At 33.9% G+C, this 72,089-nt stretch overlaps 2 protein-coding genes across 2 annotated transcripts in view; both read left to right on the plus strand.

The window, feature by feature from the left end:
- Nucleotides 1-22,594: 22,594 nt before the first annotated feature.
- LOC138327421 (uncharacterized) lies at nt 22,595-53,223 on the plus strand. The gene is made up of 6 exons (XM_069273496.1): nt 22,595-22,645; nt 44,355-44,441; nt 44,889-45,065; nt 46,685-46,795; nt 50,309-50,419; nt 51,035-53,223. The coding sequence occupies exons 2-6, from the start codon at nt 44,366-44,368 to the stop codon at nt 52,651-52,653; spliced, it is 2,094 nt and encodes a 697-aa protein (XP_069129597.1). The 5' UTR covers nt 22,595-22,645; nt 44,355-44,365; the 3' UTR covers nt 52,654-53,223.
- A 14,668-nt stretch (nt 53,224-67,891) lies between these two features.
- Nucleotides 67,892-72,089, plus strand: part of LOC138327422 (degenerin-like protein del-10) — a 15,770-nt gene continuing 11,572 nt past the window's right edge. The window contains exons 1-5 of the mRNA XM_069273497.1: nt 67,892-68,420; nt 68,688-68,855; nt 69,843-70,004; nt 70,576-70,691; nt 71,875-72,056. Of these exons, the coding sequence (XP_069129598.1) occupies nt 68,281-68,420; nt 68,688-68,855; nt 69,843-70,004; nt 70,576-70,691; nt 71,875-72,056 (768 nt within the window). The 5' untranslated portion in view covers nt 67,892-68,280. The remainder of the gene's footprint in view (nt 68,421-68,687; nt 68,856-69,842; nt 70,005-70,575; nt 70,692-71,874; nt 72,057-72,089) is intronic.

Below are 72,089 nucleotides of genomic sequence, written 5' to 3' on the forward strand. Positions count from 1 at the left end.
CAACGTAATAGTAATCAACGTAATAGTATAACATCAACGTAATAGTTAAGTATATCAACGTAATAGTTAGTATATCAACGTAATAGTAAGTATATCAACGTAATAGTTAGTATATCAACGTAATAGTTAGTATATCAACGTAATAGTAAGTATATCAACGTAATAGTTAGTATATCAACGTAATAGTTAGTACATCAACGTAATAGTTAGTACATCAACTTATCGTAATAGTTAGTATATCAACGTAATAGTTAGTATACCAACGTAATAGTTAGTATATCAACGTAATAGTTAGTAAATCAACGTAATAGTTAGTAAATCAACGTAATAGTAGTAGTACATCAACGTAATAGTAAGTATATCAACGTAATAGTAAGTATATCAACGTAATAGTTAGTATATCAACGTAATAGTTAAGTATATCAACGTAATAGTTAGTATATCAACGTAATAGTTAGTATATCAACGTAAATAGTTAGTAAATCAACGTAATAGTATAGTATATCAACGTAATAGTTAGTATATCAACGTAATAGTAAGTATATCAACGTAATAGTTAGTATATCAACGTAATAGTTAGTATATCAACGTAATAGTTAGTATATCAACGTAATAGTTAGTATATCAACGTAATAGTTAGTACATCAACGTAATAGTTAGTACATCAACGTATCGTAATAGTTAGTATATCAACGTAATAGTTAGTATACCAACGTAATAGTTAGTATATCAACGTAATAGTTAGTAAATCAACGTAATAGTTAGTAAATCAACGTAATCGTTAATAGTTAGTATATCAACGTAATAGTTAGTATACCAACGTAATAGTTAGTATATCAACGTAATAGTTAGTAAATCAACGTAATAGTTAGTAAATCAACGTAATAGTTAGTACATCAACGTAATAGTAAGTATATCAACGTAATAGTTAGTATATCAACGTAATAGTAAGTATATCAAACGTAATAGTTAGTATATCAACGTAATAGTTAGTACATCAACGTAATAGTTAAGTAAATCAACGTAATAGTTAGTATAATCAACGTAATAGTAAGTATATATCAACGTAATAGTAAGTATTATCAAACGTAATAGTTATAGTATATCAACGTAATAGTTAGTAAATCAACGTAATAGTAAGTATCAACGTAATAATTTAGTATATCAACGTAAATAGTTAGTATAATCAACGTAATAGTTAGTATATATCCATACGTAAAACGTTGATTAGTTTGTATATCAACGTAATAGTAAGTATATCGTTAATATTTTAGTACATCAACGTAATAGTTTAGTATATCAACGTAATAGTAAGTATATATCAACGTAATATTAGTATATCAACGTAATAGTTAGTATATCAACGTAATAGTTAGTATAACGTAATAGTTAGTACATCAACGTAATAAATATCAACTGTTAGTAAGTTATATCAACGAAATAGTATTAGTTATATCAACGTAATAGTTAGTATATCAACGTAATAGTTAGTATATCAACGTAATAGTTAGTAAATCAACGTAATAGATAAGTATATCAACGTAATAGTAAGTATATCAACTGTAATAGTAAGTATATCAACGTAATAGTTAGTATATCAACGTAATAGTAAGATACCGTATCAACGAAATAGTTAGTATATCAACGTAATAGTTAGTATATCAACGTAATAGTTAGTTATATCAACGTAATAGTTAGTACATCAACGTAATAGTAAGTATATCAACGTAATAGTAACGTATATCAACGTAATAGTTAGGTGTAAGTATTCAACGTAATAAGTAGTATATCAACGTAAAAGTAAGTATATCAACGTAATAGTTAGTATATCAACGTAATAGTTAGTATATCAACGTAATAGTAAGTATATCAACGTAATAGTTAGTAATATCAACGTAATAGTAAGAATATCAACGTAATAGTTAGTATATCAACGGTAATATAGTTAGTATATCAACGTAATAGTAAGTATATCAACGTAATAAGTATATCAACGTAATAGTTAGTATATCAACGTAATAGTAAGTATATCAACGTAATAGTTAGTATAATCAACGTAAATAGTTAGTATACCAACGTAATAGTTAGTATATCAACGTAATAGTTAGTATATCAACGTAATAGTTAGTCATCAACGTAATAGTAAGTATATCAACGTAATAGATAAAGTATTTCAATAAATAGTTAGTATATAATGTAAAAGTTTAGTGTATATCAACGTAATAGTAAGTATATCAACGTAATAGTAACGTATATCAACGTAATAGTAAGTGGTATCAACGTAATAGTTTTAGTATATCAACGTAATAGTTAGTATACCAACGTAATAGTTAGTACATCAACGTAATAGTTAGTATATATCAACGTAATAGTAAGTATATCAACGTAATAGTAAGTATATCAACGTAATAGTTGGTATAATCAACTGGTAATATTAGTATATCAACGTAATAGTTAAGTATATCAACGTAATAGTAAGTATATCAACGTAATAGTAAGTATATCAACGTAATAAGTAAGTAGTATCAACGTAATAGTAGTATATCAACGTAATAGTAAGTATATCAACGTAATAGTTAGTACATCAACGTAATAGTAAGTATATCAACGTAATAGTTAGTATATCAACGTAATAGTAATTTATAACAACGTAATAGTAAGTATATCAACGTAATAGTAAGTATATCCAACGTAATAAGTAGTATATCAACGTAATAATTAGTATATCAACGTAATAGTTTAGTACATCAACGTAATAGTAAGTATATCAACGTAATATAGTATATCAAGTATATCAAACGTAATAGTAAAGTGATCAACGTAATAGTTTAGTATATCAACGTAATAGTAAGTACATCAACGTAATAGTTAGTATATCACCGTAATAAGTAAGTATATCCACGTAATAGTTAAGTACATCAACGTAATAGTTAGTATATACAACGTATCAAAATAGTAAGTATATCAACGTAATAGAAGTATATCAACGTAATAGTAAGTATATCAACGTAAATAATTAGTATATCAACGTAATAGTAAAGTATATCAACGTAAATAGTAATTATATCAACGTAATAGTATATAGTAAGGAAATCGTGATATCATAAACGTAATAGTAGTATATCAACGTAATAGTTAGTACATCAACGTAATAGTTTACTATATCAACCGTAATAGTAAATATATCAACGTAATAGTAAGTATATCAACGTAATAGTTAAGTATATCAACGTAATAGTTAGTACAACAACGTAATAGTTAGTATATCAACGTAATAGTTAGTATATCAACGTAATAGTTAGTATATCAACGTAAAAGTAAGTATATCAAACGTAATAGTTAGTATATCAACGTAATAGTTAGTACAACAACGTAATATTTAAGTATATCAACTAATAGTAAGTATATCAACGTTAATAGTTAGTATATCAACGTAATAGTTTAGTAAATCAACGTAATATTTAGTAAATCAACGTAATACGTAAAGTATATCAACGTAATAGTTAGTATATCAACGTAATAAAAATTATATCAACGTAAAGTAGTATATCACTGTAATAGTTATATATCAAACGTAATAATAAGTATATCAACGTAAAAGTAAGTATATTATCAACGTAAACTGGTAAGTATATCAACGTAATTGATAGTTAGTATATCAACGTAACATTAAGTATATCAACGTAATAGTTAGTAACTCAACGTAACAGTAAGTTATATCAACGTAATAGTTAGAGGAAAATCAACGTAATAGTAGAGTACAGGTCAACGTTAATAGTAAGTATAATCAACGTAATAGTTAGAATATCAACGTAATAGTAAGTATATCAACTCGAAATAGTAAGTATATCACGTAAATAGTAAGTATATCAACGTAATAGTAAGTATATCAACGTAATAGATGGTAAATCAATGTAATAGTTGATTTAAGTTATATCAACGTAATAGTTAATATATCAACGTAAAAAGTAAGTATATCAACGTATAGTAATATACTCAACGTAATAGAGTAAGTGTATCAACGTAATATTTAGTATAATCAACGTTATAGTTAGTATCATCCAACGTAATAGTTTAGTATATCAATCAACGTAATAGCTAGTATATACATCAACGTAATAGTTTTTCACGTAATAGTAGTATATCTGGTAAGTATATCAACGCAATAGTAAGTTATCAACGTAATTGTTAGTTTAAAAAACGTATTAGTGTATTCCAACGTTATAGCTTAGTATTTTCAACGTAATAGTTAGTATTTCACGTAATAGTTTGTAAACAACGTAATAGTAAGTTATCAACGTATATAGTTTGTTTCATCAACCGTAATGGTATGTATATCAACGTTAATGTAAGGTTTTCAACGTAATAGTTAGTATAATCGAACGTAATTGTTAGTATACCAACGTTATAGTTGGTATTCATACTTATATATGTTAGTATATCAACGTAATAGTTGTATATCAACGTCATATAGTAAGTTTATCAACCGTAATAGTAAGTATATCAACGTAATAGTAAGTATATCAACGTAATAGTAAGTATATCAACGTAATAGTTAGTATATCAACGTAATAGTTAGTATATCAACGTAATAGTTAGTATATCAACGTAATAGTAAGTATATCAACGTAATAGTAAGTATATCAACGTAATAGTTAGTATATCAACGTAATAGTAAGTATATCAACGTAATAGTTAGTATATCAACGTAATAGTTAGTATATCAACGTAATAGTAAGTATATCAACGTAATAGTTAGTATATCAACGTAATAGTTAGTATATCAACGTAATAGTAAGTATATCAACGTAATAGTTAGTATATCAACGTAAAGTTAGTATAGTAATATCAACGTATAGTAAGTAAGTAGTATATAACGTATATCAACGTAATAGTTAGTATATCAACGTAATAGTATCAAGTATCAACGTAATATAGTATATCAACGTAATAGTTAGTATATCAACGTAATAGTTAGTATATCAACGTAATATCAACGTAATAGTTAGTATATCAACGTAATAGTAGTATATCAACGTAATAGTAGTATATCAACGTAATAGTTAGTATATCAACGTAATAGTAGTATATCAACGTAATAGTATATCAACGTAAGTAGTATATCAACGTAATAGTTAGTATATCAACGTAATAGTAAGTATATCAACGTAATAGTAAGTATATCAACGTAATAGTAGTATATCAACGTAGTAAGTATATCAACGTATAGTTAGTATTACGTAATAGTAGTTCAACGTAATAGTTAGTATATCAACGTAATAGTTAGTATATCAACGTAATAGTAGTATATCAACGTAATAGTAAGTATATCAACGTAATAGTTAGTAGTATAGTAATAGTAAGTATATCAACGTAACGTTAGTAGTTATATATCAACGTAATAGTAGTATATCAACGTAATAGTTAGTATATCAACGTAATAGTAAGTATAATCAACGTAATAGTAGTATATCAACGTAATAGTTAGTATATCAACGTAATAGTTAAGTATATCAACGTAATACGTAATAGTTAGTATATCAACGTAATAGTTAGTATATCAACGTAATAGTTAGTATATCAACGTAATAGTAAGTATATCAACGTAATATAGTAGTAGTATATCAACGTAATATAGTAGTATATCAACGTAATAGTAAGTATATCAACGTAATAGTTAGTATATCAACGTAATAGTAAGTATATCAACGTAATAGTTAGTATATCAACGTAATAGTAAGTATATCAACGTAATAGTTAGTATATCAACGTAATAGTTAGTATATCAACGTAGAGTTAGTATATCAACGTAATAGTAGTATATCAACGTAAATAGTTCAAGTAATCAACGTAATAGTAAGTATATCAACGTAATAGTTAGTATATCAACGTAGTATAGTTAGTATATCAACGTAATAGTTAGTATATCAACGTAATAGTTAGTATATCAACGTAATAGTTAGTATATCAACGTAATAGTTAGTATATCAACGTAATAGTTAGTATATCAACGTAATAGTAAGTATATCAACGTAATAGTTAGTATATCAACGTAATAGTAAGTATATCAACGTAATAGTTAGTATATCAACGTAATAGTAAGTATATCAACGTAATAGTTAGTATATCAACGTAATAGTTAGTATATCAACGTAATAGTAAGTATATCAACGTAATAGTAAGTATATCAACGTAATAGTAAGTATATCAACGTAATAGTAAGTATATCAACGTAGTAGTTAGTATATCAACGTAATAGTAAGTATATCAACGTAATAGTTAGTATATCAACGTAATAGTTAGTATATCAACGTAATAGTTAGTATATCAACGTAATAGTAAGTATATCAACGTAATAGTAGTAGTATAGTATATCAACACGTAATTTAGTAATCAAGTAGTTAGTATCAACGTAATCAACGTAATAGTTAGTATATCAACGTAATAGTAAGTATATCAACGTAATAGTAGTAAGTATATCAACGTAATAGTTAGTATATCAACGTAATAGTTAGTATATCAACGTAATAGTAATAGTTAGTATATCAACGTAATATAGTAGTATATCAACGTAATAGTTAGTATATATCAACGTATATAGTAAGTATATCAACAACGTAATAGTAAGTATATCAACGTAATAGTTAGTAGTATATCAACGTAAATAGTTAGTATATCAACGTAATAGTTAGTATATCAACGTAATAGTAACGTAATAGTAAAGTATATCAACGTAATAGTTAATTAGTATATCAACGTAATAGTAAGTATATCAACGTAATAGTTAGTATATCAACGTAATAGTTAGTATATCAACGTAATAGTAAGTATATCAACGTAATAGTAAGTATATCAACGTAATAGTTAGTATATCAACGTAATAGTTAGTATATCAACGTAATAGTATAGTATATCAACGTAATAGTTAGTATATCAACGTAATAGTTAGTATATCAACGTAATAGTAAGTATATCAACGTAATAGTTAGTATATCAACGTAATAGTTAGTATATCAACGTAATAGTTAGTATATCAACGTAATAGTTAGTATATCAACGTAATAGTTAGTATATCAACGTAATAGTTAGTATATCAACGTAATAGTTAGTATATCAACGTAATAGTTAGTATATCAACGTAATAGTTAGTATATCAACGTAATAGTTAGTATATCAACGTAATAGTTAGTATATCAACGTAATAGTTAGTATATCAACGTAATAGTTAGTATATCAACGTAATAGTTAGTATATCAACGTAATAGTTAGTATATCAACGTAATAGTAAGTATATCAACGTAATAGTTAGTATATCAACGTAATAGTAAGTATATCAACGTAATAGTTAGTATATCAACGTAATAGTTAGTATATCAACGTAATAGTTAGTATATCAACGTAATAGTAAGTATATCAACGTAATAGTTAGTATATCAACGTAATAGTAAGTATATCAACGTAATAGTTAGTATATCAACGTAATAGTTAGTATATCAACGTAATAGTTAGTATATCAACGTATATAGTATAGTAATATATCAACGTAACAGTTAGTATAGTTAGTATATCAACGTAATAGTAAGTATATCAACGTAATAGTTAGTATATCAACGTAATAGTTAGTATATCAACGTAATAGTTAGTATATCAACGTAATAGTAAGTATATCAACGTAATAGTAAGTATATCAACGTAATAGTTAGTATATCAACGTAATAGTAAGTATATCAACGTAATAGTAAGTATATCAACGTAATAAGTATATCAACGTAATAGTAAGTATATCAACGTAATAGTTAGTATATCAACGTAATAGTAAGTATATCAACGTAATAGTAAGTATATCAACGTAATAGTTAGTATATCAACGTAATAGTTAGTATATCAACGTAATAGTTAGTATATCAACGTAATAGTAAGTATATCAACGTAATAGTAAGTATATCAACGTAATAGTAAGTATATCAACGTAATAGTAAGTATATCAACGTAATAGTTAGTATATCAACGTAATAGTTAGTATATCAACGTAATAGTTAGTATATCAACGTAATAGTAAGTATATCAACGTAATAGTTAGTATATCAACGTAATAGTTAGTATATCAACGTAATAGTTAGTATATCAACGTAATAGTAAGTATATCAACGTAATAGTTAGTATATATCAACGTAATAGTTAGTATATCAACGTAATAGTTAGTATATCAACGTAATATAGTATATAGTATATAGTATCAACGTAATAGTAAGTATATCAACGTAATAGTTTAGTACGTATAGTTAGTATCAACGTAATAGTAAGTATATCAACGTAATAGTAAGTATATCAACGTAATAGTAAGTATATCAACGTAATAGTTAGTATATCAACGTAATAGTAAGTATATCAACGTAATAGTTAGTATATCAACGTAATAGTTAGTATATCAACGTAATAGTTAGTATATCAACGTAATAGTTAGTATATCAACGTAATAGTAAGTATATCAACGTAATAGTAAGTATATCAACGTAATAGTAAGTATATCAACGTAATAGTTAGTATATCAACGTAATAATTATAGTATATCAACGTAATAGTTAAGTATATCAACGTAATAGTTAGTATATCAACGTAATAGTATTACGTAATAGTTAGTATATCAACGTATAGTATATCAACGTATCAAGTAGTATATCAACGTAATAGTTAGTATATCAACGTAGTAAGTAATATCAACGTAATAGTTAGTATATCAACGTAATAGTTAGTATATCAACGTAATAGTAAGTATATCAACGTAATAGTTAGTATATCAACGTAATAGTTAGTATATCAACGTAATAGTAAGTATATCAACGTAATAGTAAGTATATCAACGTAATAGTTAGTATATCAACGTAATAGTAAGTATATCAACGTAATAGTAAGTATATCAACGTAATAGTAAGTATATCAACGTAATAGTAAGTATATCAACGTAATAGTAAGTATATCAACGTAATAGTAAGTATATCAACGTAATAGTTAGTATATCAACGTAATAGTAAGTATATCAACGTAATAGTTAGTATATCAACGTAATAGTAAGTATATCAACGTAATAGTTAGTATATCAACGTAATAGTTAGTATATCAACGTAATAGTAAGTATATCAACGTAATAGTTAGTATATCAACGTAATAGTAAGTATATCAACGTAATAGTAAGTATATCAACGTAATAGTTAGTATATCAACGTAATAGTTAGTATATCAACGTAATAGTTAGTATATCAACGTAATAGTAAGTATATCAACGTAATAGTTAGTATATCAACGTAATAGTAAGTATATCAACGTAATAGTTAGTATATCAACGTAATAGTTAGTATATCAACGTAATAGTTAGTATATCAACGTAATAGTTAGTATATCAACGTAATAGTTAGTATATCAACGTAATAGTAAGTATATCAACGTAATAGTTAGTATATCAACGTAATAGTAAGTATATCAACGTAATAGTAAGTATATCAACGTAATAGTAAGTATATCAACGTAATAGTAAGTATATCAACGTAATAGTAAGTATATCAACGTAATAGTAAGTATATCAACGTAATAGTAAGTATATCAACGTAATAGTAAGTATATCAACGTAATAGTAAGTATATCAACGTAATAGTTAGTATATCAACGTAATAGTAAGTATATCAACGTAATAGTAAGTATATCAACGTAATAGTTAGTATATCAACGTAATAGTTAGTATATCAACGTAATAGTAAGTATATCAACGTAATAGTTAGTATATCAACGTAATAGTTAGTATATCAACGTAATAGTTAGTATATCAACGTAATAGTTAGTATATCAACGTAATAGTTAGTATATCAACGTAATAGTAAGTATATCAACGTAATAGTAAGTATATCAACGTAATAGTTAGTATATCAACGTAATAGTTAGTATATCAACGTAATAGTTAGTATATCAACGTAATAGTAAGTATATCAACGTAATAGTAAGTATATCAACGTAATAGTTAGTATATCAACGTAATAGTAAGTATATCAACGTAATAGTTAGTATATCAACGTAATAGTAAGTATATCAACGTAATAGTAAGTATATCAACGTAATAGTTAGTATATCAACGTAATAGTTAGTATATCAACGTAATAGTAAGTATATCAACGTAATAGTAAGTATATCAACGTAATAGTTAGTATATCAACGTAATAGTAAGTATATCAACGTAATAGTTAGTATATCAACGTAATAGTTAGTATATCAACGTAATAGTAAGTATATCAACGTAATAGTTAGTATATCAACGTAATAGTAAGTATATCAACGTAATAGTTAGTATATCAACGTAATAGTTAGTATATCAACGTAATAGTTAGTATATCAACGTAATAGTAAGTATATCAACGTAATAGTAAGTATATCAACGTAATAGTTAGTATATCAACGTAATAGTAAGTATATCAACGTAATAGTAAGTATATCAACGTAATAGTTAGTATATCAACGTAATAGTTAGTATATCAACGTAATAGTTAGTATATCAACGTAATAGTAAGTATATCAACGTAATAGTTAGTATATCAACGTAATAGTAAGTATATCAACGTAATAGTAAGTATATCAACGTAATAGTTAGTATATCAACGTAATAGTAAGTATATCAACGTAATAGTTAGTATATCAACGTAATAGTTAGTATATCAACGTAATAGTTAGTATATCAACGTAATAGTAAGTATATCAACGTAATAGTTAGTATATCAACGTAATAGTAAGTATATCAACGTAATAGTTAGTATATCCTACCGGGGCAATGGAGTTAATTACCAACACCCATTTGTTTGATTAGGTAAATATGTCGTCATTCCCAGCCTATTTGGTGCTCACTTGGACCAAGAGACATTTCAAGGTTTTATATCCCCTCATCTAAATTATGTAAATAGTAATTTAATATAATGGAAGGACTAGTTCGAGTAAATGCATCTAAGTATCAATATATCTTAACTACAAGTGAGGCATTGTGTCTATATATGTTATCCAATTTAAAAAAAGAATAGAAAATGAGAAGAACTATCTATATTATGTAAACTTATACCAGTATATATACAATACGTCGCACCGGAAGAAGAATTTATAAGTAGAGAAATTATCCACAAAGAATAACCATATCTACAACGAGCCACGATAATCAAGAGACAAATATACAAGCCAAGACAGGCTTCCTTCAGCCAAATATATTATGCTTAGATCACACAATCTCATATTACAATAAAAATATCATGAAACCAGCATAAATCGTTCTATCGAATTCAACGCTAGCCTCGCTATAGAACAAGTATTTAACAGTAATGCGCTAGAGTTTATTATCATATCCTGGTGGTTATTTTATTTGGTGTTTGAATACCAGTACTGAGCACATGCATATCCATTTCGATAATTTAGCGTAAACAGTGTTAAAGTTATGCCGTTTTATGGTCTGTAGCGTCTGTGTCAACCTTTTGAATCATTATCTTCCCTTCCTCAACAGGTATCTCTTTGGATTAATGCTGTTACACATGGCTCATTCTGTGTTGAGCGCAGCGTTCACGTCAACTTTTCAGTCGCTCATAATACCTGCAAGAATATGAATTCAACCCTGGTAACAATCAACTGTCCGGAAGAGGAAACTGCTGTACTGAGTATGTATGGAATGCACGATATTCGATTTCCACATAATGGGTCCACATCCTTTGCACTGCTCATGAAAGGTATCGATGTATACGTGTATCACATTATACACATTTATGGTTAAATGATATTATAAACCCTTGATTTCATCCAAAGGCTTATCCACTTTATTTCTCGATAGATTTAGTTTGTCAAGAACATTTTGTAGACATGCCGGTGAATATTATTATCAGTATAATCTGTTATTTTATACTGTAAATATATAGATTAAAGTATCTTTCAGGTGGTTTCGATATTAGATTCCATTGATTTCCTAGGGGATTATTTTCCAAAATCATATCAATACCAAAATCAATTCCTATTGTGACGTCACGATGACGTCGGTTTTTTTTTCATTTTTGGATTTGCTTTTTATAGTGGTATGAAAAAAACTGCCAATCAGAAATCCATATTAAATTTAATTATATAATAATATATTTTGGAATTTGTTAACTAAGTATTGGAACATGCAAGGGAAATACATGGACTACATACATTAGTATAAATTGGAATAATAGCTTTATTCATTTCAAATTAAATTTGAGTACTACCATTTTGTCATATAATATGCAAAGAAACTTTTGTAAATCTCCCTTTTCTATTTTGACAATATTTGCTTTCCTTCCAGATGCTTTAGCAGTAACAGGACATTTGATATTGCAACAGAGGGAGAATGGCGATGGAAGGGTAGTGAGGATGTCCTTAACTATTACAAGTGGAACATAGGTATATTTGTTAGGGTACCAAGAAGTCAAAAAAATACAAAATTATTGTTAAAATTATTTACAGATTAAAACAAATTGTTTACACACTTTTTTCCTATTGTAATATATTAATTACTATGGACTACAGTACTCTCGTCTTTGTAAGTCAGAAATGTGATTTTGGACAGGTGAACCTAATTGTGGTCGTCGAGAGAATTGTGGAATGCTTTACGCAGCCAATGGTTGATGAAATGACTGTCCCTGTTCCAATGTGTACCATTACATGTGCGAAGTAGAAGGTAATGGCTTACTTAGACTTTCGATGATTAAAAGCCGATAGGTTCACACCTGAAACGCGGTAGAATTGCATGCAACAATCTCGGCGCACACTATAATAGCTTAGAATGATTACCGAACGTATCTGCAATGCAATCAATTCACACTCATATATGGGTAATGGTTCTACATGCAGGTAAAATTAAGTCTTCTTTCATTTTTATTTTATTAGATTTGACTGCCTACTAAGAAATTCCTGTTCTAGCTTGTTAATTATTCAACAAGGTTTGCAAGAAATCAAGTATTTATGTAATGTTTAGTCATTTATTGATGTCAAAGCCAATTTTGGAGATCTAAATACGCGGTTGGCACGAACACGTAACAAGGTAAATTGCCTTTAGAGCGGTAGACATTAGCGACAAGTGGTAGTTAAGGAATAACAGCTAAGGTATACTAGTTACAGGAATTGACCTTTGTCTTTACATCATCTATTCTTGTCGTAATAATTGATGAATAGAAAGTTTAAAGATGCTCCACCGCCGACAGAGCATAAATGATGTTCATTATTTGAACAGTAATTGGTGTTTAATCGTGTATGTATATGACTAATTAACACAAAAAATGATATAAAATAATTCATTTTGCCTTTGGTGCATGCACAATCAGTACTTCATTCCATATAGGATATAGTGGCACGGAATTTTTTCGGGATGCAATTAATTATTTTTCATATTTTGAACTTGAAGTAAAATTAGAAGCTCAAACTTTTGAATGGTGGTAATGGTGTAAAGTAAGTAACTTTTGTAACTGAAGAAAAATACTAAATCGTCTGTTCCTGTTTTTAATAGTGAAAAAATACAATTTGTCAGCGGTGGAGCATCTTTAATCGAACGATATTAATTACATTATGTTACTGTTTGCCCTAAACTTTATGATGTATTCATTTTTTCCACAGGACAGGGCATGCGATGTAACACAAGAACAGATTCAGACATGTCTACATCGACAACTTATATAGTAGCATCGATAACAACAAATCGTATAAAGGATGCCACATCATCGCCATCGACTGCTAGTGCATCACCGCCACAAAATCAAAGTATGGTTTCAGGCAAAGTCAATGTTAGCAGTTGTATATAATATAAACTGTGCGTGAAATAACACGTCACAATCTCTGTACTCTGACATAGCCTGGCATAGTCCTAATTTACGATAACAACCTGGTGAGGAATCACATCAGGGGGACTATCCAGAAGATGTAAAATATGTTTGATGTGTTGGTATTGATGTAGAAGTTTCTTCCATGAATGTTGAAAATGTAGTAAAATGTTGTAAAAGTTTCTTCGATGAAGATGCGGAATAAAGCACTGAAACCACAACTCAGCATTTGACTTATACTCAACTTTACTCTACACCAACAATACACCTCATCGACATAAAGAGACACAAAGAAAAGAATACTTCACTGGTGCTGTGACCAGGATGTCTAAGGCTATATGTGTACCTATAGTAGACTAAGTGTATTCATTGAATTATACATAAAGTTAATTTTCTAAATATTTAACATTTCCATATAATGGCACAGATATAGATGTAGATGTAAACTGTTTTCGCAAAAACATTTAAATATAACTGAGGATGTCCTTCATGAAATAATGGCGACAACATGACAGAAACTGACTGTTGATAAGAAGACGACATCTTCATTTAACCAAACAAAGTTAAGTGATGGCGATTACCGTTTGTCCTGTAAAATCCTAGGTATCAGTTGTGGAGTTGTCGTGTTATTCTAGACATGTTATCATGGCTAGCATCCATCCACAGCAGATGATAGGTATAAATATGATGTTGATGTGCACTTTCAGAAAATATGATATATTTACAGTATGTGTAAATATCCATCATTAAGATTACACAAAAACACACCGTCAGCAATAATGTGAAATGATATATATTGTTCGAGGCATGGTTTCAGATATTATAATGTCATGAAAATGACAATATGTCGTTTTAAAGCTCCGCTTGAATAATCAACCAAGAGATCACTCATATCCCTGCATGCTTCATATAATCATGCAAAACTCTAATATACATTGTATGTCGGTGACAGAATGATTATAAATGCAGTTAACTGCAAGAGATGTTTACTCACAGCATTTAGTTAAACCTATATTGAAGTAAAAGCACGTGATCCGAAGGCAAAGAGTAGTTCGTCGCGTAGTTTACCTATGTGTGATAGGCTGAATATTTTCCATGTTTGTGCGGTGAGAAATCCCTGCGTTGTTTGGACCGATCATTTAATTTTGGTGTATGCAATCATCTGTATGTGTAGTCATAGTACAGTGAACTCCACGTGAGTTGAGTGACATAAAATGGAGAGCTAAGACTCTTCCTAACCTTTCATGGGGACCAATGCACAGTATATGTATCATGTACATCATTTTATATATATTTACAGTGTATATTTAGCCAACAAAGGCCTGAGATATAGTTAGGTCATCCATTTTCTGAGTGACTCTGAGACGTCTGAGAACTGACTCATGGCTCATGAATTATCAAGGAAGTTGACTGACCCTATCGACTTCACTCTATCGTGATATCTTGCTCTTCAAACGTTTCAAATAATGTACCAGGAAGCTGATCTGCAAATCCTCATAAAGTGCAATATAACTCATGAAAAACTTTTTTTTTCATCTCAAAATATAATTCAGTTACGTGTCGATGTGGGGTTTAGTTTGATTTTAACGTTCTATTAACAGTAAATATCATTTAAAGCCGCATAATCCGTATCTTTCAGGGTCCGTAAATCAACAAAAGAAAATTCGGGTACATATATTATAAAAAGTTATCAACTTTCCCCTAATTACACACCCAAAAAGTCCCGAGTTCAAAAGAAATTAATGATTAAAAATTCGATATCCAGAGTATTTGAATATGCATTTTCAATCGTAGACGATCACGTGACTTTCCAGACCAAACGAAATGGCGTGCCCAGTCAAAAGCGTGTCGTTCATGTTAGCAGGAACTTCTACGGAAGAACTTGTTACTTATCATGAACAAATGAATGTTTTTGTTATGTGATGAAGTTAAAGAGTCCTCCAGAACAATATATATACATTATCGTCGTGTAAACAATACTTCCATTCGGTCATTTTGAGTGTTTACAATACGGCGATCGGTTGACTATGCTTTGCCTAATTTCCGGGGGCCACCGGAGGGATTTTTGTGGGGACGGTATTTAACCTTCGTATAAAATATGTGTTGCGATACCACACATCGTACTAGACAAGATAATAAATTGTACAAAAATGTATCAGATATATAAATAATGGTATTGATAAATAATGAAATAGACAAGACACATCGTACTATATAGAGACGAAAATGGTTATCTACATGTACATGTAAATCTCTGGTGATATTTTTTAAAATAAATAATTCGGACGATATTTGACTTGCCAGTTGGATGACCATATAACTTGTTTTATAAAGGTCCAAATGAAATATAATAATAAATCAAGTAAAGTAAGCACGGAGAGCAAACTTGACATAATATGTATTTTTGTTCAATGTCATATATATATGTATACATGTATACATACATATCTATTAGTTAAAAAATCACCATGTACCGCCATAAACGAGTATAAAATTTAATACGCGTTATTGTATGTATATTTCTGATATTTACGTTGGAAAAGCTCCGTGTTCGTTAAAAACATGATGATAAATTTCTGGTGAAACTATAAACATTTGGTTATATGATTTCAAGGATTACAGAAAATTAAAAAAAAAAAAATAAAAGAAAAAATGCGGTCGAGGTTGCAATACGGCGGTTTAATGTGTGTTAAAAGTTCTGAATGTCTAACATGCAATTATGTATATATTTTCTGTGAAGATAATGAAGACAGCTCCCTTGGTTAAATGTACATGATAGCTTGCCAATGAACCATATAATAGCTACCATATAATATGATGTCCAGCCGTGAATTTGCCTCTGAATCAAATGAATCAGAAACATGTATAATGAAAGACCTAGGTGTTTCTTATACAATCATATTCATGCACAAATAGCACATTCATATACATGGTATAGTGTGCATGTACACATATTATGCATTGAATTTTAAGTCAATAAAAAAAATGACTGGAGTTCAAAATAGCATCCAGTAGTAAATAAGCTGACCATTGCATGTGATTCTCATATCATCAGAGTAATTGCAGTAAAATTCATTTTTTAGTATTTATTTAGTCTAACCTTGTGGAAAATCCAACTTTATTAGTTGTATTTTGTTAGTTTATCTTTATATATTTAAGCAATCCTAATTCCTTTAGTGTGATCTTGCTCCAAACACTAAGTGAATTTGCTAAGAGCTTGTACATGTAGACCTTCATTGACCTGGACTAATTAAAATTATTGTCAGTCTATTCCTTTCTAATTCAATCAAAACTTTGCAACTTAAAATAGTCTATAATGAATAATGCAATTTAACAACATACATCACAGGCTATTGTCTCTACAGATATATGGATATTCTTATATATATGTGCAATTTGTGTATAACACAACAACAAGATTTTTTTTTTATTACACATAGGGATATCTGTATATCTATAGAGCCAAAACCTTGAGATTTGACACTGACTTTTGACCCAAATAACCCTTGATCTAGCTCCAATCTTGTTTGCTATTTATTTTCTGTATTTGAACATTTCTAAAATGAACAATACATAATTTAACAACTCAGACAAATGACATATTATTTTAATTGGTTTATTGTTCATAAATTGGAATTACTTCCTTGTCCCATATAAATTATTCAAAAGTTATACATACTAGGTATGTAGACATGCAATAATTGTTATTATTCCTTTTTTCATTTGTGTGAAGAAGAAATAAATAATTTGAAAATATCTTGGTGATAATAGTAAAGAATTATGCTAGGTTTGTTCTGTCCTTCCTTCTTGAAAATAATTTCTTTCTGGTTCATAATGGGTACATTACAAACAGACTTTATTTTTTACTGTCAGTTTTGATCTCAGAGATACATGTAGTTGTTTTTCCCTATTATTTTTGGGCGAGCTGCCATCACATCTTGCACTTCTGTCATCTGGTTGAAGGTCCCATACATTCTATAAAGAAAATATGGAGTAAATGTCAGTTATGTACATAGATTAATACTGTATACATGCATGCATATAATCTTTCAGTGTTATCCTGCATGTAAAACAAACTAGTTCCAATTGTTTTCTGTCAAACACAAATTTATAACAATTACACATCTTTTGAACACAAGTTTATCAAAATCAAACCTCACTAGATACTAATTATAAGTTAGTCATTTCTTGAATTACAGGGGTCTAGGCATTTTCATGTGAAGAATAATGGTACTAATTAGTACCAGAATTTATGTAGCCTAAATATATTGCCATTGGACATAATATATAATACATATTGTAAAAAGTCAATTACTATTCTTTACTTACACCACTTATGATGTATTGGTGTGAATTTTATATAATTATGACCATTAGATAGGATAACGAGTACGTGACTAAGTGACTGTAAGTCTAAAAAAATACAATCTTACACACACGAGCACTGATGAAGTAAGTTTGAAAGTGGCTTCTTTAAAGATGCTCCACCGCCGACGGAGCATAAATGATATTCATTATTTTAACAATAATTGGTGTATTATCGTGTTTATATATGTCTAATTAACACAAAAAATAATATAAAATAATTTATTTTGCCGTTGGTGCATGCGCAATCAGTACATCATTCCATATAGGATATAGTGCTGTGGAATTTTTTCGGGATGCAATTAATTATTTTTCATATTTTTAACTTGAAGTAAAATTAGAAGCTCAAACTTTTCAATGTTGGTAATGGTGTAAAGTAAGTAACTTTTGTAACTGAAGAAAAATACCAAATCGTCTGCTCCTGTTTTTGATAGTGAAAAAATACCATTTGTCAGCGGTGGAGCATCTTTAATACAGTAATATCCATAGCATACAGTAAAATGATATATATCACTGATATACATAAATACACAAACAGATATCGGAAAAGATATCACACTCCTGACGCTGTAAGCCTGTAACAGTAGCTACATGTATATATATCGTACATATGTACATGTATAACACTAAAGAATGCGATCATCTTTTAAGGAAACGCGTATAATACGACTCTATTAATGCTTCTGTTGTAATCCAAGATTAAATCTGTTATATGTTCCCCGATTTATCAACACTTTTCCTGATTTCTAATCTCTGTTTTACTATGGTACCAATTCCAAAAAGCGACCAAACACTTATAGAATATAGGCCTAACTGTTACCCCCTTCGGGGCCCCACTCACCTTATAGAGACGAAGGGAAATCGGTTTATGTGGTTTTGGTAGATCATTCGCAAATCATAGTTGTTGTCATAGCTCGAATTCGTTTCCATATAATATTCTCAGCAATTCACAACATTTCTTAGTTTAAATAATCTCCTTATTCACTTCGAATCAGCAGTTGATTCTAAGCCGGCGAGCTTTCACTGCAAAGCTCGCTCCATTGCGGTAAACAACTTTTATTTCCGGACATGCGCAAAGTAGCATTTTTAAGATTTGGAGGCGTTAACTTTTGACTTTCTGTCGGACCGCGCATAAGTCTAAAATAAAATTTTGTATATTTATATCTTTGGACCTCTTAACTTTCTAGACTTGTAATTTGGGGAAAGTTCGTAACTTTTTAGGGCTATTACACAATATCTTGTCATTGTTTGTTTTACGGACCCTGAAAGATACGGATTATGCGGCTTTAAGGACGCACCAGTTTAAATGGATGAGGATAGGTATAAAGGAACCTTGAGGAAAAAACCGCCAACCAGCGATCAGATCTGGCAAATGCTCTTCATCTATTGGGTAGAGGTTTCTGGTAATATATCGGATCATCTAAACACTCAGCCGCTTGTTTTATTCTGAAGTTAAAGTTTGTACCATTGGAATCCTATGTAGTAACGGTGTTGATATAACAATTAGCATTTTAAAGTTAGCTGTATACTATATAATGCATTATGTGTATGAGTAAGTCTATGTGGATTATGATTACTTCTTTTTGTAATCTTTAAACCAAAAGTCTTGTTATGTACCATGCATTGAATTTGCTGTTGTCCAGTTGGCATTCACACAATCTTACTTGCCAACTGAATGCAGTTCAATGGTTAAGTAAATGAACCACAAAGCATTTAAATTTTCCATGTATATTTATATGTAAACTGAAAGTGCATTATAGAGAGTAGCAATTACCTGCTAGATATATGTATCATATATTCATCCGCATACCATGATGCTTGTAAATAGACAATTAAATGGATTCAATCGATCCTTGGGGATTTCAAAAGAGTTCAACGTCACTGAGGATGGTACATTATCTATGAGCCCTAGTATCTTGTTATATGGAATATGTTGCGGTGCCATTCTCATTTTTATCAACGAACTACTTCAATTCAATGACTATAAAATGTATAGTCCTTAAGTTACAGAGTTTATATATATATATATATCAATCCCTGTATTTACCAGTACCCAGTTATAGAAAGGATGAATAGGTTAGTTACAACCATTTTCAAATTAAGATAAAATGATATCTTGTCAAACTTACTTGACAAAATTAAACAAGATTCCAGAAAACCCAATTCGTTACCAATATGCACGTGCTGATTTACGAGAAGGTCTAACCACAGATATTGTGGGAATAGAAAGCTTCACTCATCTGACAACCTAAGATAATCACCATTAAATAACTGGGTCCAGGGTAGATAAAGATGTAGTAGACAGAGAATAATTAATATGATTAGACTAGTACGTCAGGCTCGAATCTAAGAGGAGTGATACAAACATTATATTAATCATGATTTGTGTGACATTCGGTTTGTTGTACCTACTGTATTTAGATTAACTACGTCTGTTCAGTAGTTTAGATGTACATGGATGTGGCGCAGTGGTAGACGGCGCTGGTATGTTTGGCTAGGCAATTGGGTGACGTAGATCGTGAGTTCGAGGCCCGGATAGGGCACGAGTCAATAAATCGTCATGCTTTGTTATTAAAATTGTGTTTCTTTGATATTTGAGGTTTTTAAATAAATATACTGATGAGTGAGTAATACACTGGAATTTGAATAAATCAAACTTATGATGTATGCTAAATTTATTATTTCCTAAAATACCTGTTCATTGGAATTTATTATCGTGGAGAAAAACGGAAGTAACGTGATATACTACAATAGATGAACATGTCGTGCACGGCTATCGATAAAGAAGGCATCTACCGAAGATTGTGTTGCTTTCATCTTGCTTAAGTGTTAAAGTTATTTACGTCGCTTTTGGTAGATATGATTTTATTGTAACAATAGTCATTGCTACTCAACAAAATTACTTTTTTATAATTCATAATATGTTTGTGATTAAATCGCTTACGAAACTTTACATAACCCTCATAATATGATTTCTTCATAATGTTCAATGGTTTTGTATTCGTAGGACAGATAGGTCTCCTTTCTAGATATGCTTACTTATGATGTATTAACAAGCCTTTATTGGTGCCGTTAAATCAATTGATATTCATTGACAATCTGAGCGGGACTTTACCACCTCTCATATCTGTATGTATCCAAACCTGTCATCACTGTTTAGCAAACGAGTAAGACTACTTAATTATGGGAATATGTTCCGGGTACCCACAGAGGGATATTATACAACAGCTTTACATGAACAAGATATTTATCAGTAATCTCAAGGGTCAAAAACAATAACATCCGATAAATAGAGGATCTTACATGAGTGGCTATGTAATGTGAGATTTATCAAACGAGTTCAATAAGTTGATATGCGACAAGACTTAAGGAGAGTTGTGAATGTAATAATTTAACGAGTTTGATACATTTTATATCACATAGTCACGAGTGTAAGATTCTACATGTATGTATTCCATAACTTTTATTCAGAGAAATAAAGTTAAACTTGAAATTTCGTCTCTATATAAAAAGATAGAATTCCGTCTCGGATGTCACTTTTTTCCGTCTACTGAGACAATCCTGCGACATGGCTGGACGTGCTAATTATGTGATACATGGTTAAAATCCAGTTGATATAACACTAGCATTTCAATAGCTGCATAATTACGCCAGTCACCTGAAAACTGTCGTCTCCCTAGCTATCTAATCTTTTCATATACATTTGTAATTATTTTCGTCGATCTTGTAATGTTGAGATAAATGCCGTAATTATCAATTATACTAATTGGTTCCTCCTCACCAAAAAATTGTACAATGGCATGTTTTCGGAATTTGCTATATTATTTCAATCATTTCAGAATTTTTGTTATAAAATGTTAGCTACTTGCCCGAGCACTTAAGGCATTTAACCTTGTTACTAAGTATGAAGAAAATCGGTTAACATTTGTTACACTTATTGCACGGAAATGGCAGAAAATGACGTTTTTAGTATTTCAAAGGGCCATAACTCCGCTAAATAAGGTCCATCGACAGTCGCGATCGAACTTGGCCGAGCCCTTAAGACATTTAACATTGTCACCAAGTTTCAATAAAATCTGTTTTCTTTTTTACAGTTACTGCACAAAACGAAGTGTTACAGATAGACGGACAGACAGACAGACAGACAGACGGACAAACCCAAATTAATATCCCCTGTTTCAGGAAAAGCGGGAGATAAATAAAAGATCACTTTCCGTTCTCAGTTTGATCGGTTCGTTTGTCTGCGTGTTATAATATATTTAGTGTGCTGGTTTATGGGTACGTTTACGCTTGACTGACTGGATGTGCACGTTACATACATTTATGATAAATGAGATTTTAACATTGCTTTTGTTGTACAAACTAATGTATTTCAAACCCCAAGTGATGGTTTAGCTGTAGTGTTGGCGGTGGGAAGACTAGTTCTACAATCGGAGCAGGTAAGTGCAAATAATTCATAATTAATTGTTATCCTCAAATAAAACTGTAAAGATGTTATGCTCGATTTTCGGTATTAGGCCCTGTATAAACTAATGATATTTTGTATCACATATAAGGTGTATTTGAACATACATGTAACTACACACTGGTGAATATAATACTCTGAATTTCCTCGCTTTTGGGTAGTTTTAAGCAACAACTCTGAGTTTTTCAGCGTGTCACGATTATATTCAGTGTGGCCAGGTTATATTCAGAATTGTAACCGAAAACTCAGCGTGTTACATTATATTCAGAGTGAAGACCGAAAACTCAAGAGTGTACTATTAAACTCAACGTGTCAGATTAAACTCTGCATGTTCGGTTATATTCAGAGTGAAGACCGAAAACTCAGACTGGAAGATTATATTCAGCGTGATAGATTAAACTCAGCATGTTCGGTTATATTCAGAGTGAAGACCGAAAACTCAGCATGTCCGATTATATTCAGTGTGTCAGATTAAACTCAGCATGTTCGGTTATATTCTGAGTGAAGACCGAAAACTCAGACTAGAAGATTATATTCAGCGTGATAGATTAAACTCAGCATGTTCGGTTATATTCAGAGTGAAGACCGAAAACTCAGCATGTCCGATTATATTCAGTGTGTCAGATTAAACTCAGCAAGTTCGGTTATATTCAGAGTGAAGACCGAAAAGTCAGCATGTTCGATTAAATTCAGCGTGTCATATTAAACTCAGCATGTTCGGTTATATTCAGAGTGAAGACCGAAAACTCAGCGTGTCCGATTATATTCAGCGTGTTCTTTTAAATTCAGAGTTTAGTGTCAATCAAACTTGCGCAGAGCGGGGACCCCGCGTCAGTCCTACCTAGCCACGGGGGGCATCACACCTAGTGTGCTACTGCGTAGTTGAGCTGTCAATCACCGGCCCGGTACAGGCACTGTTAGCGTGAGGTCAAAGAATGTTTACAACCGGGTCCTCAAATGCATACGTACGAGATATAGCCGCTAAACAATTGATGATTCTTTAAGTTAATTTTATAGTGAATGTATAATTTTCAGCAACGGGATCTAAGAATCAGTCTAATATTATAGAGACGGCCAAATGAAGAGACCGAGTCCGAGGCAAATATTGAAGGACCACGTGTAGACTCTATTACTAGATCTCGACAAGACGAACAACTATGTGTATGACAAATGATTCAATGGACTCATAATTCCCTTATCCCGCGCCTGAAAGTTTCTCTACTAATTTGAATTTTACACCATTTTCGAAAAACATCACTGATTATCCATGTTCAGTCTTAAATATATTTGCCGTCCGAATTATGACGACCTTATCTAAACTTCCCTGTCTAAAACTAAAGCCAGGTCTAAATAAAATTGTCACACCTAGGGTACAGAACGAAGCAAGGTAGTTGGACAGTTATTCGTTATTCGTAACTCCGAAAAATATAGTTATTCCAAGGAGTTAAACAAAAAATAACTTTATGTAATTTGGCTGCATCCGTCAAAACAGGTGACGCTTGAATAACGAATAACTGTCTAACTTTACTTTACCCGGCCAGAAGTAAAGTTAAACAGTTATTCGTTTTTCGAATAACGAATAACTGTCCAACTTTACCTTGCTACAGAACGAACACGAGAATTTGCGTAATGAATTATTTTGTAGTCTTTGTTTATGTGTACACGGAATGGAAAATAATATTTAGATATGTTATTCTGTTTGATCTCCTGACAAGAATGTTGAAAACCGCATCAAAATCGGCCGCTTCAGTACCGTGATACCGCCCTCCAAAGTGCTCGATTTTAACCTGTATATCAACTGCTAATCAGGGAATCGGCCGCTCACGCTGATTTGGGGATTAACCGGATGTGACGTCACGAGGACAACGGCAGTGAGGTTTATAGCACAAAGGTGGACATATACGTATTCCTAAAATGGGGTTACGAGAGTTTTACATATATACATACAGTATACAGTTATGGTGAAGACTTAATTATATATAAAATAGGAAATATTGCAACTGAAATCATGCTAAATACATAAGTAGATTAGCGGAAACATGTATAAGTTATTTATGTTTCTGGTAAAAGCCAGGTGTACCTTGTGTAAAAACTTAAGTAGAGATCTTATCTCTGTTTTAACAACTTACTAAATTATCAAACCTGGGGAATATTCAATTTTCATAATGTCATATAAAAAGAGACGAATTCGAAAAATGATGGTCATATAATAATCCATTTGAATATGTGTCTGTATAAATAAAAATTCACTAGGCCTATGGATTTCAAGAATCAGCATAACGAAAAGAAAATGTATTAAATGTATTTTATAGTTCAATACACGTAGATATCATAGACATAAATTGGGAGGGGGAGTAAATAAAAAAAATAAACCACTTGAGAAATTGAATGTAAAATACATAATTCACTTATGGCTGTAACGAGTCTATCTTCCTTTTAAAGCTACATGTACATGTACACGTATGAGAACATGTGTTATTTTAACAATATCCAACAGTAATGTATTGGTCATATAGATTATCATTATTAGTATTATATAATGATCGATATTGACCAAATTCACAAAGAATTGCATATCCAAAATCTAGCAACTACCAGAAATATCAAAATTCTGTCATTGTGCATCTTATTTGCATTGTTCTTTCTCGACATGCCATTTGTAAATAATTTTGTAGTTTCTGTTAAAAAAATACATATACATATAACTAGAAACATATACACGAGACAAATGTATACATTGGTCATTCTGAAATATACAATTATGTATACATCTAGTAATTTATACACTTGTTATATGTTATGTTCGAACGGTATATTTTACTGTAAACCAAGGATTTATAAGTGTAAACAAATATGACATTATACAACAATTAAATGATGGTCCATCGCTAACTTACCTGTGATCTTACTTTTGACACCTGACGTGAGCTAATCAACGAAGCGTGACAGGTCACTAAACACCTTTCTTACGTAATCTGGTTATTAGCCCCCTCATTAGTCTCGGTTGACCACGCGTTTTAGTTACTGCAGTATACAAGTAAAGAGATAAACTCAGCACGACATATTCGGAAGTTCAGTTCTGATTTTGTTCTGTACTTGATATCTGCAACTTGGATTAGACATAGACATCTTCAGTCTTTTTTTCGTTTGACTCGTGCATGGTTTATTTTTTTTCAATTAAAGACACTAATAAATGAACTTGAGCGAAATATCAACAAGTCGTCGGATGTATTTCGTCGAAAAAAATGGATCGATTTCAGATATAACGCAATTAGTAAATGCATTTACATATATGCAAAAAATTATGTTTAGAATCATCATAACTTAATCGAATGGGCAGTTTTTTTGGGGGTTTTTTAAGTCAGAAATTTGTAAAGCGGGTTTGACCAGTACAACGACCCGAGTCGGGTTTTGGATAACATAGTCAAGAATCCTTTACACAATATTCATGTATATGTGATTCCAAATACCGTAGATTTACAACGTACGTGGATTATGATACACATTATATTGTGTATAATTGTGCACAAATCGCGCAGAAATGTTCATTTATCTACGACAGGTACATCAATATATGCATGGTGTAACTATGGACGAGCTCGGCAATGCAAGTGTGGTAAGCAATGATACTAAGACTGTTATACAATATATACAAGATTTATTTTACAAAATATACATGATTGTTTTGGGGTTTTCCTTAAGTAAAACTAGATAAATTTATTGCACAAATTACACATATGAAACAATAATATACAAAAGTACCTATAAAAGCTTATTACATATAATACTTATAATAAACCCCTAGAGTCTCTCAGATAGGATCACTGGAGTTGTCGTGGTCTGTAATCCACGGTCTGGCTACCAGCTGCTACCTTGTGGTTAAGTTGATGCTACCTGGATGCAGCAACACACATACAGATCAAAGTCAACAAAGTCGAAGTTCATGACGCGTTGCATCAGCATGAAATAATGCATAAGTGTTCACATAGAACAAAGGCCAACACTCGGCTCACACAGAACCTACAGACGTCGCCCACACAGGACCGCCAAGCAAAGCCTCGATGCAACCCTTTATGGAAACTGTATAACGATATACACTTGGCTGAAGTGGTAGTAGTGCCATAATATATCCACCATCGTCAGGGTTTTAAGCTAAAATATACGTATGTCAGATTTACTATTTACACCACTATATTCGATGATAAAATTAATAAAATATACTATTTAGCAATATATATTTACCTAACACGATGTTACAAAATGACTGTGCATTCCGCCTTAATGGTTGGCGCATTCCAACAGGTGCGGTTCACTCAACCGTGACGACTACACGATTATATAACGTGGCATTGTAAACGTTCAATAGTAGTAAACAATTGACTAACTTACGTGATAAATATTGCTATTATAAAATAGTTTGCTATATTACATCAATTAAATAGTTTAAATGTTCCCACGAACTAATATACTATATAGAAATGACACTAGCATGTACATGTGCGCGTATGTAAACAACACGCCACATTACAATACACTCCACAGGTGAGTTAATTAGGAGGTACCTGGCTAAACTAATCCCTTGTTAGACTCACAGATAGCAATACACAGGTATGTACATGATATAATATTGACAAATGGGTAAAAACTCACCACAATCTGTAGTTTGTGCTCTTGTACACATATCTGCACGTGGATTATTATCGTTCACGCATGGCTATCTACCTGTCGCTACACAGTTATAGCTTATAACAGACCCGAGCGCGGATAACTAAATTCCGTATTTACAATGCGCGAAACAATACAAACTGTAAAATGATTAAGAAATATATATGTGACCGTAACACATGGTATAAATCTCTATTTTCAAGCGTACGTGAGTTGAGTGACATAAAATGGAGAGCTAAGACTCTTCCTAACCTTTCATGGGGAGCAATGCACAGTATGTGTATCATGTTCATTATTTTATATATATTTACAGTGTATATTTAGCCAACAAAGGCCTGAGATATAGTGAGGTCATCCATTTTCTGAGTGACTCTGAGACGTCTGAGAACTGACTCATGGCTCATGAATTATCAAGGAAGTTGACTGACCCTATCGACTTCACTCTATCGTGAAATCTTGCTCTTCAAACGTTTCAAATAATGTACCAGGAAGCTGATCTGCAAATCCTCATAAAGTGCAATATAACTCATGAAAAACTTCTTTCATCTCAAAATATAATTCAATTACGTAATTATATGTCGCTGTGGGGTTTAGTTTGATTTTAACGTTCTATCAACAGTAAATATCATTTAAGGACGCACCAGTTTAAATGGATGAGGATAGGTATAAAGGAACCTTGAGGAAAAAACCGCCAACCAGCGATCAGATCTGGCAAATGCTCTTCATCTATTGGGTAGAGGTTTCTGGTAATATATCGGATCATCTAAACACTCAGCCGCTTGTTTTATTCTGAAGTTAAAGTTTGTACCCTTGGAATCCTATGTAGTAACGGTGTTGATATAACAATTAGCATTTTAAAGTTAGCTGTATACTATATAATGCATTATGTGTATGAGTAAGTCTATGTGGATTATGATTATTTCTTTTTGTAATCTTTAAACCATAAGTCTTGTTATGTACCATGCATTGAATTTGCTGTTGTCCAGTTGGCATTCACACAATCTTACTTGCCAACTGAATGCAGTTCAATGGTTAAGTAAATGAACCACAAAGCATTTAAATTTTCCATGTATATTTATATGTAAACTGAAAGTGCATTATAGAGAGTAGCAATTACCTGCATAGATATGTGTATCATATATTCATCCGCATACCATGATGCTTGTAAATAGACAATTAAATGGATTCAATCGATCCTTGGGGATTTCAAAAGAGTTCAACGTCACTGAGGATGGGACATTATCTATGAGCCCTAGTATCTTGTTATATGGAATATGTTGCGGTGCCATTCTCATTTTTATCAACGAACTACTTCAATTCAATGACTATAAAATGTATAGTCCTTTAGTTACAGAGTTTATATATATATATATATATATATCAATCCCTGTATTTACCAGTACCCAGTTATAGAAAGGATGAATAGGTTAGTTACAACCATTTTCAAATTAAGATAAAATGATATCTTGTCAAACTTACTTGACAAAATTAAACAAGATTCCAGAAAACCCAATTCGTTACCAATATGCACTTGCTGATTTACGAGAAGGTCTAACCACAGATATTGTGGGAAAAGAAAGCTTCACTCATCTGACAACCTAAGATAATCACCATTAAATAACTGGGTCCAGGGTAGATAAAGATGTAGTAGACAGAGAATAATTAATATGATTAGACTAGTACGTCAGGCTCGAATCTAAGAGGAGTAGGCTCGAATCTAAGAGGAGTGATACAAACATTATATTAATCATGATTTGTGTGACATTCGGTTTGTTGTACCTACTGTATTTAGATTAACTACGTCTGTTCAGTAGTTTAGATGTACATGGATGTGGCGCAGTGGTAGACGGCGCTGGTATGTTTGGCTAGGCGATTGGATGACGTAGATCGTGAGTTCGAGGCCCGGATAGGGCACGAGTCAATAAATCGTCATGCTTTGTTATTAAAATTGTGTTTCTTTGATATTTGAGGTTTTGAAATAAATATTCTGATGAGTGAGTAATACACTGGAATTTGAATAAATCAAACTTATGATGTATGCTAAATTTATTATTTCTTAAAATACATGTTCTTTGGAATTTATTATCGTGGAGAAAAACGGAAGTAACGTGATATACTACAATAGATGAACATGTCGTGCAAGGCTATCGGTAAAGAAGACACCTACCGAAGATTGTGTTGCTTTCATGTTGCTTAAGTGTTAAAGTTATTTACGTCGCTTTTGGTAGATATGATTTTATTGTAACAATAGTCATTGCTACTCAACAAAATTACTTTTTTATAATTCATAATATGTTTGTGATTAAATCGCTTACGAAACTTTACATAACCCTCATAATATGATTTCTTCATAATGGTCAATGGTTTTGTATTCGTAGGACAGATAGGTCTCCTTTCTAGATATGCTTACTTATGATGTATTAACAAGCCTTTATTGGTGCCGTTAAATCAATTGATATTCATTGACAATCTGAGCGGGACTTTACCACCTCTCATATCTGTATGTATCCAAACCTGTCATCACTGTTTAGCAAACGAGTAAGACTACTTAATTATGGGAATATGTTCCGGGTACCCACAGAGGGATATTATACAACAGCTTTACATGAACAAGATATTTATCAGTAATCTCAAGGGTCAAAAACAATAACATCCGATAAATAGAGGATCTTACATGAGTGGCTATGTAATGTGAGATTTATCAAACGAGTTCAATAAGTTGATATGCGACAAGACTTAAGGAGAGTTGTGAATGTAATTATTTAACGAGTTTGATACATTTTATATCACATAGTCACGAGTGTAAGATTCTACATGTATGTATTCCATAACTTTTATTCAGAGAAATAAAGTTAAACTTGAAATTTCGTCTCTATATAAAAAGATAGAATTCCGTCTCGGATGTCACGTTTTTCCGTCTACTGAGACAATCCTGCGACATGGCTGGACGTGCTAATTATGTGATACATGGTTAAAATCCAGTTGATATAACACTAGCATTTCAATAGCTGCATAATTACGCCAGTCACCTGAAAACTGTCGTCTCCCTAGCTATCTAATCTTTTCATATACATTTGTAATTATTTTCGTCGATCTTGTAATGTTGAGATAAATGCCGTAATTATCAATTATACTAATTGGTTCCTCCTCACCAAAAATTTGTACAATGGCATGTTTTCGGAATTTGCTATATTATTTCAATCATTTCAGAATTTTTGTTATAAAATGTTAGCTACTTGCCCGAGCACTTAAGGCATTTAACCTTGTTACTTAGTATGAAGAAAATCGGTTAACATTTGTTACACTTATTACACGGAAATGGCAGAAAATGACGTTTTTAGTATTTCAAAGGGCCATAACTCCGCTAAATAAGGTCCATCGACAGTCGCGATCGAACTTGGCCGAGCCCTTAAGACATTTAACATTGTCACCAAGTTTCAATAAAATCTGTTTTCTTTTTTACAGTTACTGCACAAAACGAAGTGTTACAGATAGACGGACAGACAGACAGACAGACAGACAGACGGACAAACCCAAATTAATATCCCCTGTTTCAGAAAAAGCGGGAGATAAATAAAAGATCACTTTCCGTTCTCAGTTTGATCGGTTCGTTTGTCTGCGTGTTATAATATATTTAGTGTGCTGGTTTATGGGTACGTTTACGCTTGACTGACTGGATGTGCACGTTACATACATTTATAATAAATGAGATTTTAGCATTACTTTTGTTGTACAAACTAATGTATTTCAAACCCCAAGTGATGGTTTAGCTGTAGTGTTGGCGGTGGGAAGACTAGTTCTACATTCGGAGCAGGTAAGTGCAAATAATTCATAATTAATTGTTATCCTTAAATAAAACTGTAAAGATGTTATGCTCGATTTTCGGTATAAGGCCCTGTATAAACTAATGCTATTTTGTATCACATATAAGGTGTATTTGAACGTACATGTAACTACACACTGGTGAATATAAAACTCTGAATTTCCTCGTTTTTGGGTAGTTTTAAGCAACAACTCTGAGTTTTTCAGCGTGTCACCATTATATTCAGTGTGGCCAGGTTATATTCAGAATTGTAACCGAAAACTCAGCATGTTACATTATAATCAGAGTGAAGACCGAAAACTCAGACTGGAAGATTATATTCAGCGTGTTAGATTTAACTCAGCATGTTCGGTTATATTCAGAGTGAAGACCGAAAACTCAGCATGTCCGATTATATTCAGTGTGTCAGATTAAACTCAGCAAGTTCGGTTATATTCAGAGTGAAGACCGAAAACTCAGCATGTTCGATTAAATTCAGCGTGTCATATTAAACTCAGCATGTTCGGTTATATTCAGAGTGAAGACCGAAAACTCAGCGTGTCCGATTATATTCAGCGTGTTCTTTTAAATTCAGAGTTAAGTGTCAATCAAACTTGCGCAGAGCGGGGACCCCGCGTCAGTCCTACCTAGCCACGGGGGGGGGGCATCACACCTAGTGTGCTACTGCGTAGTTGAGCTGTCAATCACCGGCCCGGTACAGGCACTGTTCCTCAGAAAAGATAGCGTGAGGTCAAAGAATGTTTAATTTTATAGTGAATGTATAATTTTCAGCAACGGGATCTAAGAATCAGTCTAATATTATAGAGACGGCAAAATGAAGAGACCGAGTCCGAGGCAAATATTGAAGGACTACGTGTAGACTCTATTACTAGATCTCGACGAGACGAACAACTATGTGTATGACAAATGATTCAATGGACTCATAATTCCCTTATCCGCGCCTGAACGTTTCTCTATCAATTTGAATTTTTACACCATTTTCGAAAAACATCACTGATTATCCATGTTCAGTCTTAAATATATTTGACCGTCCGAATTATGACGACCTTATCTAAACTTCCCTGTCTAAAACTAAAGCCAGGTCTAAATAAAATTGTCACACCTAGGGTACAGAACGAAGCAAGGTAGTTGGACAGTTATTCGTTATTCGTAACTCCGAAAAATATAGTTTTTCCAAGGAGTTAAACAAAAAAAATAACTTTATGTAATTTAGCTGCATCCGTCAAAACAGGTGACGCTTGAATAACGAATAACTGTCTAACTTTACTTTACCCGGCCAGAAGTAAAGTTAAACAGTTATTCGTTTTTCGAATAACGGATAACTGTCCAACTTTACCTTGCTACAGAACGAACACTACAACTTGCGTAATGAATTATTTTGTAGTCTTTGTTTATGTGTACACGGAATGGAAAATAATATTTAGATATGTTATTCTGTTTGATCTCCTGACAAGAATGTTGAAAACCGCATCAAAATCGGCCGATTCAGTACCGAGAGACAGCCCTCCGAAGTGCTCGATTTTTACCTGTATATCAACTGCTAATCAGGGAATCGGCCGCTCACGCTGATTTGGGGATTAACCGGATGTGACGTCACGAGGACAACGGCAGTGAGGTGTTTGGTAGTGGGGTTATAGCACAAAGGTGGACATATATGTATTCCTAAAATGGGGTTACGAGAATTTTACATATATACATACAGTATACAGTTATGGTGACGACTTAATTATATATAAAATAGGAAATATTGCAACTGAAATCATGCTAAATACATAAGTAGATTAGCGGAAACATGTATAAGTTATTTATGTTTCTGGTAAAAGCCAGGTGTACCTTGTGTAAAAACTTTTAAGTAGAGATCTTATCTCTGTTTTAACAGCTTACTAAATTATCAAACCTGGGGAATATTCAATTTTCATAATGTCATATAAAAAGAGACGAATTCGAAAAATGATGGTCATATAATAATCCATTTGAATACGTGTCTGTATAAATAAAAATTCACTAGGCCTATGGATTTCAAGAATCAGCATAACGAAAAGAAAATGTATTAAATGTATTTTATAGTTCAATACACGTAGATATCATAGACATAAATTGGGAGGGGGAGTAAATAAAAAAATAAACCACTTGAGAGATTGAATTTAAAATACATAATTCACTTATAGCTGTAACGAGTCTATCTTCCTTTTAAAGCTACATGTACACGAATCTGACACCTAGACTCCAGTTCCGTTTAACTTAAACGGAACTAGGAACCAGACCCGAGTTCCGTTTAAGCTTATACGGAACTAGGAACCAGACCCGAGTTCCGTTTAACATACATACTGGCCAACGAGCGGAGTTCCGTTTATTAGGATTCCTATCTCTTACTGCATGTTCAATTACCTATTATATACAGGAATCGAACTTAGAGCTTCCGTGAATAATACAGCATAGAATTAATCTCCTTAACACAAGTTTCCTTAAACGGATCTGACACCTAGACTCCAGTTCCGTTTAACTTAAACGGAACTAGGAACCAGACCCGGTTTCCGTTTAAGCAAATACGGAACTAGAAACCAGACCCGAGTTCCGTTTAAGCTTTAACTGAACTAGGAACCAGACCGGAGTTCCGTATAACCCCACGCTTGTATAGACATTTGTAAAGCTCATCTGACCTGAAGGGCCTGATATCGAATATAATAATATATGATATCTGATATAATTCGATCAAATTCTGGATGGACCTTGCGCCTTCAATAAATTTTAAATTGGCTTGCCATAGCATTTACTCATTTTAGCTCAACTGGTCCAAAGGACCGAGTGAAGTTATGTGATAACGCGACGTGTAGCGTTTATGAATGAGACCGGAATTCTTTTGAAATTAAATGGAAATTCCTAGCAACAGATCTAGACCGTTTAAGCCCAGTACATACGATTTTTACTTTTATCTTTATCTAATCCCCATGGTAAAAGGATTTTATTTTTAATTTTAAATCTAACAATGTTTCATCGAAATATTTAGATTTCCAGATTATTTTTCTCCATTTATTTTTATTTTTATGTGAAGGAGTATTTCAAATTAATATTTTTCTGATATTTTGATATCTTGTTAAATTGATGTGCATTTTATCGAACTGCAAGCATAAACCAAAACTGCCTTCGAAATATACATGTATATTGTACCTATTGATCTTGGTTAAGAATATCCTTCCATGAGTAAACAAAATAGATCACGAAGAATCACCTGTTTTATGAAGTAATTGTCACAAAAACTCTTACAATTGGAAATAGCAAAACAGGCTCCACGATTTGCTTAATTTTAAATCTCCATCATATAATGATGCTTTCAATATCATATGATTATGAGTGCTAATCAATAGTGGTAGAGAGTCAGTCCCAGCATTTTTACAATTTTGAATTCCCTTAAGGATGCTACCATCGCAATATGAGTACTATCCCATACTTAATTTCAGAGAAAAAGTCGTTTATATGGAAATAAACAAATTGACCCCTTTTGGCCCCGCCCCTCAGGCCCAAGGGGATAAGCCACACCCTTTTTATAATTTTTTATCCTCGCCCCATACAGATACTACCTTTGCAATATGAGTTGTTATATATCGTGCTTAGTTTTAGAGAAGAAGTCTTTTATAAGGAAATTAGAGTTTTTTTCAATGTTAAGCCACTTTCATGATATAATACTTACTATAACATGAGAATTCAAATTCACTACATAGACCAATTTTTATAGCCCTGAAAACATTATATTTGAGAATCCCGTCTCCCTACCGTACCTTATTTCGTACTCGACGAGAGTATATAGAATGATGTCCCTTCCTAAACACCTCTATGTAGCCACGAGACCAAATGACTGAGGAGGAAAGGGAGGGAGGACAGAAGAGTGGAACCCCATAAAGTCATTGTTAGTTTTACATCATGTAAATTGGTTTTACATTGAAAAACCTCAATTTCTTTACAGTAATACGCTACTATAACTTTAGTATGCGAATTTGTCTTTCTTACCGTAATGGCGAGTCCGAAGCCAGGCAGCCCAGTCAAATGGTAAATGTAGGGGACAGGCCTCAGGCAGAGAATATAAAACAGGGTTGAACGAACAAAGGTAAAAACGGATATACCTCCCCGTGGAAAGAGGTGCACCATTGTGAAACCTGCTCGCATAAGGTTAAAAGACCATAAATGCATTTAATGTCTACTGAGGAGAAACAGTCACAGACAGAAAACAGTCCATCAGAGTGGAAGGACAGAGACCGGAGGTGAAAGTAGACTGACCACGCCAAACGGCAGAAGACATTGATGTCCTGGCACAAGGACCTATTGCGGTCGCAAGGGCTCTAACCTCAGAAGCCCTCACCTTGCATTCTGCATGAGATTGATCATTAGACGGCTCATAAGCAATCTTGATCACCTGACATATCAATGTGGAGATGGACTGGAAGGAGATATCCTGCTGACCCTGTTTTAAGGTCCCGACAGGAACAAAGCATCTGATAATTCTCCCCAGACTCAATAGAGACTGACAGGAAAGGAATTCTAATGGAATCGGGCGAAAAACCTGGTTCCCAATTCTTTGCCCAAATTTCAGGATCAGTGAAAAGGGTAACGGCAGAGCTAGCTCTTGCCCATGAAATACGCGAAGAGCGAAAAGACAATGCATAAATATCACTTCTCATGTGGTCTGAGGCAACAGCAAGCAGAAAGACAGTCTTAAAAGTTAAAAAAAACTTTATGGAGTCCGATCCTAAAGGCCCATTAGAAGCCGAAGCCCCCATTTATGACTCTAAAACGAGTTCTAGGTTCTACTGTGGATCTAACTACTGTACGTTAGGCCTGTCCAGATTGAACCCCCGAATAAAGAAAGACAAAGAAATGAAGATCCTACCTCTGGTTTACCACCGAAAGAAAGTACACTGGCAATAGCTGCGTGATAGCCTGCAATAGTACATGATTGTGCCTCCTAAACAAGACAGAGAAGGAAACTCGCAATCAGCTGGGCAGAGGCCATGACCGGATCAATCTTCCTGACGCCAATCAAAGAAGATCTTCCAGCGTGACTGGAAGGCGGCAGAGGAGAAAGACCTAATTGATCAGGCGATGCGAGCTGACATATCCGAAGAAAAGCCTGTCTGAGCTAGGACTCCTGAAATCACGTCCAAGCGTGAAGATAACGTCTGGGGCCGATGCTAACGAAAGACATTTGGTTTTGGTGAGAGAACCAGAGGACGAGCCACCAGAAACGACAAGAGCTCCGAAAACCAGGGTTGACGCGGCAACAGTGGCGCTATCGGAAAGAAGGAGCAATAATGCTCCGGAAACTTCTGTAGAACCCTGCGTCTATGGCCCAAGCCATTTGGTTTGCCACGGAGAGACAAAGGTTGACAACTGATTATTGAGAAAAGAGGCAAAAAGGTCGAGGGATATAGATACCGTTCTGTCATAACCAGCTGGCGCCGCCTGGAGATTATCCGCCAGAACATTTGCGCTTCCTGGAAGATGCTTGACTAAAATTGTTAACTGCATTTCCTTATAGATAGGAATAATACGGAAATACTGATAGCGAGGGCACAAAGGACGTGAGCTGGTGTCCCTTTCTCTCCAGATAAGCGACCACTGTAGAGTTGTCCGTAGCCATTCAAACTGCATTGGAATGCAGAATCTTCTAAAATGTCTGCAGAGAAAACAGAAGAGCCATCATCTTCTGCATGTTCCCCAGACCACTCCATCGACTGGCAATGGATGTCGAGGTAAGCCCCTAACACTTCCATGAACGCATCCGTGAACATGTTAACGGTGGGAGCTGGCATGGACGACAACGAAACCCCCTGAAATACATTTGTAATTGCCTTTCAGAGTACACCACCGAGCAAACCCCATGAGTTGAGATAACACAGAATATTTAGATACCAACGAGGGGCCAGCCGATGAAGGTCACAGGAATATCTCTGGCCTTCTCGAATTTCTTCAAAGTTAGAATGACAATACCATGAACCGCGTGGAAACGGTTTCCCAAGAAGACAATGTTTTAAGAAGGGGAACCTCATACTCTTTAAGGAACTAAGCCAACTCTAAGCAAAAGTTTCATGACCAGACGGGTGTTCCGATCCAAAGATTCCCGAACTAGATGGATCATTAGGAATTCGTCGACATAGTTGTGAACATGTCTTCCCTAGAGTGCAGAAATCACACTACAACCAGCAGCAGTTGATGGGACACCAAGCTCCAAACCTCTTGCGGATCAGAATTATTCTGGAATAGAAGCCGAGTGTGTAGTCCATAATAGGCACCTCCTCGACCGCGCCCTTTAAAAGCATGGTCCTTAGTTCCTCCCGGATGGAAACTGCCATCTCCGGATCCCCCGAAGGAGGGAAAAAATACATACTTTGACACAAAGTGCGGATGCCGCAAGTATGGAATGCCAAACCGATCCTTCACTACAGAAAAGGCTCAAGGGTCCTGGGTGATATCCTTCCATTGACTCTAGAAAGAAGGTGGACTGACGATCTCCTACAGGAAGATGAAAACGAGGAATATCGAGACCTTCACAGATGGAGAATTGTTGCCTTACTCAAACCCTATTTTACGATTGGAGGACTTGAATCTGAGACTGGCTGAATTGTCAAGAACAGACCTTTCGTATGGAACGATCAAGGACGGAGAGACGAATCAGGAACTTTTCGTCTTGTCCCAATGATTTGTACTCTTCCTACCCTTCCCAATGTTACCATTGAAATAAGGCTTTGACTTCGATCGCATATAACAGTGGGAGCAGAATTTCTAGCTTTCTTTTTTGGTGGTGCTGACCTCTGTGAGGTAATGGCCTTCAACGTCTGAATTCTCTTCAAAAAAGGCAGAAGGGACCACGTCTGACATTGACGAGTAATGACACCTTCAAAGAAGCCAATCCTCTCAATGTCCTGTTCAGGGCAGAAGTTTTCAAGTTTATATATGACATTCTGGATGGAGAGACGCAACAGCCTCTCCATCGTGTGGTGCTCCTTGGAGCCGAACACTTCCTGGTTCATTGACCAAGTTTCCAGAGTTCAGCACTCAAGCTTAGCAGGCAAAGAGGACGGCAGTCTATCGTGTATTGCATAACCAGGGGCTTGAACCTTTGACCAAAACTGAGGTGCAACATGGCTAACTTAAGCGTGCGAGATGAGGAAAAATTCTTCTTCATAATTCGAGTTAAGATATGAATGCCGTTGACCACTTTTCCTTGTTAGATAAACACCCGCCATATTGTCCAATGAAAATGTCCAGTTAAACATCTTATTACACGTGGGAATCATAATAAACGAACTCATTGGTCAGTAAAAGCACGTGAACTGAATATGGAATTTGACTGCGTTGGGTTAAAAGGAACTCGGGTCTAATTCCTAGATTCGTATGATCTTAAACGGAACTCGGGCATGGTTTTTCGACTCCGTTTCTACGCTATATTGAGTTTTCCTGTGATTATATGTTCCTAAAGGTTCCGAAGACGATTACTGTTAAATACTAGAACACTGACACGTCAAAATAGGCCCCGCTCAAGATGCTTTGCGATTAGGAAAAGTAATATCTTGACAATGAAATGTACAATTGAAGCTCTGATTTCGAAATGATTGATGACAGTATATATTACAAGATATCTTAGAGGATTCTTGGCGCGTACCAAAGAATGATGTATGTCTGACGAAAGAGGAATATTTTCTCTGCTTTTTAAACAATAAATATTAAAATCCAAGATGACTGCCTCTTGGCCATCTTGTTGTTGATTTTGTTTGATTGAGTTGTATGGCCCATTTGGGGCTATCTTGTTGATAGATCGGTTCAAAAATGCCTTATACGCAACTAGGAACCTAGGGGAAACCAACCTCTGAAATTTCAGACAGATCCCTTTGGTGCTTAATAGAGATAAATATCTTCAACTACCAAAATCAAAGGTGTTTCTCTGTCGGCCATCATATTGACCGATTGGCCCAAAAATGTAATATGCAGAACAAGGGCACTAAGGTAACCTACATCTGCAATTTAAGACTTCTTGGTAACAAAAAAAGAGCTAAAAAAGGACAGGCGGACGGACGGACGTACAGACGGACGGACAGATAGACCGACAACCTGATTACTATAAGGCACCCGTATTGCAATACGGGGCACTATTAAGCATCAGGATATTCATTAAAGTCTTTAAAGGCAATGTATAGGCCAACATCGGCTTAAACAGAACTAGGAACTGGTTCCTAGATCCGCATAATATTAAACAGAACAGAACAGGTCTCGTTGTCGACTTCGTGTAAAGAAATCTACACTGAAATGATTTTTACTTTGATTACATGGTCCTGAAATTTCAAAGACAATTCCTGTAAAAATATATCTAAAAAAGTCACATCTATGCAAGCGTCGGCTCTAAACTGACCTCGAGTCTGGTTCCTAGTTCCGATCCAGTAAACGGAACTCGAATATGGTTCCTAGTTCTGTTTGAGCTTAAACAGAACCCGGGTCTGGTTCCTAGTTCCGTTTAAGTTAAACGGAACCAGGGTCTAGGTGTCAAACCCGTTGAAGAAATTCTGTGTTGTATTATTCATGGAAGCTTTAAGTTCGATTCCTGTATTACAATGGTAATTAAACATCTTATTAGAGGTAGAAATTCTAATAAATGGAACCCGGCTGGTTGACCAGTATTTGTGTTAAACGGAACTCGGGTCTGGTTCCTAGTTCCGATTTAGTTAAACGGAACTGGGGTCTAGGTGTCAAACCCGCTGAAGAAATTCTGTTATATAGATTAATTAAGTGTTGTATTATTCATGGAAGCTTTACGTTCGATTTCAGAATTATAATGGTAATTAAACATCTTATTACAGGTAGAAATTTTAATAAACGGAATCCGGCTGGTTGACCAGTATTTGTGTTAAACGGAGCTAGGGTCTGGTTCCTAGTTCCGTTTAAGCAAAACGGAACTAGGGTCTAGGTGTCAGATCCGTTTAATAAAATTTGTGTTATAGAGATTAATTCTCTGTTGTATCATTCCTGAAAGCTCAGAGCTAGATTCCTTTATATCATTTGAATTTAATATCTTATACGATGCAGAAATCCTAATAAACGGAACTCGACTCATTGACCAGTATATTTGTGTTAAACGGAACTCAGGTCTGGTTTCTAGTTCCGTTTAAGTTAAACGGAACTAGGGCCTGGTTCCATGTTCCGTTTCAGTTAAACGGAACTCGGGTCTGGTTCCTAGTTTAAGTTAAACGGAACTGGAGTCTAGGTGTCAGATCCGTTTAAGGAAACTTGTGATTAGGAGATTAATTCTGTGCTGTAGTATTCATTGAAGCTCTAAGTTCGATTCCTGTATATAATAGGTAATTGAACATGCAGTTAGAGATAGGAATCCTAATAAACGGAACTCCACTTGTTGGCCAGTATGTTTGTTAAACGGAACTCGGGTCTAGTTCCTAGTTCCGTATAAGCTTAAACGGAACTCGGGTCTGGTTCCTAGTTCCGTTTAAGTTAAACGGAACTGGAGTCTAGGTGTCAGATCCGTTTAAGGAAACTTGTGTTAAGGAGATTAATTCTATGCTGTATTATTCACGGAAGCTCTAAGTTCGATTCCTGTATATAATAGGTAATTGAACATGCAGTTAGAGATAGGAATCCTAATAAACGGAACGCCGCTCGTTGGCCAGTATGTATGTTAAACGGAACTCGGGTCTGGTTCCTAGTTCCGTATAAGCTCAAACGGAACTCGGGTCTGGTTCCTAGTTCCGTATAAGCTTAAAATGATCCACGCTTCAGATCAATCAGACCATTTCTTGATCTCAAGAAGTCAAGGCCAAGGATTCCCTCATTACTCATTTGTGCAACTACTGCATCAAAGGAAACATCCCTGCAGCCTTCAGGTTTTATCATAAAACCTCCCTAACCAAGGACTTTGAGTTCACTTCCATTAGCTGCCAAGACATCCTTTTTAACTTCTCTCAGTTTTGGTCTCCGCTCTTGTGGAATTCTCTCATACACTTCTTGTGACAAGATTGTCACAGTAGCTCCAGTATCGACCAACAGCTTCACATTGGTATGCTGAACTTCTGCATTGATATACAGTCCAGCCTCCTGAGCTGCAGAGGATACTCCAATTCCGGCTGATTGTTTACTCCTGCGCCTTCTTGTTCTAGTCCTGACTGGATTAGCAGCTCCATTTGATTTCTTATCCGATTTCTTTTTGAGCTGAGGACAATTTCTACGAAAATGTCCTGTTTCATGACACTTAAAACAGCGTCGCTCAAAGTTCGAATCCTTCCCACCTTGTTTTTGCTGATCGGGCTTATACTGATTTTTCACTCCCGATTGTAACTGGCTGATATCTCCTTGCATCTTTTCTAACTTCTGTTGGATGCTACTCAACATGGATTCCATCCCAGACTTCTCAGTCTCTACTGGATGTTTGGCATCAGTACCCTCAGTACTTGTATTCCTCAAATAGGCATGACCATCATTTCCATGTTTCTCTGCTTTCTTATAAGCCTGCAACTCAACCGCCAGATGAATCGCATCTGTAAAGTTCTCAGGTCTCGCTTGTTTAATGCGAATACGCATATCCGAATTAGCTAGTGACTCTAGAAACTGTTGCTTGGCCAAAGTTTCTCTCACTCCACCTTCAACAGTTGGATAGGTTAAATTAACTTACCTACGAATAGCTTGACCCAGCTCTGGAAGTGTTTCATTTGCCCTCTGCCTCTTTTCCAACAACTGTACTCGATAAAGTTCAGTTTGATTTGGTGGGGCAAATCTTAGCTCGAGAGCTCTCACTAATGAGAAATAGTGATCTTGCTTCCTGGTAGGTAAATCACCAAGTATACCCTGAGCTTGTCCTCTCAAACTCACAGCAAGATATAGTCCCATCTCATACTCTGACCAGCGATTAATTCGAGCACATGTCTCAAAATGAGACAAATAATCCCTCCATGGTGTCGTGCCATCATATGTAGAGGCTTTTACTGACACATGCTTTACATTGGGTTTCCTACTCAATGATTGGTCCTCATAATCACTATCATCCAAATCATCGATCGACTTTGGATTTGTTCTTCTCCGCTGAGGGGAATAATAGCTCGATACATCTTCTTTCTCGATAAATCGAGCTGTACCTCTTTGATTTCTGTCTCGATAAGTGATATTGTCTGCTCTATCATCATCAAATTGCGAGGAATGGGTGTTCTCCGAGAATCTCACCTTAGGAGTGCTCTCCCCTTTACTTCGGACTCCAAAATTTCCTTCGTGTGATGATTTCTTCAGTCTTTGCTGACTAGCAGACTCTCGCAGGCTCTGATTCTGAACGTCTAGTTGGCGTAACTGTTCCTGCATTTTCTCTATCTCCCTCTCAATCTCATGAGATGAAATATCTTCATGCGTGCTCATACTGCTATATAAATCAGCAATATCTGCCTTTACCTCAGAAGTTCTGCCATCTGCATACATAGATGTTATACCAGAATCTCTATAATGACTGCTCCCCTTCAACATCTGTAGTTTCGGTGTAGAGTGAAATCCCTGTCCACTATCCTCACCACAATCCATCTCAGAATTTCTTAACTGAGTGCGAGATGTCTCATCAGAAATCATATTCACAACAATATAACAGTTAAATCTAAAATCAGATGTTATTTAAAACTGAGTAATCGAACAGCACAAAAATATTGACAAGATCACCACCGCTGCCACCAAATTATGTGACGTTTACCGGGTCCGATCCAGTCACAATTAACTGATGATCTATAGTGTCTATATTATGTACTGTTCCTATCAAATTACAAATATATACAAATAATACACAGCTGACCTAGCTGTGATTCTATATATCCCTAAATATTATGATTAACAATATCAATCCTAATGATCACTCAGTGCCTCTGAGTGATCATGATAACTTAACTTCAAAATATACAAACAGCATAAACCATACAGATCGGAATAATTATTAAATGATTAGCAACAAATACTGAGTGATCTATAAGCCTATGCGAGTAGTCTCCCCTACCTCGGGTGATTTGATAATCCCTACTCGCACATATATAATCAGACTACGATAAAATCAATGTAATATTATCTATAAGAACCTTTCCCTAAGGCTTAACACTACCGAGCTACCGAGTACTCAAAATCACTGTGCACTCACAGTACTCACTGCTACTGAGCACTCACGTTTACCGAGTACTCTAAGAGCAATTACTCCAGCAATGATACACACACAATCATTACATATTACAGAGTACTAGTACACTCAATGATTCACGTAAACGCAATCATTCAACGAGCAATCCCAAGGCTCAGTTTACAACTTACTCTCCAGAGTATATAACGCGGAGGAGGAAAGTCTTATTCAGGCACGTCAATCTCCGATCTCAACTCTACCGTAAGTTATTATCAACTGACGTATATAGGCAAGCCTTGTTCAGGCACATCTATTTTTACCTTGTATTAACCACTTAGGTGTTTTCGCTTCAGCAGCTCGTCCAACAAATAAGAAAAAAACTTTCGCTGAAACCGCGGCTTTATATACTGCCGGGCAACGACATTAGCGCCCTCTATTTACAATAATCCTAGGCCCTAGAACGCTTAACTTACATATAGCTTAACATTACAAGCGTCTACTTGACGGCGAGACTAACAGACAAAAAAGAGCGGACAGCGATTCCGGATAGCATGGTAATACAACCGTATTTCATCACAATATCTTATGCGAGTAGAGTAGGTCCCGTTGTCCTCGTGACGTCACAGGTCAGGGGTCCCGAATCGGGGTCAATGGCTTGGGGCTTCAGGTGTGTTCTAGAGAAAAGTCGCATTATCTCTAATACCGTATTCGATATGAAACTCGTACTTTCTCCATTCTAAATTTTATACAATGACACATTTGTCAAGCCTTATATATCAAACCATTCCGTGTACACTTTAAAGTCTCTTTTTAATCTATATTTTCCGAATATGACACCCTCTGGTGCTTTGATGAAAGCAATTGCTTATTTGTGTACAATATGTATTAGGTAATAATTTTGGGATAAAAGTGGAAAATGTGATGAATACGCTAATAGCTATTAAAACCCATTCAGTGTATTGCAGAGGACTGGCATCTGGTTTTTATTTTTTGTCAATGACATGGGATAATGCAAGTAAAATTAAAAACAAAAATCAGTTCTTAATAAATTAATTCTCTTCCACACAGGTACAGCAGATATGGGGAGTGGCACAAACAAACTAACTAAATGGAGGGCTGTAGTGGCGTTACTCTTATCTGTTACCAAATATAATTGTAAGTATCCTCCACCGCAATTCAGTCCTTTTTACATGTATATGTCCATATACTCCGCACGTTAAGTTTCAAGACTCTAGACGTTATCTGTATAATGGACTTTTGGAACCTAATGTTTCATTATTATGTTCGTATTGATAATTTGATGAAATAGAGGTTGACGTCCAGACTTAAATTCACATATCATAAACGTCACTCTGTGTTTCTGATCATATCAAACTAGGTTAAGCGTATCCTCGTACAAGATATGATTTATTTTAACAATTTTAATACATTTACTAGATACCTTTCGCTAGCTACCTATGTTTTACTATCACATATGATGTTACTATGATATCTATAATTGTAAGCTTCCTAAACTGATTGAGTAATCGTCAATGTCTTATTTGAATAACTATTTCATTTTCTCAGTTAACATCTTTGTATTTCATCCTCTTTTATTATCAGGTGCGTCTTTGGACTGCTCTAGGCCGGATAATTGGCTACATAATGAGGTAACCAACAGCACATTCTGTATCGAGAGGAGTGTTCGATACACGTTCAAAGATGCGTTTAAAGCTTGCCTAGAAGTGAATTCTACCCTGTTAACAATCAAAAGTTTAGAGGAGGGATCTGTGATCCTGAGTATGTATAATATTTGAAATATTGCGTAATGGTCAGAATAATGTGTATTTTCATTTCTTTGGTAATCCGACTTAGTAACAATTTATAGTTAGGCACTTTGTATATAATGATACGTGGTTTTGTTCTTAGTGATAGTAATAGGGTAATTTTAATGTTGATTATCTTATAATCGAGATATAAATCAAATCACTCTTCATTAAAATGGCTACTATGGATTCTTGCTCTTTTCACCTGTCAGAAGATCAAACAAGCATTTAGCTTGTCGACGCGCATTTACAAATATTAAGTTAACAGCTCAGTTTCAATGGGGACAACTTAGGTCACCGGAAGTGATATCGGGCACTCAAAAACAAGGAGAAAACGCCCGCTTTCAGATGTAAATCGGCTGAAATAATGACATAAAAGCAATACATCTTTTAAACCTATTGTGCGTCAAAGACAGTTTATTGTTATGCTTCTGAAGCTTTTAGAAATCGTTGAGCTAGCTCAGATAATGCACACACCTCGCCACAATATTTTTTGACAGCAGGGATATCGGTCACATTTTATTCACCAAAACGTTATAAATTATGAACTAATAAATTTTACTGTCACAAAACTGTTCCGTGCACTAATATGTAATACATGACTGTTGAAAGATAAGATATTTCATTCATTATATCTGATATTGGAGAAATACAAACGGTGCTTAATTATGAATAATGAAAGTGAAAAAAAGGTCATATTTAGAACTTTGCGTTTAGCGTTCTGTTTAACCAATGCTCTCTCCATGTAAACCTGTATTGACTTTGTCATTATATGTTGTACTGTGCATCACAGCACAGAAGGGGAGTGAACCTTATTTTTACAGTATATTATTGCGTGCTATAGATAAACAAGGGTTATCTCCCTTCACCACTCAGCACCGATACTTTTATATCAATGGTTGCGGTTCATCCAGTAATTGATGGAGTACTATGTCCTCTCACTGATTTCTCATCTATACATAAATGATATTTGTTCGGTCTTCCCTACATTGTCAACAACACCAACCGTTAGTCGCATCATAAGTGATATTGAGTCAGCCTTTATGTAGCTTATTTAGTCGTTGGATTATAAATATTGGTTTCATGGCAATCCATTTTTTATTTCATCATATTCCGTTTATGTTCTAGGAATTGTTTAATGATAAGATTAATTTTTGAACATAAAATGGGAACAATTCATATCAAATCCAGTCAGAAAATAAAAGTCAACAATTGGCAATGGTGTTAATTTACCTTCGTATCAATAAAACATTCCCTTTTCCCTTGTTTGTATCGAAGCAAAGATAACAATTAAAATGAATACATTTTATCTTATGCATTCTTTTTATGTTTGCTGCAATCGTTGCAAGTACTACATGTACCATGGCTTAAATAAACAATATTAGTTACAAATATAGACAGACATGTTCATCAAAGTAAATATGTTTTAATTAGTGTTCTATATGAATGTGTTCCGTGCGTAAACGCAATCTAGGTAGTATATAGGATATGCCTAAAGTACACTTTCTAGTGGTACCTGTATGTGCATAACAGCATTTTTATCCCTTAATATATGTTTAAACTCATTCAGTCGTGTATTTTATACGTTTTCAGATGTTTTAGGATTAGACCACTTTTATATCGGCGCCACTGACCTTACAATAGACGGGCAATGGAGCTGGTGGGAGAGCGGACAGGCACTCCATTATTTTAACTGGGCACCAGGTACTTGTACCGTGTTATAGCTACTAGCGTAGGAAAAAATCTTTTTTTTTTTTTTCTTTTTTTTTTAAGTTTTTGTCATTAGTAATGTTTTTAATTCAATTTCTAGTGAAGCATTGCTTCGTGCGGCTTCTAAAGAAAAGCATACAGTTTTTTTCATTTTTGTATAATACTGAAAACAAAATTTCCGTTTCAGCTCATGTTTGAAAAGTTGAACAATATCTACATATTTTGTTCTTAATTCACTTAGATGATACCATTTGTATATGACAAAACCAATCAATGATAAAACACAGTTAATGTCATTATAGGCATTATATACAATTTTGTATCCTATTACTATAAACTTTAAGTGTCTTAATACAATAGTATAGCCAAGTTTATCCAATGATTGTCTAACGTGATTCCAAAGTGGATCGACACATTGACATTCAATAAAATAATGATGGTAGTCATCCTTGACGTTACATATTTTACAATTTTCATTTTCAACAATACGCCACCTTTTTAATAAAGGACCATTTGGAATGATACAATGAAACAATTTCCATCGAAACATTTTTTCATCATTTTCTATTAAAACACTAAAAATAAATTTGAACAAGTTTGTGAAGCTTTCTTTTTCTACGTCAAATTTTTCTTTCCAATGATCAAAGTTATAAGTAATACAAGATTTTTTTCGTCTCAATATATTATATATGTCTTTATTTCTTAACGTCTTCAGCTGAATCATGTCGCCTTTTACTGTGTTATACAGACAAATGTCTTTCTTTATTATGTGTACTTTCGCCATCGATTTTTCTGTAATTAAGATATCTAACCAATTTCTTGGTATAGCTTGATTGATGGACACTAATTCGACTATCCAATTTCTTTTACATATTAATTTTTGATGTATGATGTCCTCGTCGATCTTTCCATCATTTCCAATTAGATCATTTATGTAAATTAAACCAGAATCGCTCCAGTTTTTGTAGAACAATGATTTACCATTGAATTTTATATGTTTATTATCCCAAATTACCTATTGTTTTATCTTTCTGAATTTGTTCTTTATGTTTTTATCAGCTTGAATTTTAAGCCATGCCACCAGAAGATCCAAATAGAAGTCTGTTATCCCATGATTTTTTGGTAAACTTTTTGTAGATGCCATATTCATTTTAAATAATAAATTATCTTTACCAAACTGCTCAAAATACAATGTTGGCACCAATTTCCAGTTTGTATGACTGGAGTCTAACAGCCTTTTGATCCATGCAATGCGTAAGACATCAATATGACATTCTATGTTTCTTACATTTAATCCTCCCTGTTCAAGAGTCCCAATCATTACATTTCTTTTGATTTTATCTGGTTTACCCTCCCAAATGAAGTTATATATCATTTTTTCCAATATCTTTATTGTTGTGCTATCCATACCAATAGTATTTGCTAAAAAAGTTATCTTTGGTATCACCAAACTTTGAATAATTACAGACTTACCAAGCAATGTTAGTTTTCTTTTCTTCCAGTTTTTAAGAAGACTGTCTATACTTGTTACTTTTTCTTTCCAGCACAGATTAGAACATACCTTACTATAATGGCCAAAATTTACCCCAAGCGATTTTACCATTTTGACCCATTTAATACCTGCGTAGCTTGTATCTCTATTCTTGTTTCTGCCAGCTAAGATTGCCGCTGTTTTTTCTTTGTTCAATTTCAAACCGGAAACATTGCCAAATTCGTCTACCAGATCCAAAGCTTTTTTAACATCATGATATTTCATAAACAAAGTTGTGTCATCTGCTAATTGGGATACCTTTACAGTTGATTTATGTATTTTTACACCACGCAACGTTTCATCTTTTCTTAATTTTCCAGCAAGAAGTTCAGTTGCTATGACAAATAGTAAGCAAGACAAAGAATAGCCTTGTCTGATACCACGTGATATTTTATAACTTGCTGTTAACCAGTTATTGTTTTTGACACACCCTGTAATATTTGTATACAATATTTTGACCCAATTAATGAATATTCTAGACTATTAAACATAAATTCCCACTCGATTGTATAAAAAGCCTTAGAAAAATCTAAAAATAAAATACAAGAATCCATATTATTTTTTTCGGAAAAGTCAATGACATCTTGAATTATTATGATATTATAACCAATGAACCTATTTTTAATGTAACCATTTTGATCAGTACTAATTATCTTGGGCATTAAAGATTTAATTCTAGACGCCAATGCATGAGCTGCTATTTTATTATAAGTGTTAAGCAAGGTAATTGGTCTCCAATTTCTTAAATTTAAAGGGTCATTCTTTTTGTAAATAAGGGAAATTATTCCTTTTCTTTGAGAGGTACTTGATTCACCTCTACTATAACAACTGTTTAATGCTCTTAGCCTATTTTGTTCCAAAATGCCTTGTAGAATTCGACAGTTAAACCATCGCTGCCCGGACTTTCATTCATTTTCATACAAGATAAAGCTTCTTCACATTCTTTCAATGTCAAATCTCCTTCACAACTATTTCTCTCTCTTTCATTCAATCTATAGTCTATTTCACATCTGTTTATATATTCATGCACTTTCTTTTTATCAGGATTGTTTGATTTATATAAATTAGAGTAAAAGTTTTCAATTTCTTTAATTTTTTTCTGTTAGTTTTCAATTAGCCCCTCGTCTGTTTTTAATTGAGTGATTGTATTTTTTAACTGTCTTTGCTTCTCCATACCAAGGGAGTACTTCGTATTCTTTTCTCCCTTCTCTACCAAATCTACACGGGCTCTAATATGGGCACCCCTTACCCGTTCTTGGTAAAGAATATTTAATTGATTTTCTAGCTCTGAAATCTTTTCTTGTGTTTATCATTTTCCGCCACCAACTCTTTTTCCAAGCAACTGATATTGCACTTTTTTATTTTGCTTTTTTCTTTACAGTATTCTATTGTTTTATGTTTAATCATTATTTTACAGTAATCCCATAATTCAATTTTATTTAAAATCATATCATTGTTTAATACTTCATCAATAACTTTGTTAATAACAATTTTGTAGTCAGTACCTTCAAGATAACTAAAAGGAAAAAAATCTACACAAGCAATATTTCATCACTTGAATTTTACCTGGAAAAAATCATATATTGTATGTGTAAATACATACCTGTATAATGTGTTAAAAAGGATTAATCCCATTGTGAGCCTGACATCTCGAAAAGGCGAATACTATTGAAATCGGTAGGTGTTGGTTAATCATGTGTAGATAACGCAATAATCTGGGTCAAATACTGTTTAGACTACAGATAATGTTTAGATGTGTTATAAATAAACGTTACGCCAATCTTTACTTTTAAACACTGCGAATGTCCTGGACTACTAGACTGTTTATAAGACATTTCTGGTACAAAATAAGGTATTGATATAAATGTTTTTGTGATCTAAAAACATACTTCATTATCAAAGTACGTCGTCTTGCTGTATCTGATAATGTTTAATGTCACCATTGTATAGTATGTTCTTTTTGTGTTTTCAAACAGGTGAACCAAATGGCGGTCCGTTTGAGAATTGTGTAATAGTATATGTACATTCGGGACGCTGGAACGACTTCTCATGCTCGGGCACACGCATGTTCGTATGTGAGAAAGAAGGTAACAATAACAAAGAAAATCAATGCAATAGACACTCCACAACTTGTAATCTTTGATATGTAGACTGGGATAATATTTCATTTTTTCGTGTATGTCTATTAGTTCCATACATGTTTAAAGAAAAAAATGTTTAACGGTTAAGATACAACGTATATCGAGTCAAAGTAAAGGTCACGAGAATAAATTTCATGGTATGGAAAATAATCTATATCCTTCGCTTCTTTATGAGTTTTTTCGCAAATGGTTTATTTCAAGGCCAAAATCATCGTGCCCATTTTTATAAAACCTAGGTTATATCATTTAATCTAACTTTAAGAATATATGTGACCGTTACTCAATGTTCATGTAACATAAAGCAACGTCTCGACCTTGGTATGCATTTTGTGTCGGACGAGGGAGGGTGATGTGGGTAGTGGAGGTAGCCGAGTGTTTAAGATGTCCTGTCAAGCTCTTTACTTGCAAGTTGCTGAGTTGCAAGTTTAAATCCATTTGGGGCGGTTGCCAGGTACTGACCGCTGGGTGGTGGTGTTTTCCCGGGTACTCCGATTTATTTTAAATCCTCCAAAAAGTATGGCAAGAATTTGATTGGCACTAACCTAATTATACATTTTACAGAGAACGAGATGCAGCTAGAAACGACGACACAATCAGACATGTCAACTTTAACGCCTTCATCAGAATCAGAAGGACCGACATCGACCAAGACTAAACATTCGACCGGAGAAACAGCACCGACAACAACAACCAAGTCTTCAACAGAAGTCACCACATCAGCGCTGCCTCCGATACCACCACTAACAACAACACCAAATACGTCAACAGAAGTCACCACATCAGCGCTGCCTCCGATACCACCACTAACAACAACACCAAATACGTCAACAGAAGTCACCACATCAGCGCTACCTTCGACAACACCACGAACAACAACACCAAATCCGTCAACAGAAGTCACCACATCAGGGCTATCTTCGACACCACCACCAACAACAACACCAAATACGTCAACAGAAGTCACCACATCAGGACTACCTTTGACACCACCACCAACGACAACACCTATTCCGTCAACAGAAGTCACAACATCAGGACTACCTTCGACACCACCACCACCGACAACACCAAATCCGTCAACAGAAGTCACCACATCAGGACTACCTTTGACACCACCACCAACAACAACACCTATTCCGTCAACAGAAGTCACAACATCAGGACTACCTTCGACACCACCACCACCAACAACACCAAATCCGTCAACAAAAGTCACAACATTAGGACTACCTTCGTCACCACCACCACCACCAACAACACCAAATCCGTCAACAGAAGTCACAACATCAGGACTACCTTCTTCACCACCACCACAAACAACACCAAATCCGTCAACAGAAGTCACCACATCAGGACTACCTTTGACACCACCACCACCAACAACACCTAATCCGTCAACAGAAGTCACCACATCAGGACTACCTTTGACACCACCACCACCAACAACACCTAATCCGTCAACAGAAGTCACAACATCAGGACTACCTTCGACACCACCACCACCGACAACACCTAATCCGTCAACAGAAGTCACAACATCAGGACTACCTTTGACACCACCACCAACAACAACACCTATTCCGTCAACAGAAGTCACAACATCAGGGCTACCTTCGACACCACCACCAACAACAACACCAAATCCGTCAACAGAAGTCACAACATTAGCGCAAACTTCGACACCACCACCACCAACAACACCAAATCCGTCAACAGAAGTCACCACATTTGCGCAAACTTCGACACCACCACGAACAACAACACCAAATTCGTCAACAGAGGTCAATGCATCGCTGTCACCCCATATGTTATCAAGAACACAAAATGACAGTTCTAGCATTTGTGTAAAATCGAGTGATGTGTTGCAAGGAAACAGAAAAATGCCACATAGAAAAGGTCGATGCAAATGTAGGTGTACATTATTTACGAGAAAACTTTTAAATATAACTGAGGATGGCCTAAATGAAATGATGGCGACAACTCGACAGGAACTGACCGTCGATAAGAAGACGACATCTACATTTAAAAGGACAAAGATGAGTGTGATGGATTCCCGTGTATCATCGCAGGTTCTAGGTATCAGTTGTGGAGTTGTTATATTAACACTGGTGTTTATGTTCATAGTTGTTGCCGACATTGCATCTTTGCTTGCATCTATCTACAGCAGCCGGGTAGGGTAAATATAGTCATAGTTGTACAGTAGCCGAGCAAAGTTGTACAGTAGACGTGTAGAATTAATATCGGCATAATTGTCACAGTTGTTTATCCAATATTATTTTGACAATATCACGTGTAGCTATCTTATTTAGTTCACGCTAATACTTACCGGGCTCGGGTATCGGTACCTCCAAGGGAGCTCAGTGCAAGGTTGACATTTGTTGTAGCTTTAAGCATCCTTTTTCTCATCTGTAGGAAACGACATTCGAAATTCTTTACTAGTAATAATTGGAAGGTGTATATTTAAGTAAACTTCTAGATAATGAGACATGTATTTATAATGAATTCTGCATCAATATCGGTTTTTTTTGTTGATGAGGCATTTTGCCAAATTTCGTAGTGGACTGTTACAACCCACTTTGAAAAAAAAATCGAATTGCGCTAAATATGGCGTAGGATCATCGCAGTTTCAGAAATATTTTTTTTATTTCATTTTTCCTTAATATGGGACATTTCAACGCACTTTGAAAAAAGTTGTTTCATATGTAAAACATTCTCTGTTCTTTTATTAAAGCAGACTTATTACTAACATACATATCGCGCCTGATGTCGTCCATGTCGTAGTGTCGAATTGGCGATCCAATATATTTTCTCGTTTTAGAGTAAACATGATGTTTCCGACATAAAAATATATGATGGCATGTATCTGCCATCACATAACGAGATAATAAATAGACTTGGCGAGATAATTATGTCGACTTAACATGATTACATTATTTTGACTTTGCAACGTTTTGTTCAGAGCTGCTATATTACAAACCCTATGAACAGTTGATGACAAATCAAATGACTTCTCTCATTTGGAAATTTCAAATGTCATTTCTAGTGGTGCACGTATATGGCAATATGAACTCATAAAAATATCTGGCCATGTCGCCTTATTATCACGTCAAGTCGACTTATGTGTATGTGTACGGGTACGTGAAGACCACACGTTGATTTTATCTGTTTACGTCATAAAAACGACGTTTTCAATGTAAAAATACATCTGATTGTGTGTCATTTTTCCAAATTTAATTCAACTTTATTGCTTTCTCACATCCATACAAAAAGGATCGATAGCAAAACATGCATGTACATAACACACAATAGATAAAAAACAACAACTTAAACATTTATCAAGTCAGCTTTCTACAGTTCAAATGACTTTTTAACAAAGAGGCCTAAATCCTGTAGAAGTGTTAGGTCATTAGAAGAAAAAAGTCGTATCAAATTTTCAAATAAAGAGTATATACGTGGCTCTGCTGCTGTCGGACACCTTCATCGATTCCAGGTAAACGACCAATCAGAATGCGCGAGAATGGCTTTCAACCAAGACCACAAACAAACCGTTACTTGTACTTTGTTCACGGTTACTTCAAAGGAACTTGGCGATCAGCAGAACGAGTGAAATGAAGGCAGTGCGTTACCGCCGTGGTGCAATTCATCAGCTTACCGATGAAAAGGAAGGCAGTGCGTGACCACCGTGGTGCAATTTAGTGTAAATGCCATAGGCTACGTTAATATGGGATATTAATTGTAATTTGTATGCAAATAACACATTAATTACGAATGATATTTCGAAACAAAATGTAATAGATACTATGATGAAATATCATGTAACTTTGTACGTGCACTCAGAATAACCTAACAATGGTTGTTAGACAGGGTTCTCAAACTTTAAATTATAATCACATTTCTATGTTTGATTGTAACTTAATGTTTATGCATATAAACACAACATTGTTTAATCAAGGATTCTCAATTATAAATCCTTGTTTTAATATTACATTAAAAATATGTAGTTATTCAAAGAACTCTATTTAAAGTCAGATATAGAAGGATACGACTTAATAAGCCATAAACCATAGATGGAGTAAAAACTAATAGTGCATTCACCACAAGGACAGCAAATAATTTTCTGTAAATTTCTGTGCTAACTAAACACATATATTGACGATTAAACATCAGTTGTTGTTTAAATTTTGAGTATCGTGTATGCTCTGTCAGAGATTGAGCATATTTAAGTACACTAATGTCATATGATATTGGTTTTTATACTTGCCTTCGAAAAGTAAAATTCGGAGAGTAAAAATACCTCTTCTCATAGATTTAAAATAATTGTCCAATTTTAATTCTCGTTTAAAGTATTGAAGTATGTTGAATTTTGAAATTAAATATTCATATAATTACTCATCAATGTAACAAAACCGACTAAAAACGCATGATATATATTCCTTTTATAGAACTATAGCGCTCTACCTTTGTTATAATTAAACATTTTTGTATATAGGTATATATTGTTATCAATAGATGCATACTGGAATCAAAATTGGTACATTTTAGTACATGTATATGAAACAGAATTTTCAATTTACAATGTAAACTGACAATAATTGGCCTGAACAAAACATAAGGTGCTTAATTGTAATATGACTTTTTTATATGTCATATTCTTTCCTGCTGCTTATTATCTCTATTTAAACATGAAAATAATGAAATTGTGAAAAGAATCCGGGAAACGACATCGACGACATATTTTAAAACAAGAAAAACAATTGCTGAATGGAATATTTTGACAGATATGTGAATTATAAATAAACTAAAAAAATGTTTGAACTTTCCTTAAATGAATTCCAAAGTTTTTTTATCATGTCTAGGCATATGTATTAATCAAATTTTGTTTTGGGGGTGGACCAGGCATGCTTCAAAGCTCTCTATTTATAAATATATGCACTGCTGACAAGTAAACAAATCATGAAAGTAAACTGAAGGCATCTATTTGTGAAACGTTAAAAGAAAAATCTGGATTCAAGCACACCTTAGATAATTTTAACAATTATCTTCAAAAAGTGTACCAATTTGGGTAGCGTCACGTTACATTGCAATATACATGTATAAAGGGATAAAAACATATTTACAAGAACTTGAACAAAATGCAGTTTGAAAAAAATTCAATGCATCTTCTTAATCCATTTTGAAAAACAAAATCAAAGTACTTTAAATATGGTGCAAGTCAATGCAGCTTGAAAAAAAATTTCAAAGTGCGTTAAACCTACACCATATTTAACTCTAGGTGGGTTAAGAAGGCACATTTGATTTTTTCTAATGCTAATATACGATATACGATTAAAGGACAATATCTCAGGGAAAACGCCAGAAGTCATTATAATAGATAAATAAATAAAACAGTGTTAGTTATGCTATCTTTAGCATGAAAGGAAGATTCTTGATATGAACGAATGTTATAACATTAACAAAGTCAACACATAAACTAGTTGTTGACGATTTATTACAAACAGATGATGTTGTTCGTGATATAGACGTATTAAAAACTAATATTACTCATAAAGACCATCAAACACATACATATATGTAATGTATACGTATATACCATATGAAAATATAATGCAAAATCGTAGGCAATAAATATTCACCAAAACTATCGATATGAAATAATAATGATATAAAATGTATTGTCGACAGAACGGACATAGAATTGTGACAGATATCACATTGATGTCTAAATAAGTCCACTTAACAACGACAACATTGAGGTAACACAATTTATACGTACTCCTTACTAGTAAAATGCATGCTGGTGCAGAACAGATACTTGATGTTGAACACATTTTCAATACTGGGCAGGGTTACCTCAGGTACTAGGGAACTATTTGAATGTTTCATTTCCTTGAGGATAATCCTTCGAGGCTTCAGATTCCGAAGTTTTCAAATACACGACTTGCCGATTACACAACATCTATACACTGGATGTGTAAGGTCTCGACCATACAACACTCTCTTAGATATTTCTGAGCCTTCCGACTGCAGGTGTCTATGATTTGTGTCCACGAGCTAACTGCAAGACAAAAAATGAAAAAAAAAACGTAAAATTAAACAAATACGTATTGTATTCCACTGATTAAGTACTTTTGATGGTGGTGGTAATGGTGGTGGTAAAGGTCGTGATTATGGTGGTGAAGATGATGGCGATGGTAATTATACTGATGATTGTGATGGTGGTGATGGTGGTGATGGTGGTGATGGTGATATTGGTGGTAATGGTAGTAATGATGGTGATTATGATGAGGATGGTGGTGGTGATGTTGATGATGAATATGGTGATGTTGGTGGTGATGATGGTGATGGTGGTGGTGATGATGGTGATGGTGGTGGTGATGATGATGATAATGATGGTGATGGTGGTGGTGATGATGATGATGATGATGATGATGATGGTGGTGGTGGTGGGAATGATGATGATGGTAGTGGTGTTGGTGGTGGTGGTGGTGGTGGTGGTAGTGATGGTGTTGATAATGATGATTGTGATGGTGTTGGTGTTGATGTTGGTGGTGGTTGACCGAAATATATAGGTCATGACCGCTAGGTAAACTCGACCCAACTGGGAATCTCGCCCCGAATGGGTAAAGTGAATCAATACGATCGCAATCGTCTCCAAGGAAGTGTTTTACTGTTACAATTAATTGTTTAATATTTAAATGATTGATCACATTCATGTTAGCCTACATTTACAAATGTATGGCTATCTAGGCAACAAAGTCAAACTCGGCCCAAGTACATTCACGATCGTCAAAATTATTCCGAGTTGAATATAATAGGATATATCCTCTAGTGAAACAGATTCAAAACAATGAAATATACAAATTATTAATTTCGATGCATTCATTATGTATCACAATAAGTATGACTTTACTTTTAATACTTTGCCAATTATCGATCACGCCGGCGCTATGCCGGATTATGAAGTCAATGACAGGGAAATAAATCCATTCCCATCTAACAGAATGTATTTAAGAAATCAATCCAAAATCAGATTAAAAACATGTATCGAAATTTTTGAAGGAATTGAGTGTTCAAACCAATTATTTTTTCACATACACTTAGCCTCTATCAAAGCTGTCGTTGTACCAAGTTGTCTTCATTTGAAAAGGGGGAATAACTCGTCAGCAATTCTGACATAACATTTTTAGGTATCACGTTACCAAATCAACAGGTGCCCTCCGATAACCGCACTATACGGTTTATTGCCATAAGTACTATTTTGTTGATGGTTGTGGTGATGGTGGTTGTGGTTGTGGTGATGGTGGTTGTGGTTGTGGTAATGGTGGTTGTGGTTGTGGTGATGGTGATTGTGGTGGTGGTGGTGGTTGTGTGATGGTGATGATGATGGTGGTGGTGGTGGTGGTGGTGGTGGTGATAATGATGATGATTATGACGACGGTAGTGGTTGTGGTGATGATGTTGGTGGTGATAATGATGTTGATGGTGGTACTGGTGATGATGATGGTTGTGGTGTTGGTGATGATGATGATGATGATGATAATGATGATGATGATGATGATGATGATCATCATCATCATCATCATCATCGTGATGAAGATGATGGTGGTGATGGTGGTGGTGGTATTGATGGTGATGACGATGATGACGATGATGATAGTAATAGTGCTGATGATGGTGATGATGTTTTCTGACTAGTAGACATATTTTTTCAAAAATGTTTTGACATTGTAAAAGTGTTCGTTTTTTAATATTAAAGATGTTAAAAGAATTCGTGCACCACATAACTGTTTTATCATATACCATTAGAAATGTCTATGTCTATGATTCTTTTTTCATATGTTGATTTATTACTTTCACAGAATATAGAACGATAGTTATATATACTATATATACAAGTCATGTATTTGTTCCGCTGCGTTGTTATGTGTTCATGAGTCTTTCATGATGATGAAAAGGTTTTGACCTGCTGATACTCACTGTCCTGCCTTGATATTAATCTCCTACAGACGATCAGAATATCCCCATCGATACTATCTGGCTCACCGAGACATTGTAGCCCAGTGTGTTCGTATACTTGACAACAGTTTCGCTGATACTGCCGTGCTAGGATCGAGCAATTGTTCCCAAGCTCTAGAAGGTTGTCAACAAGACTTCCTACAACGCAAACATTATCGTCATAATAAATAGGATTTAAATTCCATCTTTCATTAAACGGCATGTAATTTTCAACAATTAAACATCAATTCAAATTAAAGTGAATAGTCGTGCAAAGAAAACCAGTCTAAATGCGTTCATTGGCCTTCCAAAAGTTCTCACATTTTAATACGACGGCCAAGTTCTGCTTACGTTTCCCAGTTCTGACCATTAAAGTAAAGGAAAGTTGAAAGCATTGAAAGCGAGGCTGCGTGGAAGTGTAATTTAACCACGGACATAGTCAGCCGGTTGGACGTTTTAGGATTACGTCTATACTTTAAATTAATTTCTAGGTACGCAAACAGATTTTTGCGAGAGATTTTCATTTTTCTATTTCATAAGAAATTATACTTGATACATTTACACCATTTTTACCGACTTTAGCCATTCTTTGCCCGACTGTTCACTTTAAAAAAGAAAGAATAAAAATATATACATGAAATGTCGAAAGCAAGAATATTAATATGCAAATATATCTAAGTATATGTGTCGAACTAAAATTAGGAATATCTGATTGTGCGTAATGAGCTATATGAAATTTTCTAGGTTGATGTACTTTCCATTTTATAAAGCATCTTAGAACGCAGATATAGAATTTCTTTGAGGTGGCACAAGGAATCTGATCAGATAGGAGACGAATAATAGTTCACAGCTAACATAAACATAAATACTTTTATACAGTTTAATGTTATTTTTACTGAACTAGCTTGCTTTTGCAGTATTGCTACGGCCCGAATGACACAACTAATTTAAAGGCGATTGACCTCTCATTTGCATACGATTTTTTCTCTTTTCCTCTTTCTAGAACAAATATACTGCCATAGTGCCGTTTAATTGCAATAAACATCTTCTATGTTATTTCCCTAAATAGAATAGTTTCAAACATGTCTACAAATACTATAGCATGAAAGTCTATAATTGATAAATAGTGAGGATAATTTGCATCAGTGGTAGCGATCGGTGGCCTAACTCTCGCCAGTCATTTGCATATATTTAATGTAAACTTCCGGTTTGGGTAACACTAAATGAAGGAATAATCAGGATTCTGGTATGTAAGTACCTAATGGTACTTTGATTTATATATATTCATAATCTATGATATAATGATAATTTTTAAATTCATCGTGACATAAGAAGGACACAAAAGTTGTTTGTGTTTACATGTATTATATTGATAGTCATTTTAGTAACAGGTACGTTCGTATTGCGATCATGTCATTACCATGGCCCACTGATTTTTAACTAAGTCTCACTCAAACAGACGCTTGTTATCTACGTACGCATCAAGCGTCTGGATGATCTATGCAGAAGCTGACAAACACGATAAATTCTTAGTTACGCTGGCTTCTTATCATTTCGCACGGATTGTCAACAAACGCATCCTTTCATTAACGAGGGGATATATAATACATGGATACAGATACATGTACAATGAAATATCGTGACACTCAGCAATAGTGTAAACGGCCCAATGTAAACAAAGATGTCATCACGCAAAGCGGACTTGGAGTTGCCTGTGTTAGAACTGTGATGTAAACTTGCAAGTCAAGAGATATTTTCCATTTAATTATCCAGCGTAATAAATGCATTCTCATATCTGAAAAACACCGAAGAATATTTGAACACTGCATGTTGCAAGCCACAGTGCTAATAAACTACGGAATTCGTATTTGGAGACAGAAGCAGTGAAAATCATAAGTTTCATTTCGTTTTGTTTCTTAGCCTATCATGCATATTGGACGGTATATTATGATATGAACTATTTGACAGACATCGGCACATGAAGTGAACTTACAAGTGAACTTATAACATCAAGAGTATGTGTGTATTCCTGCTAACATGCATATCATCGACGTTTTATTTCATTACAAAGCAACAAACAAAATTGAATATCACTTTAAATTTGAAATAGTTTGTTGTTCAATTAGCAGTTGACAAGATTCATTTTTGGTGTTATTTTCTAATGCAATGACATAAAATTTAATATTAATGCACAGAGTCAATTTAACATATTGTCAATATGTCTATAAACATCACAAAGCATGTGTTTATTTGTAGGCAAAACAATGTGTAAAAGGAGCTGGTCGGTGTGACTTGTTCACAGTGTTAAATACGGTCTCTGTCACTCAGCTGACGGAGCATGCTTCTTTGGCTCAGTCGGTAGAGCCGTAGATTTCCACGCCAGAGACCCGGGGTCGATTCCTGGTCGGGGCACTCGACAGGATTGTGTATTTTCCCTGTTCTTCTACATTGGCGCCCTACGAAATAACCCATGGTAGGTGGTTAAAGAGTCTTGGGTTGAGATTTAGGAAATCTCAAGAAAAACAGGGGGAGTAGTGTAAAAGGAGCGGGTCGGTGTGACTTGTACATAGTGTTAAATACGGTCTCTGTCACTCAGCTGACGGAGCATGCTTCTTTGGCTCAGTCGGTAGAGCCGTAGATTTCCACGCCGGAGACCCGGGTTCGATTCCTGGTCGGGGCACTCGACAGGAATGTGTATTTTCCCTGTTCTTCTACATTGGCGCCCAACTAAATAACCCATGGTAGGTGGTTAAAGAGTCTCGGGTTGAGATTTAGGAAATCTCAAGAAAAACAGGGGGAGTAGTGTAAAAGGAGCGGGTCGGTGTGACTTGTACATAGTGTTAAATACGGTCTCTGTCACTCAGCTGACGGAGCATGCTTCTTTGGCTCAGTCGGTAGAGCCGTAGATTTCCACGCCGGAGACCCGGGTTCGATTCCTGGTTGGGGCACTCGACAGGAATGTGTATTTTCCCTGTTCTTCTACAAATGTATGATATAGATCCATACACAATACGTACATATGTGTGTAATACACATGTGAATACAGTGTTTCTTTAAATACATACAAGAATTGTAATGCTAGATTTAATTAAGACAATTAATATCTGGGGTTTCGAAATTGATCGTATGAACTTAAAACATTGATTAAACAGTCAAAACATCAATCTGACAAGTAGTGTAACGTAGTGTATAATGGGGATCTGTATTTTAATCAGATTGTCACTACATGTATAACTTCATGGATTCAGAGAATACCGTTGTATAATAAGTATTAACACTTACCAAAATAAACAATAACCTGTGCACTGTAATATATCATACATGGTAAATTTACACTTACTCAATATTACAGTATTTGTTTTAAAGTAAGTTTTGCTAACAGTATAAACATTGTTTTGTATCAATGTGTATAGGTATAAAAAAACAGATTAATTATGATACTAATAGTTAACTCAAAGTACTTGTATACAGGAGTCCAATTTCTTCCTTTTGTCATTGTTAGATGATTTCTGTAACTTTTTTATAACAAAATAGGAATATTGATATAAGCATATGTTGAATTTTATAATTACATAATCGACTCATTGGCTAGTCATCTGAAGCAGATTCATAATTGTTGAAGACTGAAGAATATCAGGATTACTTTGGAAGCAGTGAAATGATTCTAAGGATGACTACCAGGCATATATTAAACTAGCTGCGACAACATACATGTAGCTCTGGACAACAGGCGTATGGGTTGGCGCTACACATTCGCATCGTTTCATAATGCCAATGAAAACACCAAAATTAATACAAAAAAGAAAATCCAGTATATTTGCAACTTTTGCGAAGAGTTGTCACCATTTGACATACTGTCGATTGTTATCAATCTGTCGAGAGATATCAGGTGTTTAAACTTTTAACTTCACAGACTGACTCACGTGTTAGTCTTTCTGTTTTGTTGTAAAATTAAAATAAACAAAACAGAGCCTTTCTTGGCTTGAATGAAACACACTATATATGTTCTGATAGACGGTCATCGTCAGAACTACAATTCTGTCCCATTGACTGTAATGTTGCAAAACATCAAGTGATGACAATTAGCGAATGTCGAGTAACTTTGCATTTAGATATATATAGAAATATCCTACATTTATAATATAAACTGATAATTTATTTACCCATCATCACGCCTGAATTATCATTACTACAATGTATATTTCAAAGATTCACATCTGTGACACGGCTCACTTACTTTAGTAATTGGCTGCCATGATCTTCTTTGTGAGAAAGTCTAGTACTTACAATTTGGCTATGTTACCATATAAGTATATGGAATGACATTCATTTATTTGCTACAACAGGAACAAAAACAGTTTTACTTGTTGACTTTATGCAGTGTGTTTCACATTGTATTCACCACAATGACATAAATTTTAACACTTCAGGTGACATAGCCCATTGGTTTTTCCCATTAGTTAATGCTTCGGCAGTCCGGAAAATTTGTAATCGGGACGGTTAAGGCAGGGAACGAAGGTGTCCAGATCATCGAGGGTCCACTGTACATGTCAATGTATACAAATAACACTCTGATTTTGAGAATGGTTGTTTTAATATGCTGTTAAGAATTCTCAGTGTCCATTTTATGCATAATATAGAGACAGTATCATACTGAATCTGGCTTTGATTTGACTTTTCCTCAATATTGCAGCAAAGTATCAAGAACTGCTGATTACTTACTAATATGCCTGAATACAATGTGTGTATCACAGAAGAGAACTATAAAAAAACAATGTATTGAGATGTTATTTCATGTTTGTATTAAAATATTTTTGAATAAACATAATTCAACACAATTAAGTTTTTTATTTTGGTGCAGTAACCAATTATTTAAATGAACATTTGACCCTTATTTTTTGCCCTTTCCTCCTGTAATAGATCTGTACCACATAGTTCATCGAAAAAATACTTGTATATTACATGCATTGCACATTGTTCCTTATAAATGAGGTCTGTAAACAACATTTGCAGCATAAGCCATGAACTTTGTAAAAATGCCATCAAGGGATATATCAGTACTTTGATTCTAAAATATGATATAGAACGAACAAAGAATCTTTCAAAATCATTCAATCAGCGACACAATCTGTCTTATAAACGAACATGTTGGGTAATTGGTTCTTTTTTTTTATCTCTTTCACATTTTTATCCCTCAGATATCAAAATGTTTCTATATTAAACCTTTTTTTTCTCGTATACATTTTTGGAAATAGGATTTTACACCATAGACGAAAATAGAAGAAAAACATATGAGTATATCTGTGTGCTCCTGTTTGAGTTATTTATTATTAATTTTGACAAAACAGAGTATCTTTCATGAGTTCCCCTCTATATTAGATTTATGATACTTGTTTAGAAGTTTTCATTTTTGCAAGCCTTTGGTGAGCAAAAAAGGAAAAACAAAAAACGAGTATTATCAATCCAACATGAAGGATAATGAATGACAGATTACATTGATCATATGCCTTATATTTGCCTTATTTTTTCTCAAATGGATTTTCCCGACAGTTGATCAGTCAATCGATCAGTTGCGATGCGGATCATATCACTAAAAACCAAAAGTTGGTTAAGTACCAATGCGTCGTTGTAAATACTGCGAGAAATAGCCAGCTTATTTAAAACATTAATATAGTTTGATCATTCACATCATTGTCAAATCTTCAATGATTTTACACACAGTTATGAATCTATCGATTGATGTATTCATCGTTTCTTATTCAAATTTAGTAGTAAAAAAGAAGGTCATTTGCCATGCTTAGAAATACAAACCGTTCATCGGAATAAACCAATCAAGACTCAGGTAGGATATTCTACAAGTGTGTAATAAATAGAATTGATGGAATGGCTTCGCTAGTCAATAGTTCTGATTACGTTCCACTACACTTGACTAGCGAAGATGTGGCTTTCACGGATGTCATATGTTATATATTTTAGAGGATATGTTGACCATAGTCGTGATAACTTAAAAGTATATTTTCCTTTGCAAAATGTATTGTGAAGTTGTCTTCTTAAAAAATATAGCAGCTACTGTAATGCGACTTTGTCTTAGTATAGCAACACATGCAACCCCTAACCTTAATTTGTTTATAAAATGCACCATTTTAGATGTTTCGGTAACTTTAATCTGGTACTAAACTTTTGAAGCAGAAAGACACATTTTCAAAATAGCGCAAAATTGGTCATTTTTTAAATCCCTGAAAACAAAAAACTGCAAACATTAAAATTCTATTTTGGACATAATTTGCATAATTCAACTCGATACAGATATTGATAAATTTCATATAAAAATTTCAAAACTATTTTTATTTAGGACGGAAAGATTTTCCAACAAGACTTAAACCTTAGAAGTGTACATTCTTAATTATTTTCACATACTGTTTTCTATAAACAATTAAGAAATGCAATGATCAGTTTCATCTTATTTCGTGATATCTCTGATCTTGCATAAAATTTACATAATAGATAATTTATCATATCCTACAACCAGCATTGGCATCGCGAGAATACACCTACCACTTACATTTTTTGCTGTATTGGGCACTGACGGAAAAAGCTGTAATTTTTCACGTGCGCTGATGCCATCAACCTCCTATTGGTCGATTCATTGTTTAAAAGTCGAACATTTGTTTTGAGCATTGAAATACGAATATGTTAATAAATTTAACACTAGACTACTAAATATAAAAATCCTATTGAGCATTATTGTAATGTTGTAGGATACAGGGAATAAAAACAATAGTGGCTCGTCGGAGGCTCGTCACTTTAGTCTTTCTTAACCTTCTCCAACATACAGCTTATATTTTAAGACACTGACTATGTATTCTTTATACACGCTACGAAATCCGATCTCGGATACATTTCCTTGCATGTGCTTGGTATACCAAATAATGTTAATCTATGTTATGTTCATCATTAGGTGTGTAAGTTGAAGGCTACTTTTGGAGTGTTACATGTTGTCGTCACTTTGTGTACATTTACATACTTTTAAAACATATATCCAAAAATTCTTATGATAACAGCCGGACGTTCTTATCTATAGTATGAACTTAATATTAGTGATAAAGGCATATTAAATGAATGTACTTTTAAGGAATAAAGCAAGAAAAAAAAGAAAAAAACCTGTTATAAATCTTAAATTCATGTCATTAGTAAACGATAAGGAGGAGGTTCTAATTGCTACGTTTATGACATTATCAAATTGATTATTATAAAGAGCTTCCAAAACCTCCGCTTTTTACTAGTTATAATACGGAGTATACATAACTGTTACATTACCAGCCCCATTTTCGTAATCATGTGGAAGACGGATTTAATAATATAATGCAAAGTTATCGTAGTCTACTAGACACACCAAAATATAGGGCAAATCGCAATTTTTAATAATCGCGTGTTTGGATTATATATGTTTTTGGTAGCTCTAAATATGAACATTTAAATACAATATATAGAATAGAATAGAATAGAATATAATAGAATAGAATGGGTGGCTAGATAGACAATTTGATCGGCATTGACCTAAAAGTAATTTAGATTCGCTCATGATATGAAGAAAACAAGTAAATCCTCATTGTCTGTACAATATTATCCAAACTAATATTACTGGTTAAGTAGAACAATTCATTATTAACAAATAGTGTTTATGCACATGTATACAATGTAGATTAAAATAGTTGAAATAGCTTACCTTCAGAGTGAGGAAACCCTGTAATAATCACCAGACACAGATATACTGTCTGTATAATCATGGTCCCTAATGAGAATAATAGCAAGTGGACGAAATCGAAAAGCCGTTTTAATGAATGGAACGCATTGCTTCAGTTTTATACATGTATCTTTACATAAAAAAAAAACACATGAGGATTTGAAAAATGTTGTCTATGTGTCATATCAAAAGGTGGATACTTGCGATTGTACTTCCGGTACGCAGCGTTAGTTTTTTTTATGTAGGAGTTGCCACATCGGATGATAGAATTTGAAAAGTTATAATTGAATTAATTGCTTTTCATCTAGTTGCTAACAGAGTTAGTTTATATGAATTTAAAACTGGTGCATCCTCCTGGATCAAATCTATAGGTGGTAAATGTCTGGGGGCTTGTCATGTTGTCAAATTCCATCGCCTAGCTTTGTTTCGCCTTTGTCGCCGCGTTGGTTCAGTCGTGTCTAAAACACGTACAGACGACCCAGGGAATACAACTAACACCTTGAATCAAACTGTGGATAGAAGTTCCTATCACATTTATAGCAAACTATCTCCAGTTAAACTCTAACTGGTTTTCCCAGTGAAACACAATGTGGGGATTTATATCTGTGGACAATCTAGCTAGTTGTTAATGCGACAATACTGTCTACTAAACATATGGTTTGCAAATTAGTTCCATTCCAAAATATGACAATTCTTATGTCAGATTTATGTAATTGTTGTGGAGTACCATCTCAATTAAAAGAAGTTTTTGAATGGTTATACATATTAGTTTTGAGTGGTTACAAGAAACACATGTCGAACTATTTTCAATAAGCATTAATTGCTGATTCTGTAATGAGTAATAATCTATTTAATAACATTTATACACAGGCAACCCATCCCCCTTCAATGGCGTTTTATTTCTATAGCTTTAACTCATAAATCATAAACAAAAATAAGTCAGGATTTAACAAATACCACATATCAGAATCGTCGTTGCGGGGTAGGAAACTGGATGATTGTATAACATGTGATTGCTCCTTGGTCGGAGTAGCCTCCCCTTTCCTCTCGCACATTTTGTCACACAAACGTTTTAGGGCCATAAAATATTATCTGATAAAGACTGTAAATATATTATATAATATAATTGTACTTTTAAATTCTTTTGCTCAGGTTATAAAGTTCGTGAATCCGCCTTATAAACTCAATTTCCCACCAGAATTACAGTTGGTCTCTAGACTTCTTCTAGACCAAGCTCAATATTGAGTTATTTCAGAAGTGTCGCAGAGATGCGGAAGTCGTATTTATATCTAATTAACCTTTTGTGACGACAATAAAATGGCTGTCATGATGTAAAGGTATATTTCAATAGAGGACTTCAACAAGATTAGAACACTAGCTACTTGTATACAAAACTACATTACATTCTTTTCATTAATGACAACTTTGACGCATGGTTATTTTTAACTAAATTTAGGATGGCAGATCCGTTTTATGTACAGTTATCATAGGAATGCTGATAGTGTGAAGATATCGTAGATAGAGATTATGATTTGTTCTGAATTTTGCTTTAATTTTTTTCGAACAGTTATACAGTTCAACTTTCGGCAGATCTATTTGACATCCAATGATTATGTCAACCTGAAATGCACATGATGTGATTGTTCTGTATCATATGACTAGCATAAAATAAAATAAGCAAAATCGATAATTTGAGTTCATTGTGACTGCAATTATTGATACACTCTTATAACTCTGGTGAGCCCATTTCTCTACATTGTCACTTGTGCTCATTCCAATTTATAAACCTCATCAGAGAAATTTATTGATAAGCTGTTATACCGTAATTTGTTCTTAACACTTCCATTACTATCTATTGTGCGCGAGGAGGCAGTATTAATATAGTCTCAATCAATACTCGAGTGTTCTGTATAAACAAGGGTAAATGTCTGTGGCGGAGTAATCCAAGGCATTACACAGATACAACAGACAAGGTTACTCAGTAGCATTTCCGTAAATATTCAAAATGTGGACAGCTAGGTGTAAAAAGTAAGTTGTTAAACAAACTAAACTAACCAAGAGTAGAACCATGACGGCAACTACCAATACAGATGTCCAGGAGTTACACTCAACAGCGGAGAAAGCCACAAGGCTGTCCGATTTTACGGACAGAACCACCTTACACGGTTTCAAGTACGCTCTCCAGCCAAGCTTCCCAATCGTCCGAAGGTAAATTTGATTAGAACATTTCCTGCTAGCGATTCTGCTAAACTACAACTAAACTAGCTGTATTATAAAACGCCTTTTATCTTTATATTGTTGAACGTTTACAGATATCATCTAATTAGTTTGATGTTTTTTGTCATTTTTCATTTGTGTACAAAATGCCATGTATTTGACAATATCTCACCATAATATGATACATAAACTTCAAATCGGCTGGGCACCTTACACCTCCTCCGTTTAAGACCATCGTTGATTATCTATTAATGTTAGGCTAATATGGACGGTGGTGATCGTGGTGTGTGCGGGTATGTTGCTGCTCCAGATGATTGACAGAGGGCTGTATTACAACACCCTACCCGTCAACGTCGACGTTCGTGTCAACTACAACTCGTCACTCCTGTTCCCAGCAGTTACACTATGTAATCAGAATGCATTTAAGTATGTGCTATCTAGCTCCTCTAAACATAATATTAAGATTAATATATAAAATAGAAAAACTATTTCTATACAATTTCAGAAAGACAGGACGAGAATTTTAATTGGAGATTAATTTGTATACATATTTCCATCCATGATATCAGATATATTTGAGGATTAACTTGAATAGATTTTTTATGTTATGGAGATTAAAATAAACCGCGAAGCAGTTTATGATGTACACTCAGATTTTTGTGTTATATCTCCATAACATAAAAAATCTATTTAAATTAATCTTTATAATTCAATTTACTAAAGATAATCTCTTCAATATTCAAAAGTCATTTTGGGACTCTTTTAATTTGTCTATGAATCATTACGTCGTCATCACGTCCAATCAGAAGCAACGTAACAAACAGCGACGCCATTTTTTCCTTTATCGGCTGATAAAGTAAATATTTAAGCCAACGAAAATGCTCGTAACAAGCAAAATTGAATTATTTAAATATAATTGCGGATTCATTATCTAAATTGAACTTGAAAAAACATATTGGTCAAATGTCATGTGCATAGACGAATAAAATAAACTATTGGTTACAACCTATATGTACCATATTTTTATTTGGGCTTTTGTCATTTAATATATTTCTTATAACGTTCCTGAACGATTCTTAATCATCAGAAACGATTTATAGCGTCATTGAATTTTTAGATTTTTTTACCTTAAATAATTACTCATTTCTAATATTCCTAAGTTTATAAGAAGTAGATTAGATTTAATTGCGATACCATGCTCGAAGTCATTCTGCTTGAATAACTGAAAATGTCCCCAACAAACATGATATTAGTTATCTACATTCTGCACATTTCTATTCTAGGTTATTTTGTGTATTGTTGATGATATCAAGTTACGTTGGTTTCTTATGTATAACATTGATTTGGTTATGACCCTCAGTCCTACGAAAGCTAAACAGTTTGCAGACTACTTCATGTGTTCATTGTTTCCAGGGTCACTCTGGCTGATAAGTTTAATCTGTACACTGTGCTGGACAAGATGTTTTCGGCGGAGAAATTAACAAGCCACGATTTACTTATAAACGGTCTAAGTAATACTACTTTGGATGAGATATTTACCCGCACTGCTCACAGAAAAGAAGACTTCATCTCACAGTATGTCTACCATCATGGTATTTCTACACCGTATTATGGGCTGTTCCGCTTATGCCTATTTTCACTCTTTTCGCCGTAAAATAACTTAGCGAAAGACACATAATTCCTTATAATACTTCAACCTGTACAGCACGTTTTGTTTGTGCATGTGGACTACTCTGACATTTTATATATCATTTAAAGCGTATAAATGTCTTATTCGAACCATAGACTATAAAATGAAAATGAATAAAGAGATATACAATTGTATGTTCAAAATGCATTTATTATAGAAACATACTAGTTACATATGTATGCATTGATGTCAACTGAAAAGCAAACGTATCAACATCAATGTAAATATATACGAATAGCATTCTATATACAAAATATACATATATATTTAGGTGCCAACGATGACATAGTGTGACTGGGACATTTACTTGTATTAAACGACTTCTGCTTTCTTTATCGGAGTGAGCTGCTCAAGATTAACCTTCTGTGTTAAATAGTAAATGTTCAGAAGCACTATTTGTATAGTGAACTCGTCCAAAATGTATAAGTTATATATATTGTATGTTCTCTGCTGTAGGTGTTATTGGGGAGGAAAGGAATGTGGACCAGAAGACTTCGATCAAATCGCTACGGACCATGGCATCTGTTACACGTTCAACAATCGCGAAGAGGACAGGCACGCGTCTTCTGTTGGTATATACTGCACATTTAAAATGCTAAATAAAAATTCTGAGAGAATTTTGGTTTGAAAATGTGTGAATCCGCGTGGCAAACAAAATTCATTTTTGTATCCCAAAGAAGGTAAAAATAGTCACATCAGTGTTTATTATTATTTTTCAGATTACTTATTAACATAAAATACGTTTAAACACACGATACCATGGGTATTCCATGGATTATTTTTTTAAATTGATACGCAATGTCGACGTCACTATTGTGACGTCATTCTCGGATTTGTTCTTCATAGCAGTTTGCAGAAAAATAATCAGCCAATCAGAAAAACGGATTTATTATGAAAAGAATCAGAAATTAATTACTATAAAAGTCACGGTCAAGATTATGAAGCAGATAATTTACTGTCAGTTTATGATAATTGTCACATGTTCGAATCGTTTTTCAATCCGAATCTTGGATGATAGTTGTAATATTGCACAATTATTCAACCCGAGCATTTCAAATGAGTGAATTACGACAAACCGATATCTGTTTGGTATACTTAAATGATTCTTTTAAGAAATGCCTCTCTTGACGTCTTAATTATCACTTCAATGGTATATCATCAGACAATCAGACCTACTGAGCTCACGGCTATCGACTATTCCCGCTGGTATATATGTAATTTACCGTTTCGAATAAGATAGACAGTATGGGTACAGTCAATTATACAGAGTATTGATTTATATTTCAAACAAACGAACGCATAGTAGTATTAGTGACGGAAAAGATTTAATAGGGTTGTATTTAACCATCGTTAGGATAAAATGTTGTATTCAAAATTTCCTTTCGTGGTTTTATGTTGTGTTCGATAACACTCTAAAACTCGATACATTGTAATGTCTTTAATGTCAAAGTAAATACATCTTTATAATTCTGAACCATCCATTATCCATTCCATTGGAATGCCACGGTGTTTAAACGTCTAGTTATACATTCAACAAAACGTATTAAGATATTTAATATATAAACGCTGATTATCAGCGCATTCGATACAAGCAATTATACTGTCGCAAACACATTATATCTGTTTTCAAGATCATGTATCATTTATGGCTCACATAAATATTTAACAATACCTTGTTTTTTATATGTTTCTACCTTCAGCAATATTTGTTTTCTATTGATATGTTTACAGCTATTGGTACGTTATATGTTGTAGGAAGCGACAATGGGTTACGTTTGACCTTGAACGTTGAGCAATATGAGTACATGCCTGGCCCACGTGATACCGTCGGTGTGAAGATATTGTTCCATAAACGCGGTGACGTGCCACGTGTCCACGCACTGGGGCATGCTGTTCCAACAGGAACACACGCATTTACCGCACTGAAGATGGTCCAGGTATAGAGTTTATTTGTTTTGAATCTAAAACGT

This window comes from Argopecten irradians, chromosome 7 (genome assembly GCF_041381155.1).
Source record: "Argopecten irradians isolate NY chromosome 7, Ai_NY, whole genome shotgun sequence".
Lineage (NCBI taxonomy): Eukaryota > Metazoa > Mollusca > Bivalvia > Pectinida > Pectinidae > Argopecten > Argopecten irradians.

Excerpts from the sequence above, each read along its gene's own strand:
- LOC138327421 (XM_069273496.1), top strand. The coding sequence starts at position 44,366 with ATGGGGAGTGGCACAAACAAACTAACTAAATGGAGGGCTGTAGTGGCG. Across the intron at positions 45,066-46,684 it reads GGAGGGATCTGTGATCCTGA|ATGTTTTAGGATTAGACCAC; the intron begins GTATGTATAATA and ends ATACGTTTTCAG. Across the intron at positions 50,420-51,034 it reads GTTCGTATGTGAGAAAGAAG|AGAACGAGATGCAGCTAGAA; the intron begins GTAACAATAACA and ends TACATTTTACAG.